The sequence below is a fragment of the Trachemys scripta genome, chromosome 8 (assembly GCF_013100865.1).
Source record: "Trachemys scripta elegans isolate TJP31775 chromosome 8, CAS_Tse_1.0, whole genome shotgun sequence".
Lineage (NCBI taxonomy): Eukaryota > Metazoa > Chordata > Testudines > Emydidae > Trachemys > Trachemys scripta.
In genome coordinates, this window is record NC_048305.1 from 103,593,237 (window position 1) to 103,665,325 (window position 72,089).

Here is a 72,089-nt window from a genome sequence, read left to right on the forward strand (position 1 = left end):
GCAAGACCTTTGGGGAAGCTTAGGTGAGGATGCACCAATATTGCTGCCCTTGACTATGGTCTGTGTATTTAACTGCACTGCTCCATGAGCACTCAGGAAGTCACAGTTCCCTTCCTTTGCCTACCTTGCCCTACTGGGGTGGTAATTTGCGGCTGGTTTATACCAACAGTGAGTCCCCCACCCTTCCCCATCAAAGTAACTCAGCTGCACTGACCTGCCATTAGAGAAAGGATGGATCCAAAGTGACACCTAATCCCTGCCCCACTCCAGGGAGCGAGTGATCTTGTAAACAGCCTGCCTCCCCTGTATTGGACTGTATTCGTACATAGCATGTCTTTACCAAGGACACTGCTTAGAAGAACAGATACCAGCTCACCAAGAACCAGTCAGTCTAGTTTGACCATAATCATTACTCCACTGTGTAGGAAAAGTCCCTCTCTCTTGTGTTGATATCATTAGTCTGCAAGCCTTGCCAACCCTGGAGTGAGCAAGGTTGGCCGCTAACATTTTCTTTGATTTCTATGCAAGGACTGGCCTATACTGAAGGGTTTTACCCGTTTAACTATGTCAATTAGGGCTGTGAATTTCTACCAAAAATAGTTATACCAGGTGCGAACCAGGCCAGTGAGGGGTTGGGTCACCACCTGCCCTGCGACCCTGGGTACCTCGTAATGCTTTCTTGTTGTAGCTCCCAACCTAGGCTGCCCACAAACAGCATGCAGGTCTGTGTATAGCCACAACCCTGGTCCAGCAACTCGGATCCCAGCAGCCTGTCAGCCACACACCAGTCACACTCTGGCCTCCACCAGCCTTGGTTACCTCTTGCAGGGTGACCCCAATGTGCTCCCAATCCCGAATTCTCCCCAAAATGTGTGCTGCGCTGTCCGGGCCTTTCCAGGGCAGTTATCATAGAATCATAGAATCATAGAATATCAGGGTCAGAAGGGACCTCAGGAGGTCATCTAGTCCAACCCCCTGCTCAAAGCAGGACCAATTCCCAACTAAATCATCCCAGCCAGGGCTTTGTCAAGCTGGGCCTTAAAAACCTCCAAGGAAGGAGATTCCAGTTCAGTATTAGAGGTCTATGGTTTTGTAAGGGGTGAATATTCCACCATTTGCAACTTTCACTGGAGTTACCCAAACAGTTCAATTTAACCACAACACTGAATTAGTTTTGATTAAAAAAGAAAACAAGTTTATTGAACAACTAAGAGAGAGATTTGTAGTGAAGACAAGTCTTAAGGTCAGAAATGGTTGCAAGAAAAATAAAGATAAAACTCTTCCTGGCAGCTAAAATTCAACAAAGTAGACCCGAGTCAAGGTAAAACCCTTACCACCTGATCCCAGCAATAGGGCTGAACATATTCTCTAGGTCAGGGTTCCCCAACTCCTTCCAAAACCAGAGGGCTGTCTCCTTCATCTTTTTAGGTGAGAGAGAGAGAGGGGAAAGGGAATACCCTGGGGGTTTTGGCCTATCACTTTTATAGTCCAGTCACCATCTGAAATGTATTTTCCTGAAGGTCACCTCTAGATAAAGTTCAGTCCAACTGTGAGGACAATGACATGGAGTTTCATAGAATCACAAACTATCAGGGTTAGAAGGGATCTCAGGAGGTCATCTAGTCCAACCCCCTGCTCAAAGCAGGACCAATCCCCAGACAGATTTTTGCCCCAGATCCCTAAATAGACCTCTCAAGGACTGAACTCACAACCTTGGGTTTAGCAGGCCAATGCTCAAACCACTGAGCTATCCCACCCCCCATGATGAAAGAGGTTCCCTGTTATTTGCTCAAATGCAGATGGATCTGTTCTTCCCGCCCCTGCTTCCTTGCCAAAATATAGCCACTTGACAAGTGATTGCCAATCAACTTTGATGACACCTGGCTAGAGGTGCCAGCTTGTCCTTTGCCTTTGACAAACTGATTTATCCCCTCCCCAGGCTTGTCTGGTAAACACATGTCAGTCATAATTTCAGCTTATGTTCCTAACTTTACATACATTGCACCATGGTATTATTGACCAGTGAATTCTTAGTTTTCCAATTATACCTGACAAGGCATATTTTGTACAAAGATCATTGCAGTTGTGTGTAGGGTGTGAATACAAGGCTGCATTTGGTCACACTATACTTAAGAGCTTTACCAATACAACGATGTCAGTTAGGGGTGAGAATTTCCACCAATATAGTTATACCAGTGCAACTCATAGAGTGGACACAGTTATACTGGTATAAAGGTGCCTTCATACCTGTATGTCTTATTCCTTTTCCTGAATGGGACTACGCTACAACAACATGAGGTCTTTTATACCAATACCATTTGAACTCCACTGCTCCAAAGAGCTTACAATCAAAAGGGTTGTCCACCGCAGATAGTTTTGCCAGTATAATTCACATGGCAAAACCTTCTACAGTAGACAACCTCTTTGATCGCAAGCTCTTTAGGGTAGGAACTGTATTCTTGTGCTGTGTTTGTACAGAACCAAGTCCATGACTTTGGCCTTTAGGTGTTATCCCAATAAAAGAATTACAATAATTACTATATTCAAACCAAATGAAGACTAAGTCTATCCAACATCATAGATTCATAGATTCCAAGGCTATTGTGATCCTCTAGTTTGACTTCTTGTATATCACAGACCAGAGAACTACCCCAAAATAATTCCAAGAACAGATCTTTTAGAAAAACATCCAATCTGGATTTTAAAATGGTCAGTGATGGAGAATCAACCACGATCCTTGGTAAATTGTTTCAATGGTTAATTACCCTCACTGTCAAAACTTTGCACCTTATTTCCCATCTGAATTTGTCTAGCTTCAACTTCCAGCCATTGGATTGTGTTAGACCTTCCCTCTGCTAGACTGAAGAGCCCATGATTAAATATTTGTTCCCCATGTAGATATCCATAGACCATGATCACCGTCACCTTGAATTTCTCTTAGTGAAGCTAAATAGATTGAGTTCTTTGAGTCTATCATCTTGGTGAGCTCTGCAGCAATGACCCAATATCCATTTTACCCAGACAGGTCACCACAGCCCTTGTAGCTAACCAGTACAACCAACACTTGAGAAAAGCCATAGACACAGGTGGCTGGTGTGACATTATCAGAGCCAGACTTCTTCAGACTGATGACAGACGGATAGTCAGATCCCTCAGTGAGCTCTAATTAACAAAGCTCATACTCCAACCTTTATCTGATTGGATGACTATGTTAATTAAACTTGTCACACTCATTGTTCTAGTCTAAACATGCTTAACTCTTCCCATCACTGTTTTATCTTTGCACTTTCCACATACTTTAAAATAGAAATCACAGCAGTTAGAGGTGAGGAAAATTCAGAATTTCCACAGGAAACTTGGACATTTCAACAACTGCGTTCATCCCAAAACAGGACAAAAAATTGAAATGTCAACATTTTCCATGGAATGCAAATTCTAAAAAAAAAAATCTGTTTGGAAATGTCGAAACGATGTGTTCAGGATGACATGTGGGGCTAAGCAGAAGGGGCTACTCAGGTTGGTAGCACTTGGACTTTTCCATGGGGGGCAATGGTTTCATCCCAACTACAAGCTGCATTAAGCAAGCCTAGAGGTCATGAATGCATGGATCACCATGGCCGGGTCTGTGTCCAATAGGATGGGGTTCAGTCTTCTGGCCTGATGGCTATTTTATGCCACTGTGGCTAGTTAGATATCTAATAGCACTGAAGACTCCAAAAGGACCCCAAGGCTGTGGGCTCTCAGATGCAGATGTGCTCAATAGTATGGGGGTGGAGGACTTCCTTCTTCCTACCTAGCATCATCTATGCAATGCCTGGGTTCATCTCTAGCTAGCTGTTCTTCACTGAGGGCTGATTTTTCTTTTCTGCTACTAGAGTCTGAATGCCACTGCTGTGGCTAGATGGAGCTGCCTTCGTGGTGTAGGTCACGCAGTTCTCACTAACGTCTCTGCTAATAAAGTGCTTTCATCAGCTATGAATCACGCAGTCTGCCTATATTCCCATCTGTCATAATTACATATTGTTACCTGTTGTTCTAACAATTGGTTGGCATAAGTCGACTATGACAGTGAATAAAACCCAGTGCTAATGTGGAATACAGATGCCATTTATTTCTTCTTTCACGTGCATCTGAAGGCAAACGGCTTTCTTTCCAAGCAGACTTTGCATCAAGCTATGAATAGTTTATTGCACCAAAAGGCTGAAGCATTTTCAACTGACCTTTCTCTTGTGTATTCTGATTTTTCCCTCCCAAACACTACATAATACATGTACACTTCATCTCCCTAAGATTATCTATGATTGATTAAGCTTTGTACCAGCTCTGGCTATTGCAGAAAGAATTATAAATCCGAGATAGCAAACTCATCCTGATTTAGAAAAAGAATCTTTCCTTTATCCTGTATAAATCTTGTGGCTTTTTTTTTTAAATAGATGGTTGCAAGAAACTGGGGTCGTGTGACTTGATGATGAACCTCCTAAAAGCCCATCATGTCATCTAAAGTCTCTTTTGCATCAGACGACCTTCAAAACAAATCAGAAGGTAAAAACCCAGCTGGCATAGTGGTCTCATGGACTCCATCAAGAACTGAATGGCTTTAGAAATGCATTATCAGTCAGCAGCAATTTTTGATTCGTCCCCAGTGTGGAATTGTAGACATGTGCTTCGAAGTGAATCAGAATGTATTCATATTCCAAATGTTGACAGCTACATTTATATTAAGTTGATTCCCCCACTGAAATTATCACAAGTGTAAAAAATGCTTTCTATAGATAATGCCGGCCTTGACTATATGGTATGTTGGTCTGGGTTTGAAAACTCATGTATATTTGAGTTAACAGTGGGTTAGGGGGTAGGAGAGAACGGGAAAAGTAGAGTCTATAATTCTTAATCATAGCTTTGCAAGGCTTAGCTGTACTCCCACTGTTGAAAAATGTTTCAAAAAGCAAAATAAATGATCTTCTAGTTACAAAAGTATTGATTTTGCTCACATCCAGTAATAAAGAGCAAGTCACCTGTAGGTAAAACTCTTGTAAAATATATTTTATACTATAATAGTCTGGAGATAGAGTTATATGCAGCTGAGAGAAAGAGAGAGATGACAAATCTTTTCTAATAATGTATTGGCTCAACATATTTCATGTCATGCATTACCTACATAAAGTTGGGTTTTTGTTTGTTTGTTTTTTAAACCTTCATAGAAAGAAACTTCAGTAGTGCAGGGTTTATGGAGATTGGTACTTTAGGGTTTTGTTTTGCAAGTGCTGCTGGGTCATAAATTAATACACCAAGGGCCCAATCCTGATTGCACTTGGTGCCAATGTCAAAACACTTACTGACTTCAATGGGGACAAAATCAAGCACCAAAGATTGAAATATATCCATGATGCAGAGGCTCTCGGCACAACTCATGATCCACATTAGGGGAGATCTAGGAGCCGTACCAGGGAAACTGTGTCAGACCCTGTCAGGGTCTCCAAGCTAACCCTAGGGAAGCCAGTGTGGACTGTAGCAGTGATGGCCAAGGGAGGACCCAGCAGCTCCAAGTGAACACAAGAACTGGAGCTGCTAACCAAGCTCAATTCCCTCTCCCTTAGTCCACCCATGTTCCCACACTTCTCCTCCTGAAAGCCGTGTGTGTGAAGTGGGTTTGACCCAAAGGAAACATATCCATTATTTCACACTAGGGCCTACGTACAGCCCAGCTGAAAGCATTGCAACACTCTCCAAGTCATGCAGCTGAGTGCCAGTTACCCAAGGGCCTGATTCAACTCTCAATGACACCGGAGTGACTGCAGATAAATTCCATTGGTGGCCGTGAAATTACTCTAGCTTCCCAGAGCAGAATTTGATCCTACTGGCAGCACTGAAGTCAAAGGCAAAACTCCCAGTGAGATTGAAGAGACCAGAATTTGGTCCAAACTGTTCCGTAAAGATATTGGAGTATGATGGATAATTCCAGTCTTGATATGTTGGTTAAGGGACAGTTTTTAGTCCCATTGAAGCCAATGACAAAACTCCCATTGACTTCAGTGGGGCAGGGTGGGTAGAATCATAGAATATTAGGGTTGGAAAAGGCCTCAGGAGGTCATCTAGTCCAACTCCCTGCTCAAAGCAGGACCACACCAACTAAATCATCCCAGCCAGAGCTTTGTCAAGCCTCAGCTATATTGTGTTGGATTTGCGCTCAAGGGAAGCAGAGCTGCCTTGCCATTTTCTCTACAAGCTCTGTAGAGGGGTAAAACATAACGGACAGTAGGTTCTCAACCTGAGAGTCAAAACCGCCCTACTCTTCCCAAAAAGGCAACAAGGAGTCCAGTGGCACCTTAAAGACTAACAGATTTATTTCCCACATTGCTACATGAGAAGGCAGCCAGGTTAGATACTAGCTACATGTGCTGGAGGGAGTCCTGGGATGGCAAAAGGAGAGGAAGCATGGTGTAATGGTTAGGGCAATAGCCTATGGCTTGGAAGACCAGAGTTCAATTCTCTGCTCTCCCTGTGCTTCAGGTCCCCATGTTTAAAATAGGGCAACAAACCTACACTGGGGTGTAACGAGGATAAATTCATCAGGGATTATAAGGCGCTCAGATATTATGGAAATGCGGGCCAGATAAGCACCGGCACTAGCAAAGATTGAGAACCACTGTGATATGCTGTGTTGTTGTCGGTGTGCCAGTCCCAGGATTAGAGAGACGCAAGGTGGGGGATGCAATATGAATCAATGACTTCTGTTGGTGAAAGAGACAAGCTTTTGAGCTACGCCGAGCTCTTCCTCGTGTTTGGGAAAGGTCCTCCGAGTGTCATAACTCAATACAAGGTAGAACAGATAGGCCTGGTCCCCACTAAGTCCCCACTTCGGACTAAGGTACGCAAATTCAGCTACGTTAAGAACGTAGCTGAATTCGAAGTACCTTAGTCCGAACTTACTGCGGTCCAGACACGGCAGGAAGGCTCCCCCGTCGATGCCGCGTACTCCTCTCGGTGAGCTGGAGTACCGGCGCCAACTGCGAGCACTTCTGGGATCGATCCGGGATCGATTTATCGTGTCTTAACCAGACGCGATAAATCGATCCCAGAACATCGATTGCCTGCTGCCGGACCCTCCGGTAAGTGAAGACAAGGCCATAGTTTGGCAAAAGTAGGTAGCATGTATTCTAAGGGCCCCTTCGAGGTGGTTAATCCATTAACGCTCCTGAAGTCAAAGGACAAAAAGGGGAGTTACTGGGTTACAGATGGTTGTAATAAGCCATAAACTTTGCTAGACACTAAAAATCATGGTCTTCATAGGGATTTGTGGCTTATTACAACAATCTGACAGAAGTTGGTCCAATAAAAGATATTTCCTCACCCACTTTGTCTCTCTAAACCACAGTGATGGACTATTTCCAACTACAAAATATTAGCAGTCCTCTGATGACGATGCTACTTGAAAATCTAAAGATTTCCAGGGGACGTCTCTCTCTGTATTTGTATTTCCGTAGTATTTAAAGGCCCCAGTTAGGATCAAGATCTTATTGTAGTAGGGACTGTATTATATTCACATATGAAGAGACAATCCATGCCAACCAAAAAAATTACAATCCCTTTCCCAAATTCCTTAACCTGGGAATGAATGAGGACTGTCGAATGTTCTCTCTAAATGTGTTCATTTCTTCACAAAAAAATGAATGGAAATCACTGTGACAGGTGAAGTTCTAGAACCTAAGACCTATTGCATCATTTCTGCAGTGCTGGGAAGTTGAACATGGTAGTTTTTCTGGTGCATGGTGAATATGGCAAAATATTCAATGAATTAAAAGATGCTGTTAGTCCCATGCTCATTTGGGGCCTGAACCAAAGGCCAGTAAAATCAATGGGAGTTTTGTCCATTGAGTTCACTACCCTTCGTATGAGGTCCTTGATTCAGGCTTGAAAGCCGAGTTCCAAAACTTTTGCATCTAACATAGATGTGCGAGTATGTCGGCTTTATACGCAGGAAGCTGTTAATGAATCTCTCCTCATGCCCTGCCAGTGTGACAGGGCAGCACTTCTGCAGATGGGAAACTGAGGCATGGAGATCACATGACTTGCCCAAGGTCAGTCAGGGAATCTGTGGCAGAGCTGGGAATTCAACCCAGATCCCCTGAGTCTCATTCGAGTACCTGAACCACAAGACCATCTTTCCAAACCGAGAGAAGCTGATCAATACTGCTAGAATACAATAAACATAAGTCAACTGCAACAGGAACTAAACCAGGTGGCAGAGCTGCAAAAGGAAAGACAAGTGAGAGGGTCTGAAATCCTTTGCTATTGAATTTTACAAAGAAGCAGAGGAGACAGAAAAAATTGAGCATCAAGGGTTATTTTTCCTGCAGTGCATAAGTGATAGAACACAGAAGAAACCGCAATATTTTATGTCACCCCAGGAACTAGAGAACAGTGCCTAGAAATACCCCCACTCCTGGGTACTTCTGCAGCCTCTTTTCTTTTGATAAGTCTCTTCAATGTGCAAATAACAAAATCTAAATCATCACCCATGTGTATAGCTACCAACCTTTAAAAGAAGTGACTGGATCATTTTCCAGCAATGAAATGCTTTTCACAAGCCAGCCAGCATCCCACAGTGTTTCCAATGAGCAGAGAGAATATGGAAATCACAGGGAAGACCATGCCATAAAGGAATCTTAGGAAGGCAGGTATATGGATTTGTTCACTGTGGGTTTAAGTAAAAGAGTTGTAAAGCCATAAAGATTTATTTCCCACTAAATTAATCCACGGGTGAATTTCAAACAAAGTTCTCCACCACGGGGACTAGTCATTCAGGCACCAGTTCAGGAAAGTACTTCAGAATGCACTTAAGTCCATCCCTGTTCAGCAAAGCACATGCTTAACTTTACTCATATGCACAAGTCCGATTGAACTATGGCATGACTGATGTTTAATACTAGGGTTGGTCAAAAATCTTCCATCTACGCTGTTTCTCAACATAAAATTCATTTTCTGACAAAATAAAATTCTTCACAAAAAGCATCTGCTTCCTACGGAAAATTATGATTTTTTTGTCAAAAATCCTAAATGGCCCAAAACTGAAACAGATCTCTTTGGAAATGCTGCCAATATGCCTCGTGGGAGTTTCAGTTCAGTTGCCTCATATGTCCCCATGCTCTTCTATGGGCCAGGATCCCCAGCCAGACTACATCTGCCATACTGCATCATGGCCAGCAACTCCCATGATGCACCAAGAGGGGAGACCATGGTACATCATGGGAGATGTAGTCCGACCAGAGATCCCAACTTATAGAGGAGAATGGGAGCTTGTGGCAACCAAACTACAACTCCCATGATGCACTGCAGCAGCACATTTAAATTAGGGCTATCAAGCGATTTAAAAAATTAATCGTGATTAATCACACAATTAATCGCACTGTTAAACAATAATAGAATACCATTTATTTAAATATTTTGGATGCTTTCTACATTTTCAAATATATTGATTTCAATTACAACTCAGAATACAAAATGTACAGTGCTCACTTTATATTTATTTTTTATTACAAATATTTGCATTGTAAAAAAACAAAAGAAATAGTATTTTTCAATTCACCCAATACAAGTACTGAAGTGCAATCTCTTTATCATAAAAGTTGAATTTACAAATGTAGAATTATGTACAAAAAAAATAACTACATTCAAAAATAAAACAATGTAAAACTTTAAAGCCTACAAGTCCACTCAGTCCTACTTCTTGTTCAGCCAATCGCTCAGACAAACAAGTTTGTTTACATTTGCAGGAGATAATGCTGCCCGCTTCTTGTTACAATGTCACCTGAAAGTGAGAACAGGCGTTTGCATGGCACTGTTGTAGCCAGCGTTGCAAGATATTTATGTGCCAGATATGCTAAAATATGTTCCTTCATGCTTCAACCACCATTCCAGAGGACATGCGTCCAGGCTGATGATGGGTTCTGCTCGATAACGATCCAAAGCAGAGCAGACCGATGCATGTTCATTTTCATCATCTGAGACAGATGCCACCAGCAGAAGGCTGATTTTCCTTTTTGGTGGTTTGGGTTCTGTAGTTTCTGCATCGGAATGTTGCTCCTTTAAGACTTCTGAAAGCATGTTCCACACCTCATCCCTCTCAGATTTTGGAAGGCACTTCAGATTCTTAAACCGTGAGTCAAGTGGTACCTTCTTTGCGTTTTGTCAAATCTGCTGTGAAAGTGTTCTTAAAACGAATATGTGCTGGGTTATCATCTAGAACAAGAACTATATGGAAGAATGAGGGTAAAACAGAACAGGAGACATACAATTCTCCCCCAACGAGTTCAGTCACAAATTTAATTAATGCATTATTATTTTAATGAGCATCATCAGCATGGAAGCATGTCCTCTGGAATTGTGGCTGAAGCATGAAGAGGCATACGAATGTTTAGCATATGTGGCACGTAAATACCTTGCAATGAATGCCTGTTCTTACTTTCAGGTGACATTATAAATAAAAAACAGGCAGCAATATCTCCCGTAAATGTAAACAAACTTGTTTGTCTGAGTGATTGGCTGAACAAGAAGTAGGACTGAGTGGATTCATAGGCTCTAAAGTTTTACATTGTTTTGTTTTTGAGTGCAGTTATATAACAAAAAAAAATCTACATTTGTAAGTTGCACTTTCAGGATAAAGAGATTGCACTACAGTACTTGTATGAGATGAATTGAAAAATACTATTTCTTTTGTTTATCATTTTTACAGTGCAAATAATTTTTTATCAAAAATAATATAAAGTGAGCATTGTACACTTTGTATTCTGTGTTGCAATAGAAATCAGTATACTTGAAAATGTAGAAAAACATCCAAAAATATGTAATAAATTTCAATTGGTATTCTATTGTTTAACAGTGCAATTAGTCGCGATTCATTTTTTTGAGCTGATCGTGTGAGTTAACTGCGATTAATCGACAGCCCTAGTTTAAATCAAAATATTTCAGTTTTCCACTGAATTTTTTTGGTATGCAAATATCCAATGAAAACTGAACTAGTCTATGGGAGAAACCTATTTTTTGACAAGCTCTCTTTAATATAAGGAAATATGGATGTTTCCATAAATACGCAGTAGAGTTCTGAAGAGCAGCTAAAATCGGCAAATGTTCACCAAAGGTCTTATCCAGAACACATTGAAGTCAATGCCAAGATTACAACAGCTTTGGATCACACTCTAAATTAACATTTAGGAGTTCTTGAGATCCATCAAGTGTGAAAACTATCCTAAAGAAAATGAATACATATTTCATCTTTTTTTATTTGTGTATTTCTCCGAGAGAGCTGAGAGGATTCAGATCTGGACTTGCATTGCCCATTGCAAGCTAGTTGTTGGTAGATGACACCATAAGTAAAAAAAAGGATAGAGTTTAGCTCCTTAAGTAACATTTTCCCCCAGGTCATGGGTGCAGATCAGCAGGGCTATATTACATGTAATGGTGCTCCCGGGCTTGTATCACTGATAAATATAGCTGAGGGAAAGAGGTGTCACGGTGTTCTGGTTTAGAGCATCTTAAACAAGTCACTTCACCTTTTTGTCCTTCTCATTCCCCTTGGTCTGGTTTGTCTATGTAAAGCACTTCAGGGTAAGGATTGTTTTCCCACTATGTGGTTGTACAGCTCCGAGCACAAATGGGGCCCTAATCTTGACGGAGGCCTCTGAGCACTACCATAACACACACACACTCAATATCATTGACCTGTTGTAATCAAACTTTATATTCCATTCATGCTACAGACTTCCCTTTGCATTCTTTCTGCTAACCTCCTTACCAGGAACCAGAGGCTGAAAAAAATTGATCTTTTTGCCTGGTTTCTCCTAATACTCTTGGTATATTTGAAATAATAGGGTAAAGTAGCAAATGGTTTATTTCTGTTACAAACTGAAGTTAATGGCAAAAATCCTCTTGATTTCAATTGGGAGCAGGATTGGGCCCACAATTCAATTTTTTTTAATAATAATAATACTACAGGATTTAGCTGAAAACATAAAAATAGCCAAACTTCTGTAATTAAGCAAAAACAGAAAAGCAAGAAAGAGAGAGAGAGGGAATCAAGCTTTCTCCATGTTTCATGACATTCAGCTCACCTTGTGCTGGAGGATCAAAATTATAAAAGACGTGACATTGCAATCAAGGTATAAACTTTCTGTAGAGAGGTTCAAGTTGAGAGAGATCTCTTGTCATGAATAAAAGGAGTTGAGAAGACTCCAAAGAGGTGTTAAAAAGAAAGAGAAAGGGGGTGGTCCCTTTAAAGCAGGTACCTAAATCTGATTTGAGAAAAAAAAAATCTTTAAGATGAAGGCTTTGCTAATAACATGTCCAGAAGATGGCTCCTGGCAAATTGCTTTGTTATTCTTGTCAAAAAAGTCCCTTGGAAGCAGTCAATTTTAAACCATATATCAAAATGATTAATTGCCCTTAAATGAGCAGATGTTGAAGTACCCTTGAATAGAGGCACAGAGGCTAAAGCCTTTTTGGATTGCAAACATAATGTATTCATGGAGTTGGAAAAATATCATTAGGGCTATTAATTAGCTATAAGCACCCAAGGTTTGGTGACTCCAAGGTGTTCACATGAAAAAAAAGCAAAAAAGCTTAAGGGAGAACTGGTTGGCTGGAATAAGGTTAGCAGGTGTTTCCCGCAGTACTACATAGTCCAGATTTTAGGAATAGGCAGAGAAGCCTTGCTCACTTCTGTGGAACTGTGTGGAATCCAGCATCAAGCAGATAATAGGTCCAGAATGCATGTCAAGGACATAGGATTTAGCAGAGGCATAGTACAGACTCCAAACTACGGTGATCCCCATGGGGCTCATTGGTAGGTGAAAATAAAGGGACTAAATCTCACATGGCATGAGACTTTTATTTTTAAAAAATCAGTTCACATTAAATATTTGGAACACACTAAAGTTGAAGCAAACGTGGTATGAGAGTTGTGGGTGCATGGGTGTATTGGGGAGCAGGGTTTTTTTGTTTAAAGAGGTGTTGTGTGTTCCCTCTCTCCAAATTAGGAACTTTTATGGCAGTGTGGATCCTGGTGAAATATAAATTCTCTCCCCCTCCACTAATCTTGGACTTTCCCCCAAGCCTCCAAGAGCAAAAGAAGAAATACAGCAGCTACGGCTTGAGACATTTTAGTAACAGAAAATCCTTAAAAGTGAGCCTGTTTAGGTCTCTTTCAAATACTGCATGGAATATATTTTCAATGAATTCATGGAGGAGGGGAAAAAAAGGAGGCAGGGGAAAAAAACTTTTTAAATCTGTTTAAGTTTATAAACAAGATTAAAGAAACAATGTCAAGGGTCTTATGGAAATGATGATAGTGCCCCTTTAAATAACAGCAAGTGGAGATTTTCTATATCACTGTGCAGTTTAAATCTTTCTTGATGGACTGGACATTAGTCCTCCTTAAATCCTTCAGAAAGCTGCTTTAAGGAAAAAGGCTGAGAGGAATTTCTTCTCGCTTTAATTGCTTAAGAAACGGTTCCCACAATGAGCTGTGGCCTAGATTTGCTTCTCATTTAAGTTCTGATTTTTAAAAGTTCACAAGTTAATCCCCTTTCAGTCTCACACGAATGCAGTTGGCATAGAGGACAAAGTACTGGACAATGTCTGGAACATTTCAAACCAAAAAAAGATGCCCCATACAGAAAAAAAACAAAACAAAAAGAAGTGGCCTTGATTTGGTTAAGTAGCTATTTTAAGACCTTGTTACCATTATAATTTGAGGTGACTATAAATCATTTTGAACTATACCTGCTATAGATGCAGGGAGAGAGAGCTTGCAGTTGTTTGCAGGTTTCTTCAGTGTCCATATTCCAAGGGGTTAGACAAAAAAATAACTTTGGCAATCTACAGATTAATTTGTGTATATATTTAGAACCTCTTGCTCCCCTGATTAGGATGCAAATAATTTACCAAAACGATGAGAGAGAGAGAGAGAGAGAGAGAGAGAGAGAGAGTTACTTGTGTGTGTTTAATGCAGGAACTGTTTAAAGCTTGAACAACTTGGGGTGCTGTTTTCCAGCTGATGCTGCACCAGTAACACAAAATAATTTTCTCTTCAACATACGATTTTTATATTTGCTGAATTAAAAAAAACAGCACCAAGAAATAGGGAACTTATGTCAAAATTCACTTACAAATAAAATGGGAGAAAACCACATAAATGTCCTCCGACCTCATGCAGTGCTTATTCCACTGAAACTTTAAATATAGACGTTTTAAAATGAAAAGAATCAGTTGTATTTAATTTCTAGCTATTCAGGTGGATGTGGATTAATATTTACACACACACACAAAAACAACAACCCAAAGGTCTGTAGTCACTTAGCAAAGATGTAATGAATAGTCTTGAAAGGTGAGGTGTTCTTAATGACTAGAACCAGTTAACCAAAATATTCCAGTTAATATTAATAAAATATTCTTTCTAACTGGTGAATGAATAGATTTTTTCTCTCTCAAGCTTAAGAACAATAGCGTTTGGAGTGTGTGTGTGTGTGTGTGTGTGTAATATATATATAATCACTTTGGGTTGCAATGAAAACATTGTAAATGAACATTTGCAATATTTGCTCCACTCCCCTTTTTTTTTTTTTTTTTTTTTTTACAATGCTTGAACTATAGATGTATATTTTTTCCCCCAAGAAAAACAAAAATTCTGTCGCGTGGACTTTAAACTACAACTTCGTAGAGCAACTTATTTCCACTGGGTAAATAAAAGGGGAGGGAAGAATCGACAGGGAAAAAATGTTTTACCAAGTGTTCCAACAAAATGAAATCATTTTTCAAAACGAAAAGCAAGTATTTCTGACATTGTGTTCGTCTTTCTTGTATAAATCGCATCCCTAGCGATCTACAATCTACCAAACTGTGTCTATTTTCAATATCAGAGGGGTAGCCGTGTTAGTCTGAATCTGTAAAAAGCAACAGAGAGTCCTGTGGCACCTTTAAGATTAACAGTCTTCTGTTAGTCTTAAAGGTGCCACAGGACCCTCTGTTGCTATTTTCAATATAACTCTCTTACAGGTTTATTTATGTGTTGATATATTGCCCACATCTATACATTAAAGCCGGGAATAAAGACAGTAGATCAGTTGTTAGGACAAGATAGCCGGAAAGAACTATTTAATCAAGTTACTCCTTCCAGTATATGCTAAAGATATCGTTCACCTATTTGGCTAAATACACAAAGAATTAAATGGAGCTAGTTAATTGTAAAGGTTGAGTTAAAAGCAGAAATCTGTTCATTTGATTTGTGATGTTGCACGTCCACATTGGGAAGATATTTACTTTTCGGTTACCCTTTTGTCATTTCTTCTGCAAGAAAAAAATTAAAGCCAGCTAAAAATATCCTTTTGTCAGGACCTCAGTTGCTAGGGAGAGAGAATATCGGGGATCATATGCAGGGAGAATTGGGAACTGGGCATTATTATTCTGAGCTGTATGCAACAGTTCTGCCACCACCGATTAAAAACGTGTCATGGGCTCCCCTCCTCACCCTCAATATTCAGTGACAGGAGGAGAAAGGGGGATGACACCAAATAAAGGAGAGGAGTAAGTTGTTACAAACTTCCCAGGCGCTGTTATGCCCAGGAGAGAAGGTGGTTTGGAAAAGAGGGGGAGGACAACTCCTAGATCTACCTGGCACAACTCCCATTAACTACAGGTCTCCAGACAACCAAAAGTTTTCCACCAAGGATTGTCTCGGGGCTGGTGTGGAGGAAGGGGGAAAGGGTTATGGCGAGTTTGTGTGTCCTTTTGAAGAAAACGATTGATTGGGAAGTATCATATCGCTTCGTGCTCCGCCTATGCCATTTCGAGTGCCTTTTATGAACTAATTTTAATTCACTTGAGTTTAGAGGAGAATGTGATTTAAAAACCCGGGAGAATCCTTGGTAGTTTTCACCCTAGAATTTAAAGTTTTCACCCTATTATCTAAACGCTACCTTATTTTGTTAAGGGTGAGTGGGTATACGCTTAGTTCCCGAGCTCTAGGACACCATTCATCGGGGATTAGGGAACATTAGAGAACTATGTCTCATTTGGTAAACAAATCGGTTTAAAGCACAGGAGCTGGTGAACATTAATAATAGCAACAAAAACAACAAAACACCTGGGTTTTTTGGGTCTCTTTTGCTGGAAAACTGTTTGCCGGATGCAAAGACTACGGGGAGGCTTTCTAGGGGGCATGTGTATGAGAGAGTGAAATTGACATGAAATTGATTAGGCTCTTGGGTACCCTTCCAAGTGCCCCAGTTTTATTTCGCAATCGGAGTCTGCCTGGCCAGGGAGGAAAATGTAAGAGTCAACGCTATGGGAAGGCTGGGGGGCGGGGGGTTCCTCTACAAAACTGCATAAGAGGCATGCGGCCCCTACCCTGTATTCTTTGCACACACACACACACACACAAGTTGGAAGTCGGGGTGGGGGGCATACGCGAAACTCAAATATCCCACGCACCGCCTCGGGCTGAGGTTTGCTTTGCCTTTATTCACCCTTCATCGCCTGCCCTCTTCCAGCACGGGTTGTATGTGAATATATTTAAATAGATTTCCCCCCCCCCTCCTTCTGGGACATTCATTCGCTTTCCCCATCCCTCGGCAAAAATGACCCCTTGGGTATTCTGCGGCCCTGCACATACGAACACTTTCAGATTCGCCCCTTTCCCCCCTCTTTTGGGGCAGAATGTATACAAAAATATGCAAACTTTAAATTAAAAGGTACTTCCCCCCCCCACACACACACACACCCCTTCTTTCTTGTTCCCTTAATTCCCTTGCCTAAACGGTTTTGCTCTGGGAGAAAAAATCTTTTCTATAGGAGGGAGTGGGGGGAAAAAACCCTTCAAGAAGAGAAGGGTATTATTGTTTTAATCCTCTTACCCGCAGTCATTTTAAAACAGGGTGTTTTGGAGCCTGAAATGGCGTCTTGTCTCCTCAATCCCATCCTAAATCCTTCTGGGCTGGGAGAGAATCTAAAGGCAAGTACCCTGGCATCTATTAGAAATCCCTCTAAAGGCTTTAAACTGCTCTTTGCTGCTGCAAAGGCATGACAAAGCTGAAAAGCAAATAAAACTAACGCTCCAGTTAGTCAACTCGGCCAAATAACTAGCCCTGAGCTGCCTTCAGACTGCAGACAGCCTGGAAGATACCTGCGAAGTTTAAGTACAGGAGTATTCGGGGGGGGAAGGGAGTAAAAAGCATGGGGAGAAAATATTAATATTTATTCCTTTCACATCCAGGCACTTAGCCTCTCCTATTTCATTTATTTTTCCTCTCTCTTGTTCCTCTCTTTGGAGTGATGATTTGTGAAAACCAAATCTCTCACAGTCTGGTTGCGGCTTCTTTCCCTTAAGCAGGGAGCTGTATTGAAGTGGTCTACAATTAACCACACATTCCCTCATCCTTACCTTGCTTGGAGTGCGCTCCTTGGAGGTCTTCCTACAATAGGGGAAAGGGTTTCGTTCATCTCCCCCCCCCCATCCTCTTTGTTTTCTTTTGCAAGAGAGAACGTTTAAAAACAGCTAAAATGTCGACAATGTTAGACCCAGACTAACCTCGACATATACAAATCTACATAACCTCAAACTTCCTTGGGTTGGGGCTGTAGGATTCCCCACTAGGGCAAAGGACAACTAAAAGTTGCACGGGTCCACGGCGTGATACATCTAGAAAATATCAGGGATACACCTTGTTCCTGGTGCTCCCGCTTGGACACAGATCAGTGGGAAGTTGCGGGTGAGGACAGAATCGGGCCGCGGTATAACAAAACATTTTTACATCCCGGAGCCTGTATAGCTAGGTCGACCTGACTTTTTTTTTTAGCATAGACCCGGCCAAGCAATGTCTTTGGCGGTGTGGGAAATAAGACAAGATGTGTTCACTGAAATTTAGGAAAGTGTCCAGAAGTTTGGTTTCCACTGCGATCTTGTGAGGAAAGACATCAAACCGGCCCTTTGATTCATATCTGAAGGCATTATGAGGGTTTGGATTTTCCCCATAAAGCAGGAGTCTACCTTAGAGTCCTCCTGATGCCTAATCTCAGCCAAAGGGTGTGTGTGTGTGTGTGTGTGTGTAAAAACAACAAGGAGTCTGGTGGCACCTTAAAGACTAACAGATTTATTTGTGTGTGTGTGTGTGTGTGTGTGTGTGGAGGCATGTTTATAAATATGTACTCATCCTCCCCACCCCAAATCAAATTTATGCCCCAGCTTCATCACATCCAGTTTGCAGTCCCTATAGACAGGATAGAACCGTCTCCCCCTCCTCCCACGACTGGCTTCCCATTATCTCCCCGTGATTTAATTAGGCGTTTACACCTGACTAGACTTGGAGTAAATGACTGGTAAGAAGTCTTATTAAAAAAAAAAAACTGGGGTGGGGGGAGCAGAGAGAAATGTATCCGCAAGCCCTGGTTTGATTGACAGGGTGGAGGACCATTGAAAATCTTGCAGGGTAGCTGCTAGGTCTGTGTGAAGCTCCTTTTAAAAATCCTTCCTCAATCCTCTCCCCCCGGTAGATGGCAGCTTCGCTGGACCCTGAGACAACTTGGGAGCAAGGCAGGAGAACAGAGGAAAGGGGGAGGCAGGGACGGCGAAGTGCTCAGCCCTCCGCTGTCTCAACCCCTTTCGCTCCGAATCCGGTTTCTGGCTACACTCCAGAGAGACTTTACACCCGCCGCTTGGCCGTTTCCACTGAAGAGATCCTAGGACAACATTGGAAAGGTAAGACGCTTTTTGATCTCCTTCGGGAAAAAAAAACCATCGCCGGGCGCTTTAACTTTAGCAGCAGGCTTCTCCTTACCTAGCACGCCTGGGTTTGTCGCGATAGGCGATCAATAAGCGCAGAAAGTTTTGTTTGGGGCGAGGTATTTTGCAGAAGGCTTAAGGGGCGTTACAGCGCTGCTTCTTGCTAGTCAAATAAAGTTTTAGGACACGTTTTAAGTGCGGAGGGTTTTTTGTCTCCTTGTAGACACTTCAAACCCCTCCGGGTGTATCTGATGCCCTAACGAATCCTTTGAAGGAAGCAAATGAAATGTAGATGTGTGACTGAGGAAACAGGAAAAAACACGCTCACAACTCGAGTTCCAGCAAAATCCCGGGCCATATGGTTGCCGATTGTTGTGGACTCTCTTAACTTTTCCCCTTTGGAAGAGTTGTATTTGTTCTGGTTTTGCTTCATTTGGAATATATTAGTTTACTCCAAAATAAGGTTGGGGGTTGTTGGGGTTTTTTTCTTTAAAAATAATACATTTCTTGCCGTTTTTAAAATGTAACTTTCAGCAGATGGCTGCGTGAATAAAAATCAGACCCACTGATTCGTTGAGCTAAAGGGTAGGTTATACCGCATGTGAGAAAGCAGGTCACAGAAATGGGTTTTAATGCTTCATTTCCAATCTCCGATCTTCTGTCAACCTTGTTCTGGCAGCTCCCTCTGGAGCGCCCCAGAGACACAATTAGAAAAGGGAAAGAGGTTGGTTTAGGTTTGGGCTTGGCTGTGTAAACACACTTTTCTTTTACCGCTCGCTTCCTTTTTCGAGTCTCTCTCTTTCCTCTTTCTCTCTGTCTTTTTTTTTTTTTTTTTTTGGCCAAAGGGCATACATAGCTAACAACGCATCTCTTCACTTATAGGAATCAAAGTAGGAGACTGTAAATTTCACGCCATTTACATAATGATGCTTAATAAGCCAAACAGCCTGGTGAGAGAGAGAGCGCCGGAGGCAAAAATCAGACCGATTCTGGGACGAGACAAAAGCCCTTTGCCCAAGAAAAGGGGCTGACACTACTCTCACTAAAGTTCAGCAGTGGTTGGGACAGGTCTCTTCTGCCAGGTGGGCAGTGAAAATTCGGATTGTGCCTCTGGCAGAGTATAAACCGAAACGGAGCCCAAACTGATCGGAGGTTTAACACCGAATTTCCCTCCCCCTGTGTCTTTTAAATGTAGGTTCGCACAACTCCCTTAGCTTATAGTGAGACCTGAAGGGCAAGAACTGCTCTCTCGCTACCTGTTATCTAACGCAGAACTAGAGCTGGGAGGGTAAAGACAAGACTCCGAGAAGCCCCCCACTTCGGATGTGTATAAACTCAGGATTTGCGTTGTCAGGCGCAGTTGATGAATGAAGGGCTCTGCAGTCGAAACCTATTTGCACCTCCATTATCCGGCGAACCAAATGGGGATCCGCATGCATATTTTACCGCAAAAGATCTCATACATCTCAGCCAACGTCTTCCCTCAGGCCATGGCATAACAGATAGGGGAGGGAGGGAGAAGGATGAAGGCAGAGGGACACGGCCTCCATTCATCGACACTTCTTAGGCAGGGAAGTAAATGTTTAGCCAAGTACCGTCTGTCTAGGCGATCGGCCACTTACACCATCCCCACACCCTCCCATTCATCAGCAGCACACATGTGCTTCATGCAGATACGTGGTGTGACTGTGTGTGTGTGTGTGTGATACACGTCTCTCCCCTTACACAGAGCATCGTCACACGCGTGTGATTACAAGACACGTTTACAGCACCTGCAAACGTGAGCATCTAAAGTAACTGTCAATTTCTTTAACCACCAAAACTCGACCAGGCAGTGGGGTCCTCAGGCCCGAGGGGTGGGGGAGAGGATGGGGTGCAGAAGGGACAATGTAATAGGTAACACACACGCCTCTCCTTTTTTCTAACGAGCTCTCCTGATACAAATCCTTTTCTCTGTGCCCTTATCCTGAACGGGAAACTGCTTGTAGAGGCGAGCCGACTCCCGAAAACTTTTTTGCTAGCTTCTGAACCAGACACAAGTTGGCATCAGCTGTGTCTCTGAAGGGCAGCCTACAAGCAGGCCTGCAGCTGACAGCTGCTTGAAGTGATAAGAGTTGGAATCGAGGGCTTTCCCTCTTAAGTGATACAACTATTAATCGAAGTGAAACGATTATGAATAATCGAGCGACCAAGCCGTTGAGGCTGTCGGTGGCCAGGAAACTTCGCGGCCCCGCGCAGAACAGGTCCTGAGTTCTGTTTTTAATTCGAAATTTGAACGACTTTAAAACAAAATAATTAGTTTAAAGCGAACAACTTTGCAACCTCCCTCTGATGCCCCCAGAGCAGGTGGGGAAACAATCTGCATCCTCTACGTAGGCGCAGAAACCTCTGCCCAGTGTCGTAGGGTCTTAGAACTCTTCCAAACCCTGCGAAACTACGAGGCAAAGACCAAGGCGTTTGCTGTTTTTGTGTAAAAACGTTATGTTGATGTAAAGGAATCCTCTTCCGAGAGGAAAAGCCTCTTCTTAGCAACATATTCTTATCTTATAGCGATGGGTGCACTATTCCAGCAAAAGATCTGGGGGCACTTCTTGCCTTCTGGACAGTCCAGCCGAAAATATCCCCTCTGTATTTATACACAAACACACAGCCGCTTGAATGGACTTAAGCTTTCTCCGACTACCCCTCTTTTCATCCATCATTCTGTGCGCGTTTCTGTTGAGATCGATTTGGAAGTAAGACAAAATCTGTGTGTGGATAAAATGATCGGAAGTGTAGGTGCGTGAAATAGATCTACACGCACTTCTATGGAATATCATTTAAAAACTATTTCACTCAAGTCTCATAGATTCACTTTTTTCCCTTAACATGAAACAGGAGAGCTTATTTTTAGCGTTTTTAAATTCTGCAGCTCTTCCTGGGTGTAATTAATATTCACATTTAATTCTCTGGAGTGACTATTTATATCTCCGATGAAGTAGTTTAGTTCAGTTAAGAAAGAACTATAGATATAATATTTAAAACAAATGCCCCCAAAACAGTTCCCAGGCCATCACCCCCGGTGAGGTGAACTTCTGACACTGTTGACAACTTTAAAAAAAAAAATCTTGGGAGAAGGAGAAAACCGCTAATGGTATAGTCATGTAAACTCAGCAGACTGTTCGGGCTAAATGCATTTTCCCCCATCAGCATCTCAATTTTATTTTAGGGAATGCAAATCTGGGCAGAAAAACTTTTCCCTTGTCTCACTAAATTCAGGATAAAGTGTGTGGTGACTGGATAGTGGGGGAAAAGGATAATTATGTGACAGTTTGGGGTTAGCGCTCAAAGTTTTATTCTAATCTGATTATACCTCTGAAGTGGAAACACCATTTTGCCAACCTCTTCAGAAAACACACACACACACACACACCACTGCTGTGATGCAACATTAGGACACTTTCCCGATCTTTGAACTGGTTTCTATTGTTAAATAATAATAATAATAATAATTAATAAATCCCCTTCTGTTCCACTTGGTTGGCTCCTCAAGTTTTCCATGTAAATGACAGTAATAAATATCTAATCATGCCCCCCAGCTCTAGTCGGTTCTCTGAGCAGCCCTCATTAATGAAACATCAAGTCACGGAAAAGTTTGTTGTTGTTGTTCCTGTAAACGATTTTTGAGACATTATGGAACAGTGTTTAGGAAGTCACAAGAGGACAACGAAAACTGCCCAGAATAACAGTGCTGCTAATTTATTTTTAAACCAAAAAATGTGCATCTGGGACATTACTTCATGGCTAGTTTCTCCTTCTAAATTAGTGACAGTGTATGCACATGAATCGTCTTTCTTTTGGCATAGACTGAAAACAGCCTTGATTCATTTAGGGATTTAAAAAAAAAACAACCACCACCCTCTTTTGCGGTTCATCATTACGAATCTTTTAGAAATACCTTCAGAGCAAGCCCACTTGTGGCACATACTTAAATGTCTCCCAAACTCTTTCTCTCTCGTTGTTGTGGAAAAAAAGGTTTACAGATAATTGCCAACCATGCTGCTGTCAACCCATTATTTTATTTTAAAATTCGTTATTTAACTAAAAAAGAACATTCCCGGAATAAAACCTACCGAAATTAAAGGTAAGAAAGCCTTTGCAATACATCATAGCTCTATTTTCTTTTGCAAATGAGAAAAGCAAAGAATTAAACGGAGTGTAGACAAAATAAATGGAGACTAGACAAAACAGAGCAGGACAAATACAGAAAAGACAGAACATATAACCCCCTTTGCTTAAAGAACAAACAAACCAGCTTGAATCTGCACACAATCAGAACTGCACTTTTAAAAAGCATTTGAAACAGCTCTCTTAAAACGAGATTGTCTCGAAGGGGTTTCTCCACAGAGAAGTGGCATGTGCCCATCAAAAGCATAGTTCCCAAACAATTAATAGGGCCATAAAGAGCTTTTAATGCTGATGATGAGAAGGATAAGGCTAAAATTAAACCATGAGAGTTGGATTTGTTCTCCTCACGCTAAACAAATGGAGTGATTACATTCTTTCCAAACGCATCAGTCACACTACATTAAGAAGCAGAGAGCTAATTATCCCAATTAGGAGGCTGATTTATAATTAATGGCTTGGACCAAGTGATAATTGGATGTTAATGGATAACAGTTTTGTCTGGAAGTAGCCTCTAGCTTCCCCTAAGGCAGGGGTTGAGGGTGGGTTGTTGTGGTTTTTTTTTTTTTTTTTTTTGTTCTTTCCCCCATTCTCTTTCCTCCTTCTGCTGGCAGCACAAAGCAAATGAGGAAATAAATCTGTTATTAGCTGATTCAGTGAGATCAATCATAATGGAAAGGGCTTGGGGGAATTGCTTTCAAGGCGGTTTTGTGGTTTGACAGGCCTGATGCAAACAGGGAGCCAGAAGAAGTAGAATAAATATCAAGCAAAACTGCAAGAACAAACCTTCCAAATCCCTTGCCTACCTGGGATCCTCCTTAGCTTTGGGTGAAGTTATTTCAGGCCGACAGCCCAAGTCAACAGCAAGTAGCCCCAGAGCCTGTACCCAGAACAGATGGCTATTGGTACAATCACTTGCAGGTTAGTTGGCTGTAATCTGACTCCTTCTAACTAGAAATACTGCAGTGGATTGTTTCATTTCTGGATTTCACCTCCCCAATTTGCTCTTGAATTTCAAAAATTCCTTCCCTGAGTTTATTTTTAGTGTCACGCCCTCCAGATTTTAAATTGTGCCACCATCACACTCCAAATCCTATGATTCCAGGTAAGGGAAGAAATGGGCAGTTTAAATGCCCAGGGCCTGAGTCTGATCTTACTTTCACCTTTTTTGCACTACATTGATTTTAGTTTCAGAGTAGCAGCCGTGTTAGTCTATATCCACAAAAAGAACAAGAGTACTTGTGGCACCTTAGAGACTAACAAGTTTATTAGAGCATAAGCTTTCAGTGGGCTGTAGTCCATGAAAGCTTATGCTCTAATAAACTTGTTAGTCTCTAAGGTGCCACAAGTACTCCTGTTCTTTTTATTGATTTTTAGTGGAGATTTAACTGATTTTTGAGTCCTTGTTTGGGACAGCAGGTAAGCAGGCATACTTAAATCCTCTTGAAACCATTCCCCAGCCTGGAGTGTGCAGTCAATGGGACTAAAGCACATGCTTAATGTTAAGCATGCGCTTAAGTGCTGTATGCATGCTGGATAGTTTGCCTGCATCAGCGCCTTTACTGGTATGATACCAGAATCTGGTAGCAGCTTCCTAACTTGTAATGACAACCAAACTTTCAGGAGAACCATTTTTTCATTTCCTCCGATCTATGCAGTTCTAGGGGCAGATTCTGCTTCCATTTACACCAGTGCACCCAGTGGAGTCATTCTGAATTTACTTCAATGTAATGTGAACACAGAATCCGGCTTCATGCCTCCACTGCAAGCAGAGTTCAAACGAAAAGTGTCTTCTACCAACCCCAACTCAAAAAAGATGCATTAGAATGGGGGAAAGGTGCAGAAAAGGGCAGCAAAAATGATATGGGGGGATGGAACAACTTCCCTCTGTGGCGTGGCGAGATGAAAAAGACTGCTCGGCTTAGAAAAGAGACAGATGGCTAAGGGGGGACATGACAGAGGTCTATAAAATCACGACTGGTTTGGAGAAAGTGAATAGGGAAGTGTTATTTACACCTTCACGTGACATAAGAACCAAGGGTCACCCAATGAAATTACTAGGCTGCAGGTTTAAAACTAACAAAAGGAAGCACGTCTTCACACAACACATAGTCAACCTCCGGATCTCGGTGCCCGGGGATGTTGTGAAGGCCAAAAGTCTAATTGGGTTCCAAAAAACTTATCCATAGATAAGTTCATCGAGGAGAGGTCTGTCAATGGCTGTTAGCCAAGATGGTCAGGGATGCAACCCCATGCTCTGGGGTGTCCCTAAACCTCCAACTGCCAGAAGCTGGAACTGGACAATAGGGGATGGATCACTTGATAATTGCCTTGTTCGGTTCATTCCCTGTGAACCATCTGCCACCAGCCATTGTTGGAAGACAGGATACTGGGCTAGATGGACCATTGGTCTGATCCAGTATGGCCGTTCTTATGTTTTTATTTCCACTTAACTGCACTCACAGCCCTGATCTAAATGAAGGTTACTGTTGTGACCAAAGTACCTGAGGAGTTGGGGGTGTGATTGTCCTTACATTAGCTTTCTACCAGTGTCACTTGATTGATTTCAATGGAGTTACTCTTGATTCTTCCTTGTGTGAAAGAAGGATCAGGGGTCTGCATCTCTCTGACCTTCAGGACACGTCTCAAAGCTCCTCTTCCCTTCCTGCCCCCAAGGCATTTAAATAACTGGAAATGTAAGGGTGGAAAAACTGGGGGAGGGGGTGAATTTGAGTTTTAAGTCACCTTGCTGATTGGGGGATGGTTGTATTAAATTGTACCGCTGCAGTTAGAATACGATTTGTGCTGGTCCTTTTTACACGGTCACAGATGCCTGGAGTATATGCAGAGTGGCACTTTCCCAGCCTATCTAATCAATCTAAATAAATCTTCAAGTGTCCCAATGAGAAGCTCTCCTTACCATTCTGGAGAGTCAATTGGTACCTGATATAGTTCTCTGACGAACCTCACCACAATCAGCAGGAAGCCGGAGCTTTGTCTATGTCACATGGCAGTATGCATCTCTCTTTCCTCGGCGCCAGCCCCGTTATCTGTGTCCTAAAGGAACAGAACCAAATGTTAGAAGAGGCTCCCCTTCACGTCCAGAGAAAGGGACAATGCCAGGATGGGCCAGGCAAGTTTTGCACAGCATTTGGTTTTGTAGCTGGCGGATGATTGCAATGGATTTTGTTCCCAAAACCAGCACTCTCTCCTAAACACCAAATGCACCATAGCAAAGAGGGTGAACTAGCTCAAGAGACACCAGCCCTGAATGGGGACCTCTCTCACATTCAGCTTTGTCTTTTGGGTCGAGATCAGAGAGATCAAAGCTAAAACAAGCTGCAAAAAAATGTATCCGCATGAATTGTATTAGGCCAAACTTTTCAAATCTGCATGAACTCCTAAATCCATATTTAGGCCCCTAAATAAAAGTGGCTCAATTTTTCAAAGGTGGTAGGTGCCTGCAGCTTCCATTGATTTCAATAGGATCCGAAGTAGTGGGGACTTCTTTAAAATGAAGGCACTTATTTAGGTGCCTACTTAGGTGAATACTCACTGATTAGTTCAGGAGTCTATATTGTGTTCATTTTATTTTAAATGATGGACTTAGAAGTCAAAAAAAATCATAGCGAGTGAAATGAGAATAGTCACAGCGACATCCTTAAATACTTTAAAAAGAAAATCACGGCAGACCTGGTTGTACAGAAAATGCAGATACAAATTAAGAGACTGAAATAAGCCAAAATGTTTTCATCATTATACAGAGGCTGCTAAGGCTGACCTACTTTGCTGAGAGACCCACTAGATTCCAATCTTGTGAAGCTACAGAGGAGAAATGAACCAATTCCTCTTTGTGAGTTTCTATAAAAAGAGAAAAATGGGGATCTAAAAAACTAATTCAAGAAGTGCAATGCTGAGATTTTTTTTAAAGCAATTACCTATCTATTACACAAATTGAACTGTTGGGTTTATTCTGAGTTAATCCAAACTCTTATTTTTACGTGGGCCTGATTCAAAGTGCACTGAAATCAATGGGAATTTTTCCATTGACCTCAGTGTGTGTTGGATCTGACTCTATAAAACCACTATTGCAGATTGTACAGCAATGTGTCTTCCATAGGACTTGGTGTCACGAGTTACAGGTGTGGAGAAGAATATGGCAGGTAACATCACTTTGTTTTACTTAGTTTTATTCTCTTAGTATTTGGAGGGTGCAAACAGGAATCCTTTAGGATGTTCTAAAAGACACTATGGGCAGGTCTTCACTACGGGGGGGGTCGATTTAAGATACTCAAATTCAGCTACGCGAATAGCATAGCTGAATTCGACCTATCGGAGCCGACTTACCCCTCCGTGAGGACGGCGGCAAAATCGAGCTCCGCGGCTCCCCGTCGACGGCGCTTACTCCCACCTCCGCTGGTGGAGTAAGAGCGTCGATTCGGGGATCGATTGTCGCGTCCCGACGAGACGTGATAATTCGATCCCCGAGAGATCGATTTCTACCTGCCGATTCAGGCGGGTAGTGTAGACCTAGCCTATGAAATGCAAAGTAGAAAAATGGGATGGGGTGGTGGCGGAGAGGGGAAAAGATCCTAACAGATTAGTCTATTAGGCCCTGGAATAGTCTCCCAAAGAGAGTGATGTAAAAACCTCATTGTTTTAAGTCTTTTAAAATTAAGTTGTACAAAACTCTGGAAGCAGCCATGTTGCAGTGATAAGGATGGGTCTCGTGGGTTTATTCTATCTCCAATTTCGGTGGTGCTAAAGTGAACAGAGTAAATGTGTGTCTGTTAAGGGGAAAGCAGCACTGTGCATCTCCTTGTAAGACATGAATGACACAGGGCTGTCATGCCTGGTATACATTACTTCCTACATTTTAAATTGCCTGCTGATGGGTAGAATTTACCCACCTAGCTAGATTCTTATATTGCATTCATCACAGTATCTGAGTGCTTAGCGGAATGGGAAGCATTAGATGAAGCTACAGTTATCTCCATCTGCTCTATTTCCATGTTGCTATTATTTAAAGTATTGATCCCATAATTAAGGTCACACAAATAGCCACAATAATTTTTTTCCCCCTCCTGAACTGGTCATTGAGTATTCACTGCAGCAGAAATGGCAAAGGGTACGTCTTCACTACCCGCCGTATCGGTGGGTAGCAATTGATTTATCCAGGATCGATATATCGCGTCTCGTTAAGATGCGATATATCGATCCCCAAACACGCTCACCGTCGACTCCGGAACTCCACCAGAGTGAGCGGCGGTAGCGCAGTCGACGGGGGTGCCGCGGCCATCGATCCCGCACCATCTGGACCCCAGGTAATTCGATCCAAGATACTTCGACTTCAGCTACACTATTCACATAGCTGAAGTTGCGTATCTTGGATCGATCCCCCCGCCCTCCAGTGTAGACCAGCCCTTAAAGATTATTCCATGGGCAAGAGGCAAACTGGCATGAATCCAATGCCAAGATTGTGAAATCAAGCACTGAAAGGTCAGGAAAGAAGTTCCGTACAAAAGCTTCTCCTCCTGGGACATTAACATGTCCTGGAGTTGTAAGCGTTGTTGGACAGCCCTAGAAATGTAGGGCTGGAAGAGACCTCAAGAAGTATCTTGCCCATCTCTGCCCTGAGGCAGGATTATATCTAGACCACCCCGACAGGTGTTTGTTTAACCTGCGCTTAAAAAGCCTTCAAAGAAGGGGATTCCACAACCTCCCTAGGTAACCTGGTATTTGGCACATCTTTCCAAGTTTAGAATAAGGTAAAACACTTAATGGCATCCCATTCATCCAAACCAGCTTTAGTATGAGCAGAAACACCTAACAGAAAAGTCCATTGTGCATTGCATCCTCATTATTAGACGTTGTAGACTAAATAAAGCCTTAAGTCTATTATTCTGCTGAACATCCACGGGGGAAAAAAAAAAATCTATCTATGCTCATTAAGTTCTCCGCTTCTGAACTTGATTTCTTCAAAACTGGCTTATTCCTTAGATCTCCGTGAGATCTAGAAAACAAGCAATGTTTAAACAAAATTGCTTTAGCTATGGGTGAGTTCTTTGTGCACAAGATTTCTGATCAGAACATAAGGGGAAACTGTACATTGGAAAGCTATACATTTAAAACATACATAGACTGAACGCCAATGTCCAGATGCTTTCCAAGAATTCACCTTCTGGAGTCATCAGAAGGTCCAACTCAAAAATAATTTGCTGACATTATGAACAAGTCCAGAGGTGCTGGAACAATTTGCATAGTGGGGGTGCTGAGAGCCATTGAACCAAACTGTAAAGCCTGTAGCTAATAGAAACCACTTCAAGCCAAGGGGTGCGGCAGCCCCCCTACTTCCAGCATCTATATGAACTGTAAAAAGAGTGCTACCACTTCCCCTTTAATGCAATGAATTGACGGGGCTACAGAGCTGATGGCAAGATCAGTGCCCCAAGTCTGCAGCACTGAGGATTTTTTTCTCCAAGGAGGCATCTTATTACAAATAGGGGCCATAGCTTCAATCATGGTGACTAATTCCTTGCACCTAAAGCCACATTTTGGCACAGAAATAGGCAAACGGAGGCACTCAGCTTCTCTACTGGCAAGTGTCCATGTGCCCAATTCTGTCTGGTGCTGATCATGGCAAGGAGTTCTCAACTCCCACTGAGATCAGGATGACTTCTCAGAGGATCAAACCCGAAGCTAACACTGAGGCATGATCTTCCATTTAAAAGGCGTCAAATACGCTGCAGCCACAACCACTTTACAGACAGAATTAGCCACAACTTTTCTCATGCTGGATGCCAGCAGCCATATAGAACTGCGGGCTTTGAAAAGGTCTAGGCTTACTTATTTATGCAGTTTTGAAAACCCCACCTGCCACTTTTCAGAAAAGTCATGTCATTAGCCTTTAAAATAAGCCCATTTTATAGAAACAAATGGAGTGGTAGACTTCAGCCAGACAAACCTGTGCAAATAAGACTTGTGAACTGCCAGCCAGAAACATGGTGATGTTTTTTTTTTTTTTTTTTTTGCATATAAACTCTCAGGTTACACATCTAAACTGCTTGTAAATTGACCGTCACTTGATTGCATGGTGCTTTAACGCTAATAAAAGCCACAGCTGTGAGCCAATGTCATATTTCAAGCCAAAAGGTGCAATAACGTAGCTGGAGTCGACATGGCTTAGGTCGACTTACTGCGGTGTCCACATTGAGCTGGGTCGATGGGAGACGCTCTCCTGTCGACTTACCTTACTTCTCTCGTTCCCGGTGGAATACCAGGGTCGACGGGAGAGCGCTCCGCCATTGATTTAGCGGGTCTTCACTAGACCCACTAAATCGACCCCCAATGCATCAATCGCTGCAGCGTCGATCCTGCGGCAGTGTAGACATAGGAACTTTACTTTGGATCCAAACTGAGGCTAACGCTTTTAACTTCCTTTGGTAGATAAGTAACTCTTGCTACTTTGACTAAGTATGTAAGAGCTTTGAATAAGATTGTGACTATATGGACACATTTTCCCAATTATGTGGTTTCATTTTTAGGGTAAGAATAAGGAAAAAGAAAGGGAGGCATAACATATATATTTACACAAACCTATTGTATCTGTAAACACACGATTGAAATATTCAGTTGACAACTAGTGTGGTCAAAATAAGAGACTAGGTGTCAAGACAACACTTGGGCTCTAGTCCCAAGTAACTTGCCATGCAGTATTGCCAAACTTAAGCATTTGAAAATCAGTTGTCGGGCCCCCAGAATCAGGAGATTGGCGTAAAAAAAAAATCAAGATTTTTAAAAATTATATTTGCAGGTTCTTTTTATTTGCCTTGGACCACACTTTCATGTTTCTCTTTCTCTGGGAATACTAGAAACTTACTACTTTAAATGAAAGCGGAGATTCTCCCATAGTCACATGCCTTCAGGACCTGGGGCTTTGAGGAAAAATGCCATGTATCATAAGAGTCATGATAAAATTGCAAAGGCTGGCAAACCCTCGCTGGGTGACCTTGTGCAAGTTCTCATTCCTTTGTACCCCAGCATATACATTTGTAAAATCAATATAATCAGAGCTCCCTACCGCATAAGGGTATTGTGAGGTTTGTGCAACATTTATGATACCCCTTGAGATCCTGGTATGATACTTAGAGTGAAAAAGATTAGCATTATAAATATACTTGTTATGATATTCCTTAATCATAGTTCTCAAAACTACTGGACAATATAATTAAGATGAAAATCTGCCTAATATTTTATTTACAAGAGACTATTGTACTGGACCTATATGCAAATAATTCAAAATTTCACTCACTAAAATGCTTCAAGATCTCATTATTTTTTCTTAAAATGAAAAATACTGTCATGGTTTTAAGAGACCTTGGAAATGAATGGGGGGGGGAGGGGGAAGGGAACAGATGGGATGGTTATATCTAAATCATCAGCAAGAAGTTTGAATAGAATTTACAAAAATCTATGTAGAAATCTGTGTTTATTTTCTGTGGGTTTACACTTAGCTGAACAGATGAAGCTTAATTCTGGGATCATTCATGTCCGTGCAAACCGGGACAGTAACTCAGTTTAGGTCCCTGTAATTACACAGGTGTAAAAATATTGCAGGTAAATCAGATTGGAGTCCTTCAATGTCCAGAGCTGTCCTCAATAACACCTTTATTCCAGTATTTTAACAAAATCCTTTGAATTTCATTTTTATGATGCATGACCCTCACTCTCTCGGAAAGTTGAATGAGGAAAATGATGGTGTTGCAATATTTCAAATAGTTATTTATTCTACATCCACTGCAAAAAAAAAAAAAAGTTTCCTTAGACATTCAGCACATTCTCACAAGAGCAACAAAACTGATTGAAGACTTACTATTTATTATATGATGTGAATTTTGGACCATCTGGATCTTAAAGATTTAAGAAATAAAAGAAGAAATTGTGGAAAACGTCTTACAAGGGTCATTTATTTACAGCTCCCTAGACATGTAATACATTCAGCACCAAAGACGTACAAAACCTCATATCTGGGGTTAGAATGTGCCTTTTTGCATATATTTTGTCAGATGAGCATAAGCAGAGCGATTCGCTATTTGTCTCCCTGACTTAAAGTGTGACTGTACCCGAAAAACGGCAAAGCTAATAAAAAATGGGTGAATATTTCCATTTCTTTCCATCATTTTATTTTCAGTGCACCTTATTGATTGGCTGCAGTTGTGACAAAAGTGATATTAATATGGAGATACCATCTTTTATTTCAGTGGGCTTTGAATCAAGCCCAAACAGCTGACCCACAATTTCAGTTGCATTGAGCACTATATTAACAAATGCATTTTTCTGTGCCCTTTTAGTGAGGGATCCTGCATGATTATATGCATTGTTCAGATGGAGCTAAATTTGCTCCATTTTCTGCTAGCCCTGCAAACTCAACCTGGGATCTGAAAATCAAGCTGAGTTCTTTCAGGCTCATGCCTCATCCCTAGTAATAAAGATTCTGGAACTGGAACTCAGTTAAGAATTCTGTCGACAATGCACAAGCCAGGCTAGACTCAACCTCTGCAGCCATCAGAGATGATGCTGCTAAAAGAAAAAAATAATCCATCAATAGCTTATTTTTTGTCACTGCATTAAGCCAACATCGCTCTCCTCACACACCTGGAGCAGTTCTGTTGTGGAAGAAGGAGCACATTTTAGACTGTGACTCTTCTGATTGTAATTGCACTATAAACCCTGCCATCCTTCTGTGCCTGGATCTCCCGTTGAAGTCGCTGGGCTTTTGCAAACTAATCAGTGGCAGGTGGCTAGGTTATCAGATACTGGAGTGAGGAGCATGCTATAAATACCCAGAGGATCTCATCCAATGGAATCTTTTCCCTGGCTCCAGCGGGCTTTGGAACAGACAGAGATGACGGATCTAAGTTGAAGCTCCATTGAGTTCCATATTAACATTCATTTACCTGTGCCTTTAGTGACGTCCCCAACCTGAGGGATTGTGTAGGCTGCTCCTGGATTTCCCCCGTCGCAACAGGAGCCAAGAGTCCTTTGCTTTGCTGGGAGGTGGCTGGGTGTTTTTAATGATCATCCCCATCTGGCTAGGAGACTGCAGCCTTTCCTCCCAGGGGCCCAAGAATATTATACTTCAGTGCAATCCACACACAGGCTACCTTTGAAGAGTGCTAGGAAAATCCAGCTGGCGTAGATTGTGCCCGATTGCTCCTGCTTGTGCTCCATAAAGCGCTTTCACAGTTAGCACTGGTGTTTACAATTCTGCATACTGCACTTTGCTCTGAGGTGCAACCCAACCTGTTAACTTTGAACCTAGAAAGACCTAAGTGTGTTTTGGTCCTGGTTAACCTCCTCTCCTTACGAAGGAACACACCTGAGATGCTTTCACCACTAATGAAACACTAGTCCACCTATGGCTCTGGAATGATTTCTGCCATTGCTCCATTAGCATCAAAATGTAACCTTTTATCACTCATTAAATAGGCATTACCATGGCACACATCACTGTAGTATCTGAGGAGCTGGCAAATATCAAATGGATTAAGCCCCGCAGCACCACCGTGAGGTGGGGAAGTATTGATTATACCCTTTGATAGAAGGGAAACTGAGGCATAGAAGCGAAGTGACTGCTCCAAGACCCCCACACAGCTCAGATCGCTCAACTCAGAGCACCGTGCCTTAATCACAAGACCATCCTTCCCATCTAACTTTAGGATGTGTGATAAGGTTTCTCCTTCCGCAGGGCTTATCTGCATGAGGAAACGGACCAGAAAAGCTGTTGCAGAATCGCTCCGAATGGGGACGTTCTATTCCGGAATAAAAATCACACCGTTCTAGAATAATTAGTTGTTTCCAAAGTGGAGTCATTATTTCCGAACAGAGCGACTTTTATATCAGAATAGAGGGTCCACACAAGGAGCTTGTTCTGCAATAGCTTTTGCGGTCAATTTCCCTGTGTAGACAAGACCTCAGACTTTTGCTTGAGGTTCGAATGGGAAAATAAATTGGATTTGCAGGCTGGAAGGAGTATTTTTTTTAAATGGACTTTGCTTTGTCAGTTTCATGTAAATTATATTTAAATATGGATTACTCACTTAGACTACAATGGAGGCACTTTAATCAAATGACAAATTAACGCAAGCATACAAAATATTCCTACGCTCAGATTTTTCAGTGCTGTAATAAATCTTTAGTTCTAGCTTTTCTTCACGCTATCAGGAACATCGCCGTGAGAATGTGTGTATTTACCAATATACAATACATTGATGAAGTGTAGATTTACATTTTTAAACCGAAATTTTATTTTTTATTAAAAAAAAACCCCAGGAAGTTACTAAAAAAAAAAAAAAAAATTGCAAAACCAACAACGCAGAACAACCAGGACGCAAGACATTTGTGTGTTTCTTTTGCACATTTTGTACTTAGGACAGAATTATGCCCCTGGATACCTGCATCAAATGCCTACCCAGCATAGATTGGAAACTTTGGCCCTGGCGTATTGAACAACTATTTAGGGCCATAGTGTCAGGCTAGAGTAAATCAGTGTAGCTCTGCTTACATCCCCTCAGACTCTGGCCCTACCAAAGCTCCCCATTCACACAAGCATATGGGCTACATCCTCAATTGGTGTAAACAGAACCACACTGATTTACACCAGCTCAGGATCTGGCTCTCCACACCCAGGGAAGCTATGTTAAACCATACCACTTACTGTAACAGTCGCTCACCCACCAGTCCCACTCACGCTGGTAATTCCATTGACTTGAGAAGGGACGATCTGCGTGAGCAAGGGATGCTTGGGTAAGTAATGCTTGAAGGATCAGGCCGACCAAAGGCATACACTTAGGGCCCAATCCTGCAAAGCATCCACCCCAGCTGAAATCCCTGAGCTGAGAGCAATGAGCACCTTGCAATCCTCGGTTAGCTAGAGAGTTGGACCAGGCCCGATGGAAGTAAATGGTAGCCTTTCTTTGACAACATCTTTTTTTACTAATCCCTGCTACTCTGCACAGCCCCATTGAAACCCACGGTTCCCTGCAGTATGTGCTACACAGAGCAGTAGGACACCCTTTTAAATCCCAACCCTGAAATCCAATGGCTGTTTTGGATGCCCAGGGAATGCATGGCTGGGTCCTATACGGTTTACACTCATTGCAGACAACTAATTTGTAAGAACTCCCCCCCTCCGGTCCCTATTTCCTTTCTCCGTGACTCAGACCCCACTTGGCATCTGGGGCAGGCACACACAGGAGTTGCATAGGAAAGGAAACTACACCCTATTATTTAGGAGACGACGAAGGTCCAAGCCCCATTTAATCAATGACAGCTTAGGATCTGCTCCTTTGCTGCCCGGCGTTAATTTACACAACGTAACACCTAATCAAACCCTGCTTTTATTCTCCAATTGGCTGTGGTTATTATCCAAACCCTCCAGCCAGAGAGAGACATAAAAGATGCATTTGCAGATTTTGAAAATTAAAGCCATCTATACCGCCGGTGGGGAGGATCAGCTTATTTGGTTGCTTAATGAAATATAAAGATTATTTTAACCAATGTAAGCACAATTCGACAGCTTGTGAAACCCAGCGGTGGCTTGATGAATGGCCTTCTCAATTTACAAAAAAATTGCTGTATGGGGTCTTTTAAATATTTAATTTATTCCGTTTGGGAATGTGCATAGAGGTAAATGACAACGAAAGCGGGTCTACGTGCGAGCTCAGTTAACTCACGTCTGCTAGATTAAATAGTCTATGAACATAGAACACCGATATCCTGGCCGGCTCTTTCATATTATTCTGTCTACCACTCTGTATTTACTGTGCACCATAACAAAGAAGTTACATCTGTCATCTGCCAATGCAGTATTCCAGACAGTGGTTGAGAAAACTGGAACATCTAGTGACCGGTTTCATGTTACTTTAACTATTTGTAAATCTCCTTTTTCAAATGTATGCCTTTTCTTCCAGGCCAGCAAGAAGACTTTAACACAGAGGAAAGCCTTCTAACCACCAAATAAATAGAAATCTTACCAAAGAAAATGCTTTCCCATTGGAAAAAGTGGGCCTTTATGGAGTCTCACATAAGAATGGCCACACTGGGTCAGACCAATGGTCCATTTAGCCCAGTCTCCTGCCTTCCGATAGTGGCCAATGCCAGGTGCTTCAGAGGGAATGAACAGAGCAGGCAGCCATCAAGTGATCCATCCCCTGTTGTGCACTCCCAGCTTCTGGCAAACAGAGGCTATGGACAGTCAGAGCATGGGGTTGCATCCCTGCCCATCATGGCTAATTGCCATTGATGAACCTGTTCTCCATGAATAATCCTCTCTGATCATTCTATTTTGCAGGGGGAATTTCCATTTCAGTAACCGTTTCCAAACACGCCGGTTTATTTGGGCTTCTAAGTTACAGCCAAAGGTGTACAAACTGCATTAGAAAATAAACTGATCCAAGCGCTGGTTCTGAAAACCGCCCGTGCAGACGATAAACCTGGCTCACAGTTGTTTGTAAATACAGGTCTAGATGTTAAGTGGGATGAGCAAAGGCAGAAGCTGCCCAAGGTCAGATCCCACAGCCGGTGCAAATTGTCTTGGTTCCATGGACTTCAGTGGAGCTACCCAGCTTCTTATTTATTTTCACTCCAACTAAGAATCTGACCCACACACTCAATGATGCTGCTACCTATACCAGACTCGGGTTCTGAGTTCTTGACAATCTGGCCCTATGTTCACTAGGGCACACTACCAGAAAATTTCCCCATATATAGAAGACCAGCAAAAGGCTTCTGCACTGTTTAAGTCCCACTTAAGCTCTATTTTGATGGCTTAAAATAGCACATAGGTTTTGTGTGCGCTGTCTCTGCAAGAGAGAAATTTTCCCTGTAGCATGAGTGATGTGGGAGATATGCTGAGTTGCCAGCAAGTTTTCTTCAAATATAAGACTGAAGAAGCGCTTTGAAGTGAATTTAGAACGGCTCAATATGAATGCTCTAACAACACAAGCTGAAGCTAGATACAGGATATGGCCGATCTTGGATCAGGTGTCCATGGAGTAACTCATCTAGCATATTAGAAAGGCCTTTCCTTCAACAGAGACAACATGGTTGGAGCTTTGTGGAAAACAGGCATATTTCCAGGCTACCTGTCGTTAATCCTGTCTGTCCTGATTCAGTTTGTCTCATGACTCCACAAAATTACTCCATCACTGTATAAGGCCTCAAGAATGTTTCGGACCTATGGAAATATCTCTGTGGTAAGGAACATTCCCTGCATTGACGCAGCGAAAGAATTAGATAGCTGAATAGGGCTTTGATTCTAATCATGAGTGAAAGACTCCTAGTTTGCTCAGTAGGTGAGATCCCATAAACATCCTACCCTGTTGCAAACTCCCATAGAAAGCAATACAACTTCTGGTTCCAGATGCACAAAAGTTCCATGGATGTCTTATGAAGTCCTTGTATGTTTGGGTTTAGATTTGCATTCCAGAAGTCCTCAGTCAATGAGACCTTTGACTGCAGATTCGCATGCTCCTGTGTATTGAGATTCTTTCCTTGGTGGTATAAATCTTCTACATGGAAAAATTAAAACTTGTTAGGGATAAAGGTGAAATTTAGAGAAACAAGTTGTTGTTCTTTGAATAATGGTGGTTAATTTATTTGACATAATAGATCTATGCAAAGATAAGGTTTGGGCTCAATTTTTGCCTTCAGATACAGACCTCAAACTCCTGCTGAGGTCAATGAGACTTGAGCATGACCTCCAGCACCTGATGTTAGCGCCACGGTTTTCTCTCTCAGGCAGCCACTATCTTAACCTGGTAAATAACCAAAACAGAACTGTCCCAGCCTCTTTCTCTTATCGTAGTTTCTCCATCCTCATTTGGTGACTGCTATTTCATCTCCATTAACACCTTCTGTTAGAGGAACTCAAATTCCTTTACAGACATGAGTTAATTCAGCCTCCCGACACCGCCGTGAGACTGGTATTAGCCCCATTTTATAGATGGAGAAACTAAGGCGCAGCAAGGTAAAGTGATCTTTTTTGAGGTTGCCCAGTGAGTAAATAGCAGAAAAAAACAGGGGAGGGGGACTTGGATAGTCTACAAACCGTGTCCTTGGTATTGGGGGAAATGAGTCACTCCAAATGCCAGATACACTCAATTATCAGCAATTTCACCACAAGTTTCTCTCTCTCTCTCTCTCTCTCACACACACTTTTTTTGCCTTTCATTTAAATGTCACTTGGAAAAGTTCTTTTTATTTCCTAATAGTATTTTGGGGGATACATTCACATGCTGTCTCCTAAGGCAACAGCTAGGCCTCAGGGCTGGTATCATGCTGTTTTCATTGCTGACTTTAACCTCAGTATCACTGTCTCAGGTCCCGAAGCTCACCGCAATTCGAGGGTCTTGCCATTCATTCCATGGGCTTTGGATCAGGACCCATGAGCATTATTTTTATTTCACATCAAAGCTTCCAAGGATCTAACGAATCAGACCGTTCAGACAGGCCAGCAGGGACCACAGAGATCGTGTAGTCTGACCACCTTGTAGCAGGCCACAGAACTTCCCCTAAATAACTCCTTTATATTATAATGAATGAGTTTCTAACCAGGCCTTTTCTGCTTGGTTGTTTTTAGGTGTATGCCACCATGCAGCACTATGGAGTGAACGGTTACTCTCTTCACGCCATGAATTCTCTGAGTGCCATGTACAACCTTCACCAGCAGGCGGCGCAACAAGCCCAGCACGCCCCTGACTACAGACCCTCGGTGCACGCCCTCACGCTGGCAGAGAGACTGGCTGGTAAGAACAATTTATGGATTTTTTGCATTGAGCCAGACACGCGGCCGAACTTGTGGACGGGGCACGTAAACAAACAGGCCCAGCCTGCCAGGGGCTTTCTCTACACAAGTGGCGGAACAAGTTTGGGAACCACTGGCTTAGATACTTGCTTATTCTCTACACTTGAAGCCCTTGTCCCACTGAGGGCTTGCTCTCCTGCAGACCCTCTTCTCCCATCGGCACTTCTTACGTTGGATCCCTCCAGAGCATCCCTTGCCCGATCTGTCACCCTGGGGTTTGGCACATCTACGTCAGAGTGTAACAGCTTTGGAAAAGGGACCATGTCACCATCTCGCCTTTGTAAAGCGCTGCATCCATTGACAGCACTGTAGAAATACTGAAAGGAGCGCTAAGCAGTGCAAGACACCCCACTTATTGGCTTGTCAGGACGACGGTCGGGAGGCGTGGGTCAAAGTTAGCAGGGGCAGCAGACAAGCAAGCCAGGGACTGTGTAGTGTGTGCACAAGGCAGGCTCTGACTCGTTGGAGGTCACTCACTTGCGACTGCAATATAAATGATGGACAGAAATAATAATGCCCTGATGTGGCGGTAGCTAGGGGGCCCTGCCCTGAAGAGTTCACAAGCTAACTGGCTCGGCCTGGAAAGGCAGATCTTGCTGAAGGGCAATTGCATCCCGAGCTGTGTTGCAACAGTGCATGAAAAATTAGTTGCTAAGATGTAAGTAAAACTAGGCAATCTCCAGCCGACTGTCAGAACTCACTGATAACTGGGATTGGGTGAAGAGGAATCTCAAGAGCTTTGGCTAAGCATCTGGGTGTTTCCCTGGTCCTTGAGCGTACAAATGAGGGAGAGATATCTCATGGAGATCTTGTGGTCTAGTGAATAGGGCAGGGGTTCTGAAACTGTGGGTCAGGACACCGAAGTGGGGTCACCAGGGCTGATGTTAGACTTCCTGGGGCCTGGGGCCAAAGCCCAAAGGCTTCAGCTCTGGGGGGCGGTGGGGCTCAAGGGGGCTCAGGCTTTGGGCCCCTTGGGGTTGTGTAGCAATTGTTGTTCTCGAAAGAGGGTCGTGGTCAGGGCCGGCTCCAGGCACCAGCATTCCAAGCAGGTGCTTGGGGCGGCAATCTGCAAGGGGCGGCAGTCCGTGTGTTTTTGCGCCCCGAGCAGCGCGCCGAATTGCCGCCGCAGACGGTGAGGGCAGTCCGTACGCCGTTGGGGCGGCACACCCGTTTCCGCGGCGGCGGCAATTTGGCCACAGCTTTTATGTTCAGCTGCCCGCGGTGGTAATTCGGCGGCTTCTGTCTTCCGGCTGAAGACAGAAGCTGCCGCCGAATTGCCGCAGCCGCGGAAACGTACGTGCCGCTCTAACAGCACACGGACTGCCCCCACCGTCCACGGTGGCAATTCAGCGCGCTGCTTGGGGTGGCAAAAACAGTAGAGCCGGCCCTGGTCATGGTGCAAGGAAGTTTGAGTACCCCTGGGATAGGGCAAGGGGTGAAAGTAATATTAAATGCTTACTGGTACAGGGACCCGGCTCCGAGCCCCTGGAAGGGGTGGGGCTTTATGCAGAAGGGGCGGGGCTGGGGGGTCAGCCTCCCCCAACCAGCCCATCCATGCCGCCTGGGGCTCCAGCGGCAATTTAAAAGGGCCCGGGGCTCCAGCCACTGCCATGGTAGTGGCAGTCGGGAGCTCTGGGCCCTTTTAAATCGGCGGCCCTGGGGCAGCTGCCCCTTTTGTCCCCCCGTCGACGGCCTCGGGGTGGAGCGGGTAAAAGGGGCAGTGACGTTAATGTTGGCTGGGTCCAAGTCGGTACCGGCTTCTTACCGGCACACCGTACCGGCCCACTTTCACCCCGGAATAGGGCAAAGGATTGGGAATCAGGCGGCCTAATTCCATGACCTTGGGCAAGTCACTTTCCCTTTTGTGGGCCTGTTTCACCTCTTACCCTTTGTCTATTTAGCTTGTAAGCTGTTGGAGACAGGGACTGTTTCACTAGGTGTTTAGATAGCACATAGTGAACTTGGGGGCCTCAAGATGCTACTGTAATACACAGAATAAGGATCTCTTGGAAGGCTTCTGATCAGGAAATCCCAAGAAAACAGCTGAGCTCATGTGCTGTGGTTTTACATTTCTGGCCTTAGCCATAAGCAACCAGGAAAACACAGGGGTGGCTGAAAACAGCGGGGGCTGAGGGAAGCTTTTCAGACTCCTTTCACTACTATTGAGAGCAAAGATTCAAGTTGGTTTCTGGCTACTTATTTTATCTTAACCTTTTGTTAACAAAGAGAACCAATCTGGATAATTTCAGTAAATTAGTCAAACTGTCCTCTTCTGATCCAAATATACCTTCCACCAATCTGGCGAGCAGCAAAGGGGACCTGCTGCTCCTAACGTGATTACTTACCGCATTTTGTTACCGCTGAACATCTTTTAGTGCATGGTTATAGATCACGCTTGCCTTCCAGGGACAGTCGGAATAAGCCAGCACAAAAGCAAACAACCTTAAATTGGAAAACAGAGGTTTCAGATTGTAACGGCAAAGCCTCTCCTGCAATTCATAATCTCCTTCTTGAACTGAACCTGAAAACATAGTTAAAGCATTGAAATAATTGTTGTCTAGATCCTTGTCAGCAGCCAAATTAAATATTTGAGCCACCACCTCTGAGAAACTGGCAGGTTTAACCTCCACTGTGGAATGTTGGGAATATTCCAGCTGGTAGATGTTAAACCACGATCTCGCCTTGGTTTTGATACTTGATGTATTAAAGTTAGATGCCATGGGACTTTAGAAAATATTTTAGGGATCTCTTGTCCTGAAAGAATATTCCTTTCCTTAGGAAAGCAGCCAGGCAGCATTGTGAGCTATTTCTGAAGTCATAAAGGAGACTTCCTGCCTTCTCCTACAAAAGTGGCTGTATTACTGGTATCTAATAACTCATTGCTTCCTTGAATGCAGAGGTCTCTTTGTTTTGTATTCTTCTGGAAACTTTTAGCCTGACTGAGCATTCCCTGGGTCACCAAAACCACTCGTACTTTGGCAATAGTGTGGGGAAGCATCGTGGAATTTGGCCTAGAATGAAACAGCTGGAAGTTTGGAACTGGAATATTCAAATAGCACAAAGATGATTTGACACGCTCATTAGCTAACATATTTGGAACCAAACTGTGTGGTTCTGGGATTGGCCTGACAGCCGGCTTTGTTTTATTGTTTACATTCATGCCATGGGACTTGCAACAAAAGCTCACATAAATAGCAATGCCCGCAAAACAAGAGCCTGAGTCTGGCCATGTAAAATTAGGTTTGCTTTCTAGTGTGTCCATTCCCTCTGTCGGAACGATCGCATTCTTAGCTGTATTAAAAATGATGCCATAGACTCTTAAAGCTGGAATTTAAACAGGAAAAAAATATCAAATGCATTTCTCATTCGGGCTCTTTGTTTACTTCTTTTGCTCTTCATCTTAGACCATGAATCACTACAGCTCAGATTCCCATGCGCTACCGCAGTGTCGGGTTTGGGTTCACAATATTGCAGAATTTAAAATAAAAACAGCCTATTTTCATTGACTTTTCAAAAACCAACCCTAAAAACAGGTCTGCTCCTAGTAGGTTTCGTAACCCCCTCTTGTTTATTCTGAGCTTTTAGTGGCAGAATTGGGAGGCCTGATTTTTTCCAGCCCATACTTGATTTTTTGCATCCCCAATTTTGTGGGCACAAATAAACTGAAGACATAATTTGTAGCTTTGAGACACCTAACTAGCTCATCTGCCCGGAAAGAAAGGGTGGTCAGTGACTAGGGCTCCGGACTGATACTCGGAAGAGTTGGTTCTGTCACTGAACTTCGGCAAGTCACTTCAGTTTCCCCTCCCATTCTTTGCGTGTCTTGTCTATTTAAAAAGTAAGCCCTTCAGGACCAGGTCTGTCTCCCTCTATCTCTCTATCCAGTTACTCTAGATAGTCATCTAAGACTTGGATGCTAAAAAGGAGACCAGGTTATAAAAGTTAAGCCCCTTTTGTCCTTGAAATTGTCTAGCAAACTGTCAGCCTTCTATAAACAGCCATTAAAATCTCGAATTTGGGTCACACCTAAGTTGGCATGGGATCCCTTTAAGATCCATCTTTTGCATCGAGTCCAATTAGCTGGGTTAGATCTTCCCCATCAGCACCCTGTTGGTCTTGTATGTCCACTGTGACGTAGACTCATAGGACTGGAAAGGGACCTCGTGAGGTCATCTAGTCCAGTCCCCTGCACTCATGGCAGGACTAAGTAATTATCTAGACCATCCCTGAAAGGTGTTTGTCTAACCTGCTCTTAAAAAACTCCAATGATGGAGATTCTACAACCTTCCTGGGCAATTTATTCCAGTGCTTAACCACCCTGACAGATAGGAAGTTTTTCCTAATGTCCAACATAAACCACCCTTTCTGCAATTTAAATCCACTGCTTCTTGTCCTATCCTCAGAGGTTAAGGTTTTCTCCCTCCTCCTTATAACAACCTTTTATGTACTTAAAAACTATGATGTCCCCTCTCTGTCTTCTCTTCTCCATACTAAACAAACCCAATTTTTTCAATCTTCCCTCATAGGTCATGTTTTCTAGACCTTTAATTATTTTTGTTGCTCTTCTTTGGACTTTCTCCAATTTGTCCCCATCTTTCCTGAAATGTGGCACCCAGAACTGGACACAATACTCCAGTTGAGGCCTAATCAGCGTGGAATAAAGCAGAAAAATTACTTCTTGTGTCTTGCTTACAACACTTCTGCTAATACATCCCAGAACGATGTTTGCTTTTTTTGCAACAATGTTACACTATGACCCCCAGATCCCTTTCCACCGTACTCCTTCCTAGGCAGTCATTTCCCATTTTGTATGTGTGCAACTTGATTGTTCCTTCCTAACTGGAGTACTTTGCATTTTTGTCCTTATTAAATTTTATCCTATTTACCTTAGACCAGGGGTCGGCAACCTCTGACACGCGGCTCGCCAGGGTAAGAACCCTGGCAGGCCGGGCCAGTTTGTTTACCTGCCACGTCCGCAGGTTCAGCCAGCACATTCCTCGGCCCGTGCCGCTTCCCGCAGCCCCCATTGGCCTGGAGCAGCAAACCGCAGCCAATGGGAGCCGCAATCAGCCAAACCTGCGGACGTGGCAGGTAAACAAACTGGCCTGGCCCGCCAGGGCGCTTACCCTGGCGAGCCGCGTGCCAGAGGTTGCCAGCCCCCCGCTTAAACCATTTCTCCAGTTTGTCCAGATCATTTTGAATTTTAATCCTATCCTCCAAAGCACTTGCAACCCCTCCCAGCTTGGTATCGTCCGGAAACTTGATAAGTGTCCTCTCTGTGCCATTAGCTAAATCATTGATGAAGATATTGAACAGAATAGAACCCAGAACTGATCCCTGTGGGACCCCACTTGATATGCCCTTCCTGCTTGAGTGTGAACCACTAATAACTACTCTCTGGGAACAGTTTTCCAACCAGTTCTGCACCCACCTTATAGTAATTCCATCTGGGTTGCATTTCCCTAGTTTGTTTATGAGAAGGTCACGTGAGACAGTATCAAAAGACTTACTAAAGTCAAGATATACCACATCTACCGCGTCCCCTCTAGCCACAAGACTTGTTCCCCTGCCAAAGAACATGGGTTGATGTGGGGAGAGTTGAGAGGACGGGAATGTATAGGCCTACTTTCACTAAAGCATTCCTATTTAGAAAAGCACTTAAGCCTGTGCATTGAAATCAATGGGACTTAAGCATATGTGTACGTGTTTTTCTGAATCAGGGCCCATAACCTTAAAGTCTGTCTCTCCAACTTAGTGTTTTGAGGACTGTGATAAGCTATATGAGAGACACAACAGGAGCCAAAGTGACCTCTAATCCTGACAGCAATGTGCCTTCTAAGAGTTGGACCCCAAAAAAACCCCAAACCAAAACCAAACCAGAGGCAGCTGTTTTATGAGTTACACGTCCTCACCCCATTAATTGACACAGAGCCTGACTGCAGAATTGAAGCTAGTTGGACTTCAATGAGAACAAGATCAGGGCCACTGAGAGAACTGCTCCACCTTTAGGCCACAATCCCCACCTCCTCGTTTGGTGCAGGTGCCAGGGGCCTTATTTCAGATGTCAACATGCACATTCCAATAATTAAATTGGCCACTTTTCTTGTCTTCCAACGGCTGTACATTTCAAGACATCATTTTGGAGGCCCGTTATGGATCCCAGCATCGCAAACAGAGGAGAAGCCGCACAGCCTTCACCGCCCAACAACTGGAAGCCCTGGAGAAGACTTTCCAGAAGACTCACTATCCAGATGTGGTGATGCGGGAACGGCTGGCCATGTGCACCAACCTACCGGAAGCCAGAGTACAGGTATCCGCCTTCTACCTTGCTTGCTCCAATAGGGCTATTTAAGAGATATACGAAGAGGGCCCACTGGGTTGGCTTGATCTGTAGTTCTTTCAGAATGCTTTCATAGTAACCAAAGAAGGAGGGTTTTCTCTGCAGCAAAAAATGGACTTAAATCTTTGCTTCAGACTGAGGGAGCTGCAACAGAAACTGAATCCACACACACATTTTTGAGGGTTTGTGTTGTCTGAGGGTAGCCCTGGCTTTCATTTGGGATTCCAACTCTCTTTGGGGGGAAATCTTAGAAATGGCCACAAAAGTCTACTTATTTATTTATTTACTTATGACTGTTTCTCTGGCATCCTCGGAGGCCTAGGAGCAGAAGTAATTCCAGCTGTTCCCTCCCAACAATGTCAATATTTATAACGTCTCAGACCATCTGGTCCAACAGTTCCTGTTCTCCTCCAGTGAAACAAATAAGTAGAGCTGGTCGGGAATTTTTTCACAAAACTTTTTGCAGTGTACAATGCCAATTCATCAGAACTGAAATTATTTGGAGGAGGTGGTTGGTTTTTGAGGAGTTTCTCAGTTTGAATTTAAAAAAAAAATAAAGCTTAAAAATTGTCAAAATGGGACATTTTCAAAACAACAAAAAATTAAAAAGTTCTGGGTTTTGGATCAACGTTTCTCTTGTTGAGAAACTTGCGTTTTAAAAAAGGAAAATAGACAGGACAAAATCAAAACAAAAACAGAATTGTCAAAAGGAAACCGCATTTTGATTGACCTAAGCTGAATTTGTTCGTGAAAATTTGAAATTGACTTTTTGTCACAATTTGAGGTGAAAATATTCTTCGAACTCTCAAATTCTTCTGGGATGGGAAAATCATTTCTCACCTAGCCCTACAAATACTAATATGCTGCATGACTTACTGATATTATGGGTGCCTGCTCAGTATGGGTTTAAGGCGCTACATAGCAGGCCAGCCTTAACTGAGAAAAATGGGAAGGGGACATGAGATTTCAATCTAGCAGAAAAAGATATAACGTGATCCAAGGCTGGAAGTTGAAGGTAGACACAATCCGACTAAATAAGGCGTAAATTCTTGATGGTAAGAGTAATTAACCATTGGAACAATTTACCAAAAGTTGTGGTGGATTCGCTATCATTGATTTTTACACTAAGATTGGATGTTTTTCTCAAAGATCTGCTCTAGGAATTATTTGGGTGAAGTTCTGCAGCCTGTGCTATACATGAGATCAGACTAGATGATCACAATGGTCCCTTCGGGCTTTGGAATCTACGCATTACAATCTTGAGCCGGTTGTCTCCTTCCGAATTTATTCCCAAATTGAGTTACGTTGGGATAGTATGTTGAAAAGGACACACCCACACACACCTAGTATTAGCAATTGGGTATTTTCCTGTAACTTAAGAGTAAGAACCTTTGACTTTGCTCCTAAGGGTTACTGGTTCAATTCCCACCAAGGAAACTTCCTTCACCACCTGACCTCGCATATTGGAGTCAAATGTCCTATGATACCAGATACTACCTTGCTGTACAGCTTTAAAGGATTAGCCCAAATATCTTAATGTGAGACATTGCATCACACAGATGATACATATTTGGCCCAGCAAGGGTACGAACCACTCAAGACCTGGTTCCCAGTACCATCACAAAACAACACAATACCACAACAGAGCTGCATTCATCACAGAGAGGGCTTGTATACAACATACATAACAAAGTCAGTTAAATTGCAAAATTTATCTTCTTGTTTTGTGGTAGCAATGAGCCCTGGTCTACGGAGGGGGTGGGGGGTGGAGATCGATACACAACTTCAGCTACGATACACAACTTCAGCTACGAGAATAGTGTAGTTGAAGTCGACATATTTAGGTCGACTTACCACAGCGTGTGCACGGTGCTGAGTCGACTGCTGCTGCTCCCCCGTTGACTCCGCTTGCATCTCTCGTGGCGGTGGAGTACCGGAATCAATGGGAGAGCACTCGGGGATCGATTTATCACGTCTACACTAGATGCAATAAATTGATCCCCGATAGATTGATCACTACCCGCCAATCCAGCGGGTAGTGTAGACATACCCTTAGAGTCCACATTCAGGGATCAAGGTATTACTGCTAGTTACTATGCACGGACGCGCACACACATACTTCATGCCCCAAACAGCTTACAGTCTAGAGACTCAAGAGTATTCTAGTGTACAGAGCACTGAGACTCAGGACATGTGGGTTCTATTCCCAGCTCTGCCACTGGCTGGTCAGGTGACCTTGGGCAAGTCACGTCCCCCCTCTGTGCATCAGTTTCCCCATCTGTAAAATGGGGATAAGGCTATAAACCTCCACTGTAAAGAGCTCTGAGATCTACTGAGATGAAAAGCACTACAGAAGAGGTTGTTGTTATTTAGGTCCATTCAACTAATCATCCAAGTCAAATAATCTAAAGTGTTGGCAGTAATTAACGCATATGTATGTTCTCTATAATATGACTTATTCTGACTATGTTTCTATATGGTTTTGGTACAGATTAATGTGATATAGGCTGTTTTTAGAAAGCTAGCAGAACATTGTACTCTCTACCTACTTAACTCAGGTCTGTTGGTGACTGAGATGGTTTAATACATCACTTGTGATTTTTTTTTTTCTTGACAGAGCTGTGTTTTCTTAAAGAACCAGAATTAAGTCTGGGGATTTTAAAAGCATCTAAGGGAGTTAGGCACCCAAATTCCATTGAAATGCAGTGGAATTTGGGTGCCTACATACCGTGGGTTCTTGTCAAAATCCCAGTCTATTTGACTTTTTGATTTTTGCATTACTAGGGGTTTTTATCCTGTCTCCCTGTGGTATAAAGGTTTGGTTTAAGAACCGAAGAGCCAAATTCCGGAAGAAACAGCGCAGCCTCCAGAAGGAGCAGTTGCAGAAGCAGAAGGACTCAGAAGGGAGCCACAGCGAGGGGAAGACGGACGCTCTTGTGCTGGAAAGCCAGACTTCCGCCCCTGACGTAGACAAGCCACAGAGCCAGCCGAGCGAAGCCAGCACGGAGCTCAACCTCACCTTGTCGGAGCAGTCGGCCAGCGAGTCCGCAGCAGAGGACCAGACGGACAGAGAGGAGGACTTTAAGAACCCCTTGGAGGAGTCCAAAGCAGACAAAGGTCCTGGCACTGAGAGCAAGGCTCTGAACTGCAAGAGAGCCAGTCCAAAAGCAGGTGAGGGTCAATGCGCGTGTGGAGGCCTGGTCTCCAGGCCAGATTGGGAGCCAGAGACTGAGCATTGGCAAGTACAGTATGATATGCCCTAGATCATTGGTTTCTCCCAGCCTGGAAGCGGGAGGTCACAATCCCCTGGGAGGGAAGCAAATTGGTCCAGGTGCGTGATGAGCATTCTTCCTTTCTTTATGGCTAGAGGGGATGCAGGGAGGTCCCCTGTTGTAACATGGGGTCCCAGCGCAGAGAGGGCTGAGATCCCCCATTAGCTTAGATGAGCACCGAAGATCACTGCTCAGTGACAGCATGCCATTCACAGGCATACTGGGCACACACTTCCCCATTGGATAAGGGTCTAAATGCCCTCTGGGGAACACACACTTGCTAAAAAACCTGGCTCCCTCTCACAAGCCAGGTCCGCCAGGCACTTTAATGAGGTAGTTGCCAGTTGCGTGTGACCCAGTAGGGCAAACATGACCAACAAGTTTAGCACAGAAATAGTTCATAGTGTGGAATCAGAATCTCCTCTCCTGGTGGACTGTAATGGCTTGCAAAGGATCCGAAAGAGGTCAAATCCTAGCCCTCCAAGAGCTTGTTGGGAATATACCACAAAACCTGCAAGACAGACAACCAGGCCTATTCTCTCCAGAGAAGACAGTGGCAGGTTTGCTCAGGCCTGGCCAATGCATTTCCCCACTAAACACAGAACAAATATATCCGTCCTACTCACGTGTAAACCCTCTCAAGAATGAAGTGGAAGGCCACAGGGATACAGAGATGGCCCTTACCGGGGAACGTAGAAATTGGCAGACTGTATCCAACTAGTGAGCCGTCTAAACTTGACTCTGATGGTGGCCAGCTATAAAAGAATCTGCCCATGGCAAGTTAATATATGGAGACATATCTATCTCATAGAACTGGAAGGGACTCTGAAAGGTGATTGAGTCCAGCCCCCTGCCTTCACTAGCAGGACCAAGTACTGATTTTTGCCCCACATCCCTAAGTGGCCCCCTCAAGGATTGAGCTCACAACCCTGGGTTTAGCAGACCCATGCTCAAACCACTGAGCTATTCCTCTGGATCTTCATGACAGCAAGGAGCTTTACCTTCCATGAGCTGGAGCTGCGCTCCATGCCAGGCCAAAAGCCTACGCTCCATGGCGGCATGTCCATGGCTGTTAAAGCCGTATCTGCACAGGAACAAGGAGAGGTGTCAGCAAGCAGCACAGAGCTGGGCTAGAATCGCTTCCACCCAGGAACAATATGCCAGGGAAGGGAGGTCCTCGGCCTCCCTGTGGGACACTAGTGTCCATCAGTTAGAGACTGGCTTATAACATGAAGCATGAGAGTTTGTGCCTCTTCCAAATTATTTATTATTATTGCTTTTAAATGTTCAGTCCTTTTGGGACTCCTGTTCGTCTCTCGGCTTCAGATATATCTTGTGGCAATGAGTTCCCCAGGCCAATTTGTGCCTTCTGTGGAAAAAGTATTTCCTTTTTGGTCAGATTTAAATTGGTCACTTTTCAATTTCCTTGAATGACATCCCCCAACCCCGCACCCCTCCCATTCTTGTATTTTGAGAAAAGATGGCTCGAATCTAGAGTGGTGCCGTTTGGATGAGTTTTATAGGGCCCCAATCTTGCTTGCTTGGGTTTCTCCACCATGGACTCAGCAAACAAGATCTCCTCTGAACAGCCAGTATGGAAAGATCAGTTCTCCATTTTGGTTCTGTTTGGGTCTTCACAATAATAGCCCCACTCTGTCGCTTTCCATGGCCTTGTCTGAGCCTTGCTTGGAAAGGATCAGGGGAGGCAGTTACAGGAACGCTGGTCCAGATAATTCATTCATCAACACCCTTGCTGCAATTTGGCTTCTGGTTAATTAGCACTCAAATGTGCAAGGTGATTTGCATACTCCGTCCATGCTCCGGAGAACTTAGTCTGGATAAAAGGTCCCCGGCACCCCTCTCCTTCCTCCTTCTCTGTAAATCAGCTGCCTTCCTCAGCAGCCGTTCTATTCAGCGGCCACATATGTCTAACCCCCCTCCCTACATCTTGTCTTCTAATGCAGACTCTCCCATCAGTGCCACGGTGACGCCTTCCTCCAGCAGCGGCATGTCTCAGACTCACTCCTACTCCTCCTCACCTCTGAGCCTCTTCCGTCTCCAGGAGCAATTTCGCCAGCACATGGCCGCCACTAACAACTTGGTCCATTACTCCTCCTTTGAAATGGGGACCCCAACTGCCATGCCGTACTTGGGCATGAATGTCAACATGGCGCCCCTCAGCTCTCTCCATTGTCAGTCGTATTACCAGTCGCTCTCCCACGCCCAGCAGGTCTGGTCTTCACCCATCTTGCAGGCGTCTAGCTCCCTCCCTACTCTGAACAGTAAAACGACAAGTATTGAGAATCTAAGGCTCCGGGCAAAGCAGCACGCCGCCTCCCTCGGACTTGACACCTTACCAAACTGACCGCAAGGCAGCAGGGGAACCCCCACCCTACCGTCAGCCGCAAGAGAAGGCACCTTCTGCTGGCACTAAACGTGTGGCTCTTTTGAAAATGCACAGCTCTCCTCTCCACCTGGATCAAGGTGCTCCCTTTCGGGGGATACTTTCAATCCTTTACTTCTTCACTAGCTCCATTTTCACGTCAGGTACTGCTACTGGCCCCACTTCCACTGAAGTATTTAATAAAGAAGGAAAGAGGGCATGTACTTAGATGTTTAAAAAAAACTCTCCTGAGGACCGAGGAGTAAAAACTGTAATGTCCAGAAAGATCGCTCTTTCGTTGATACTGTGATAATGTGCCGACTGTGATTTTTGTTTTGTTTTGTGCTCTGGAAAACCTAGTCCTAGTACTGTATATAGATTCTATTGTTGAAAACATCCTTCATTTGTGTGTTGCTGTCTGTGTTGCCTTATGCAGAATTATGGAGCATTTTGCTATCTTTCCTCCCTCCCCCTTTCTTTCAGATTTATACTTGTAGTAGCTAGAATCAAACTTACAATCCAAAAAAACCCCACAAGCTCTGAGCGGGAGGTGCTTCTTTGGCCAGTGTTCTGAATAAGTCTAGCAAGAGGAATTCAGAGAAAAGATTCTGAATGCCATTATCATATCTTCTCCAGTTCTCCGTTAAAACCAACCTGCAAACGCCAGGGAATGATGTAAAGGGTTGTTTCCTGTTAAAGCACTTCCCGTCGGTAGGAACTTTTTTTTTTTTTTTTTTAAAGCACTTCTTCGAAGTCCGAGGACAAAGAATTTGCCACCGGGCTCTGTTGGTTAGAGAGCGAGGAAAAATGAAAGCACTAGATTTTGTCAAATTCACAAGACTTTTACTGAGGTTGCTGCATCTTTGTTCTTCACTGAAATGTACACTCTGCTATTTATAAATGATGTGTAAAAAAGCATTTTGGTCTAACTTGGACAACAAAGAACAATAAAAAGTTGGTATGAACTCCTGCTGCGTTCATACACCATTTGCATTATGTGGCGGTTCATCAAAACCGTGATTAATTCAAGCTGTGTTTAGGAAAACTGCCTCCATGCCAAATTCTGTCCTCAGACCACAAACCCTGGGGGCTCCCCTGCTTGTCTCAGAAACCGACTAAGTAGAGAATGAATGCAGACAGGCTAGAGGTGGGCCTGAACCAATACCCAGATCTGAACACTCCTGAGCTTAGGAGATGACTTAAATCCAAACCCAGATGCGGATCTCAATTTTGCAAATTGCCATTCCTCTCGGTAGAAGGCCAAACCAAAATCCCAGATCCAGACATCCCGCAACCCAGTGGGATGTTGAAGATCTGAATCAAAATTATACATGAGCCTGATCCTCGCTGATACTGTTTATGGAGCTATGCCAATTTATACCAGCTAAAATCTGGCCCGTATGTGATTAGTGTGTGATATACACACACACACATATAACATGGGTATCTGATGAACTAAAAGCTTTTATTGACTTCTGTTTTGCCTAGTTCTGTCCCATTACCAATGCGATTACACTAGCACAGAGGATAATGGCCAACTTACTTATCTAAATGTGGAAAAAAGAATACAACCCGCTCGACTACAACTGTCTCTCTCAAGCTGTTCTGCTAAAAGTCTCTCTTGGTGAGTTCCTAGTGGTGACCAGACCTGGTTGGGAAATGATTTCCCTTCTCCTCTTTGAAAAATGTCAACAAAAACTCCCTGCCCCCCCCCCCCGGGGGGGGATGAGTTACTGAAGACACCGTTTTCAACAAAAGTGGAAATAAGTTTGTGTACATTTCAGTTCAGTCAAACATTTTGATGGAAAATGTTCATTTGGCTTGAGTGGTTGACAGGATTACGCACGTCACCAGTGCTGCAAGATGCAGCCCTATAACGGGTATTTTGTCTGGGATCTGCAAAGAACCCAAACCATATTGACACCCTCTACCTGAGGCCTTCTTGAAAATCCCAGTCTTTATTTTTTATAGCACTTGGGTGCCTGCCATCCGAAACCACTGACACCAAATATGAGCTTTCATTTTATTTCCACCCAATTTACCTGTTTGTTTCCTCTCCTCCCTATCTCCTACTGCCCTAAGGATGATGGTGAGCAGGTGTGAAGATGGTTTTAATATAGCAGAGCAACTGAAAAGCATTTTTAAGCACCCAAGGCTAAATTTTGCCCAGGAAGGGTGATAGAGTGAGACATCGAAGGGTGGCCTAAGTGACATGACGTTCAATTCTGATATGGTATGACTGGAATCAGCGACATCCCTTGGCAGGTCAGGACACTAATCTTGTTACACTAGGGGATACAGAAACACACCACAGAAGATTACAAGGATCAAAATCTATCAGTGCCCGACCTCTGCCTGTAGCCTTCAGCAAGCCCAGGAAATGGAGTGTGGCAGATACACCTGACGCGACAATAAACTTCCCTCAATTCTCCAGAGGAAGCAGAAACTTCCCTAAGGTTCTTGTCATCTTGCCTCAGGAGGAAATTTCTTCCAGAATCACAGTGTAGCAATCCATTGAACCTTATGTGCATCATGTTACATATCTAATCCCATTTATCTCCAGAGATAAAATTGGTATGGAAGATACAGGTCCTGTTCTGACCGCTGAGTTCCTTCCCTTCTATGCTCGTGTCACTCCATTAAAATCAACAGAGTGACACATGGATAAAACTGGAGCAAAGAACAGTGAGTCAGACTCCTGGTCTTCTTTTAATCCTAAAGGCAGCTGATCCAGGGGCAGAGAATTTCGAGTCTTCATCACTCTTTGGGGAGGAATCTTTCCATGTGGTACATGTTTGTTTATTTCCAGGAATGTCTATGCCGAATTTGCCAGTGTAACGTGCAATCATAAATACATAGGGAAGACAGATCATGTATCCCGCTCCCAGGAATTTTAGGTGTTCAAATAAATTAGAACCCTGTTCCAAATCACCCCTCATTTTGATTTGACAAAATCTGGTACCCTGGTTCCATCTTCTCTTACATTCAACCAAGCTAGTCTGAATTTCAAAGTTTTTTGATGAATTTCCAAAAACAAAACTGAGGAAAACTTTCAATGATTTTTTTTTTTTTGATGATTTCCCCCTCTTTAATTCACCCCCACCATTTTAAATCAGCCATAGATCTGGTCAAAATTTCTAAATGTTCACAATTTTCCCCCTTTTATCACTTGCTCTCATTAGATGTGATACATAACGTGTACATCACACGTAGTGCAGATACGTAAGGCCCAAATGTCACTTAAGGAGAAGACCGTGTAATGATCAGCGCAGATAGCACCTCCCAAGTTAAATGGTGCTTTATCTTTATCTTTATCTTGCTTTCAGGTTGTTGTCCTAGTATTCCAAGCAGAACTAGTGCACTGAAAAAAACCCCTACGCCTCTCCCACCATCACCCTGACAGTGTCACTACTCTGGGGCTGAATGAATGTTTTTGTTTTGTTTTTTTTTTTTACTTAGCAGGGTTCTGTAGTCCACAGCAAACAGTCAAAAATTAATTTTTATGTAATAATCTGAATGGGAGAAGAACATTCCCCAAACGAAACACATAGCATAAATGTTGGAATGAACATGTTGGCTTCCTTATAGATGACCAGGCAAGGACCTCCAGAATCTCCACAACTTCTGTTTTACATGGGCCATGAAAAGAATATGTACCTGGAGACTGTGTCAATATGCATGAGATTTTTTTCCCCCTCTAGCTTTGCTAATATTACCTTCCCTTTGCACCACATGTGGCCAAAACCTACAATTTTGCATTCATAATCAATTTGCCAAGTATGAGCCCATCCTGTAAATTGCTGCAAGCCCCTGTGGCTCATAGGATCAGATCCCACTTGAGAAAAATACTGAGTAAAAGGGTTAAAACAATGTAGAGTAAGAGTTTGCAGTAAGACTGACTGACTTGTTATGCAAGGAAAATGTCCTGGGGCCAATGAAATTAGTGGGAGTTTTGTTCTAAGTAAGAATGTAGAATTAGATGCATAGAGAAGAAATGCTGATTCTGAGTAAGGCCTGCTACCACAGAAGGTTCTTTTACTGCTGGTTGGGAGGGGAAAAGGCAGGGGATTTATTTGCAAACAATCTTTGAAATTCGTGAATTTGAAATAAAAGGGGCAGGAGTTGCAAATTTTATCTGCATTCCCCTCCCCGCCCCCCCGCCCAAAAAACTTCAAAATTTCCAATTTGAAACATTTCAGCCAGGTCTACAGATGGTTGAAAAAAAATGCAAATGTTACATCAACTTCTGAAGAATTTCTGCCTGTTCTAGGTTCTTGTAACCACCGCAGCCAAACAAATTTGTGCATCTCTGATCAGGAAACACCCAAGTGGCATGGAGAATTTGGGGTTGTTTTCTACCCTTGAGCGTTGTATCAGACTTTCATTGACACGACAGAGCTTTTAACAAAGACTGGAGACAAAAAGATGGTCCTTAGGGTTTAATGTGTAAAAGGTCTAAACAAACCTTTATGAAGGAAAAGCAAAACCACTATGATATAAAGGTCTAATTATAAGAACTGTGCAGTGAGATTAGATTCAGCCAAAACTAGTGAATTCAGAGAATTTTCCTTTTGGTTATACAAGCTGTATTCGTTTTTTAACCCCTTGTGTGCCTCTTTGCCGTTCTTTACAATTTACTGTGGAATAAGACAAAAAGCCTGTGTTGTTTGATACACCTAAATAGCTATTTATTTCTTAAGTGACTGAGGTTCACACCTGAATCAAAAGCACAGTGATAGGGAAAGAGAAAAGGCGAAGGAATCCTACGATAGCAACTAGAAGAGATTCTCCATCAGATTCCAAACCAAACCCAGTAACAATTAACATTCTGTATATTCAACGATGTTCTGTAGATCCACTGTTTTGTCCTTGACTGTATGACCAGAGCCACTCAATTCATTAGATTTCTCACACTACGCCAAGGGACAGCTTTAACCTTGATTTAAAGACAAGAGGCCAAATTCGCCACTCCCGTAAATGAGTTGCAATTCCATTGATTCCAACGGAGCTGTGCTGATTTATGCCCAAAAGCGTTGACAAGGTCCAGGATTGGCCACTTGCATGAAATCTTAGCAACCGATAAGAGCCGCATGGAGCGAAATCAGTTATTACTTAGAAAAGCTGGAGGAGGAACCAGCCTCTGCTCTCAGTTGTATTGGTGTAAAATTGGAGTAATTCCACCACCTTCACTGGAGTAATGCCAGATTCACATCTATGTAACTGAGAACAAAACCTGGCCCAAGAATACGGCACATTTGTAGTATACTCAAAATAGACCATCTTTCCAGCCTAGATGATCTACTACACACCCAGTGAGACAGCCATTTGTAAATTGTTTTATGAAGACATTAATTAACCCCACAGGAAGTTAATCTCATGTTTGGTGTACTATTCATGGCCACACCTTTCATAACCTTTCTAGCTATTGAGAAGGGCTGCTGAAGTTTAGACGTGTCTTTGCAGTTTAAAGTAATTTTTTAGTATTTCTTCTCCAACAGTATTGATGGCCCGTTTGGCTACTGACCAGAGTTGTCCAGTTAGCTCCAAAGTGTAACCATGTGTGTGTCAAACATATCTTGCAAAGGAACAAAGACTTTTAAAGGGAAAAAAAAAATCAAAGTTATGTACTGTACAAACTGCTGTAAAATTAAGCTGTAGTGTAACAATTTGTGCTTTAGAAGTCACTCTCTGCAAACCCAAACATGTGTATGATATTTATTTATTCTGATAGTTAAAAGAAAAACCAAGAGTTTATATTCATTTTGAAAAAGCTGCCGCATGATACGATGTACCACTTGTGCCAGTCTTGCTGTATAGTTAGTGCCTGTTTTCATACTCCACTAATAAAAAAAAAATGCAAGGAAAAAATGCTTTTTTGCCCCTCGCAAGTCATTCAGTAAAAGTGATTGGCGCAGATCGACAGAAATAGAGATGGTGAGCAGCCTGAATTGTTTTGTGCCGGCTTTGTGGCGATTTCGGTTGAATAGCATGATGATTATGCCAAGGTTGTTACACGGAGGAGGGAGAAAAATTGTTCTCTTTAACCCCTGAGGATAGGACAAGAAGCAATGGGCTTAAATTGCATCAAGGGCGGTTTAGGTTGGACATTAGGAAAAAACTTCCTGTCAGGGTGGTTAAGCCCTGGCACAAATTGCCTAGGGGGGTTGCGGAATCTCCATCATCATAGGTGCCAACTTTCCCCAGTGCCAGTGGGTGCTCACGCTCCCCTGGCCCCGCCCTGACTCCACCCTTGCCCTGCCCTTGCCCCGCCCCATTCCAACCCCTTCCCCAAAGTCCCTGCCCCAACTCTGCCCCCTTCCTGCCCCTATTGGACCCTTTCCCCAAATCCCCGGCCCCGCCTCTTCCCCGAGTGCCCTGCGTTCCCCCTCCTCCCCGCCACATGAAACAGCTCTTTCGCGGCGCAAGTGCTGCGAGCTAGGGGGGAAAAGCGGGGACGTGGTACGCTCAGGGGAGGAGGCGGAGCAGAGGTGGAGGTGAGCTGGGCGGGGGGGCGGGGAGCTGCCGGTGGGTGCTGAGCACCCACCAATTTTTCCCAGTGGGTGCTCCAGCACCCACAGCACCCACGGAGTTGGCGCCTATATCCATCATTGGAGATTTTAAAGAGCAGGTTAGACAAACACCTGTCAGGGATGATTTAGATAATACTTAGTCCTGCCATGAGTGCAGGGAACTGGAGTAGATGACCTCTCAAGGTCCCTTCCTATGGTTCTATGATTATTGTTTATGGGGAAATTTCCTAATGTAGAGGAGCTTAGACATGGTAAAAAGCCCCATAGTTGAGTCAATTAGGAGACCAGACCAGACAAAACCCTAGAGAACACAGAGTAGGGAACCTTCATGGGCAGTTGGGTATGGAATAGACAACTGCAGTCGGGCCACCATTCATTTTGCTCTCTCTTGTAGCCAGAGGTGTTTCCACAGGGCCCTCTGTCTGCCCCCTTTCTGTCTGCCCCATAGGAGTGCTGTACAGTCTCTCTCAGGGTTGTCATCAGCCATCCCTGGAAACTGAGTCAGTAGCCCAAAGTAATTCAAAATAGTCCTCAGCGTCCCAAACATTCTAGCAGCCCCATAGCTTGGGCCCATCTCCACCGCGCCGGTTGACTGCAGAGCCTTGATTCTATCTAGCAGAAGCCCAGCATTCCGGCTCTGCCTTCCTTCCTCGGTCAGCACGCACCCAGTTCTAAGAGACAGCATGCGATGTCACGCTGTGCAGTGGGTACCATTTTGGTTTCTCTATGAGTGCCAAAACGGTGTTCCGGCCCCACTACCCCTTTGCCCAGGACCACTTCTTCTCTTCCAGTTTTGGGCAGCTCCTGAGCTCATGCTGACACCAACATCCCTGGGACAGGGTCTTCTGCCCCAGCCTTTAGTCTTTAAGGGCCGGTACACCCCATCACACCAACCTAACTGGTTATTTCCAGCTGCAATGTCTCAGAATCACTGTTTCTAACACACTGGGGTCATACGTACCAAGGCCTCTTCAGCTGAATGACAAGAAAGCTTTATCATACCAACGGATTTAGGCTACACCAGGTACATGGCTGGTTCAGTGGACTTGCCTCTCAGAGTAAAGAAGGAACCTGTTCCTAGGGCAGCAAAACAACACGCTCTTTCTTGTTCCTGGCAAAGTCACAGTTTAGCACAAAGAGTGACAAATGATGGTTGGTGGCAAGTCTCAGGGAAGCGATGAAGAAATCTTTATAAAACTCTCTCTGTTATTAACACTGGGTTCATTTGGACAAGGAGACCAATCTAATCTTGCTACTGAAAAATGTACAGATGGTGTGCAGCGAGCAGTGACACACCCACCCTATTTGTGAGTTAAAAAACCTAATCCAATGCCCAATTAATTCAACGGAAAGACTCATTTTTCCAAACTTTTTCTGACTAAATTTACCAACATTCAAGTTTTCAATTAAACTTTATTTTTGAATAAAAAAAACCTGACCAAACTTTCACAAATATCTTTGTCCTCATTTTCAAAACATTTTGAAATTTTCAGAAAAGATATTGAAATTTTGGCAAAGAAATGCAAATAATTATGTCATAATAAATAATTACTAGCTAGCTCCTATAGCATTTTCATCCATAGATCTCAAAGGGTTTTATAGAGGTCAGGATCATTATCCCCGTTTTACATATGGAGAAACTGAGGCAGAGAAAAGCGATGCCACTTTCCCAAGGTCACCAAGGAAACCAGTGGCCGAGTCAGGAACAGAACATTTTTTTCTAAACAGACCTTTTTGCACAAAACGTTTCGGTCTTGACCAATTGGCATTTCCCAACAAAAACCATTGAACAATTCCCAAGCAACTCTAGCTATAACACAGTTGTCCCCTGCCCCAGGTATAGGGTGACCAACGAGCAAGTGTGAAAAATTGGGACACTTTTTTGCGGGGGTGGTGGTGAAGTACAGTTGTGGATATAAGACAAAGCCCCTAATACCGGGACATGTGGTCACCCTACTCAAGTAGAACACACTAAAAAGATGCAGTACAGATAGAAGGTAACCATTTCCCTGGTAGGGGGCTAAAGTCTTGGTCAATCCATGGTTTCAGCGTGGCTGGTGAGAGACATCCAGGTTCCGACTCGTATTTTGATCGTGATGGAACCTGGTGACAGGACAACTGCACTGTGACTGGGTCTTCTGACAGGGCCTCTGTTTATGTAAGGCCAAAGTCTCAATCAACCCCTACTGAGATTGGAATCTATAGCTCCAGGAAATCATACCTGATGCTTAGGCCAGGAAAGCCATCCTCGAAAATTACCGACAGGTTTGTTCCAGAAAAATATAATGTCAGAGTTAAAATAAGATTATTTGAGAGAGATTCAGAGCTCAGTATTAAGAGCATATGTGGTATTTTGATCCATTTCCATAACGCATACATAATATTTGCTGTAGGAAAGGGGAATAAAAAAAAAAAGACCACAGTTAATATTCTTCCATGGATACCCCATTTGCTGATCACTCTTCAAACTGTGTAATTGGGTGTCTCCGGCAATATGATGAAATGTGCCACAAACATCAAAAAACGGTGCCGAATTAAATCTGCTTTTCATAATCTCCTCTCATTTCCCAGACCTGAGACATTTTATTCAATTTTTCCTGTCTAAGTTGATATGTAAAGCCATATAAACATATCAATGCAAATAAATACATATATATTTTTCAAATGCTCATAAAAATGCACTCCTAAGATTCACATCAAGTGTCTACCACATTGTTGCTCCTCGATGTAATTCAATTTTTTGTTGTGTGTTGCTTTACTTCTAAGAATGTCTAGGGAGCTACACGCTACTGATTATTGTTTGTTCCCAGTTTCCCCTCTATCCATCATGTTTCAACTTTATTATCTGCACCTGATTAAAAATCTTCCCATTTGCATTAACAGTAAAAAAAAAAATCTATGTCAGCTACCCTTAATATTATTCAAAATAAGGAAAGAAAATGGGATCCTATTAGATGCTGGAGTTGTCTATATTTTCATAGATTAATGTTAGAAGGGACCGTTATACAGTCATCTACTCTGACATCCTGCATTACACACGTCAGAGAATTTCACCCTGCACTAATAAATTCAGTATGTAATTTTTTCAAAAGTGACTAAGTGATTTAGGTGTCTGGAACATAAGCACGTAAATCACTTAGGTCCAGATCCTCACAGGAATTTAGGCATTGATATCTATGGGAGTTAGCCAGATTCATAAAGGGACTTAGGCACCTGTTAGGCACTTTTGAAAATGTTCCCCATTATGGTCAAGGTTCAGCTGTGCCCCGCACTGCCTGTTTTTTTTTAAGCGGGGGGTCTGTGGTGGTATTATAAAAACATTCTTGTTGCTCAGCCTAATGAAATAACCTGATATGAATCCTGATATCAGTTCTACTTCTAGAGAAATTCCCTTAGGGTATTGTTACCTTAATGACTCTAGACAAACACCCCTACTTTACAGTTTCAAGGCCTAATCTGCAATCTTCCCTATAGCGAGTACTCCTTGCGTCAGCGGCAGGAGTTGCATGGGAGAAGACTCTCACACCAGTAGTGGCAAGATTGGAGAGAAGGGGAGGGAGGAGCTGACGATGGAAGGGTAAGAACGCATCCTACCTAGACTGTGCTTATCAGCTTAGAGGCTCAGGTCCTGGCCCTGCAAAGAACTGACACATGAGCTTAACTTGAATCACACAATTAGTCTCATTGAGTCCAATGAAGCCGCTCATGTACACAAACATGCATGAGTCTGTGTACACAGGCCTTAGTCTCTCTACTGTTACCAGTGCAGCCCTGAGGCTTGCCCTTGATCGGTGGCACCTTCCTCTTCACCCATCCCTTAACGGGTATGTCTGGGTTTGAAACAAAGCAAGCTCACCAGGGTAGGGACAGAGAGCTTGCCAGCTGCCTGGGAGACACCCTTGCTGCCCAGTTCGGTAGCAGGGCAAAGAGCTTCCCGTCAGCTGTAATTCGTTACCAACACATCCTGTCTTTATTAGTAAAGCAAGATATTCCTTTGCTAGATTCACTGTATCCAGACAAAAATACACGGGAGACTCACGGGGAGGATGGGGTGTTGGGAGAAAAATAACAGTGCTAAATAACCAATAGGCAGTGTGATTCTGCTTGGGGTTCCAGTCTCCTTGGAGACTAAAGCTTCCTCCATATTTTCAAGCTTTTCTTTACAGGAATCAGAATGGGAAAATCAGGAAAAAGTTTTCCCACTCTATCACGTGAAAGGGAAACCCAGGTAGTTTTATATTAATCAATGTAAAACAGAAATACAAGTTCATTGATTATGGTAAATCCCATCCACAACCTCCTCTGTGTTTTTTTTTCCACTCCACTCCATAGTAAGAATAATAAGCTCTTATATAGCACTTTTTCTTCATTGATCTCAAAGCAGAAGTATTTTTATTCCCATTTTACTGGTAGGGAAACTGAGGCACAGAGTGATGAAGTGACTTGCCAAGGGCCACCCAGCAAGCCAGTGGCACAGCCAGGAACAGAAGCCAGGTGTCTCCTGATTCCCAGTGGAGTTCTATAGCCAGTGGACCACACTGCCTCTCACAACATAGACTGTTCTTCCAGAGTTCATATGCCAGGGCATTCCCACTCCATCACTAGATGGAGTGATGTGATGGATAAGACACAGGACTGAAACTCAAAAGACTTGAGTTCTCGTCCCACCTAACCTGACAAGTCACGTCCTTGGTCTCTATCCCTACCCTTTGTCCATTTTGCCTAATTAGACTGTAAATTCTGTGGGCACAGAGAGCAACTCTTACTATGTACCTACCACAATGGGGCCCTGATCTCAGTTGGGGCCTGAAGTTGCTTCTGGAATATAAATAATAAGGCTCACTTCTGTAGCTACATTGTCATCAAACAAAAATACTTAATTTATTTTTTAAAAATGCTCCTCCAAGCTGCACACTAGCCTTTGCCATGTGATCTCAGCAACGTAACCATAATAGACCCATAGACTAAGGCCAGAAGGGACCATCATGATCTTCTAGTCTGACCTCCTGAACATTGTAGACCACAGAACCTCACCTACCCACTAAGTGATCTTAGTCAAGTCACTTAATTTCTCTGCCTCAGGGTATGTCTACACTACCTGCTGGATCGGTGGGTAGAGATCGCTCTATCGGGGATCGATTTATCACGTGTAGTGTAGACAGGATAAATCAATCCCCGATCGCTCTCCCGTCGACTCCAGAACTCCAGCTCGGCGAGAGGAGGAAACAAAGTCGACGGGGGAACCGCAGCCGTCGATCCCGCGCCGCGAGGACATGAAGTAAGTAATTCTAAGTTGATCTAAGAGACGTCAACTTCAGCTACGCTATCTCGTAGCTGAAGTTGCGTATCTTAGATCGATCCCCCCCCAGTGTAGACCAGGCCTCAGTTTCCCTAACTATAAAATGGGGACAATAGCACTTCCCCACCTCACAGAGAGGTTGAGAGGATTACTGCAGTAGTGGTGTATGGGTATATCTTACATAGTATTAAATAGCTGGTTGAAATTTTTCACCTGATTTAAAAAAAAAATTAAATGTGGTTTCAGGTTAATAATAAATAAAACAAATGTCTTTAGTCCAAATTCTCAATTTTTGTTGAAAAAATTCAAAACCAAAATCAAAATCTGCTTTTCATTTTCACTGAAATATTCTGGGAGGGGGGAGAGACTCTCCACTGTTTTGTTCAACAATTTTTTGCAGAAATAAAATTGGAACTTGCCGACCCGCTGTTGTACAAACTAACTTGAGCTCACCTTTCAGACCCCACCAGGGATGCCAGGCTTATCCTGGTCATCTACTGTAGACAGACCTGTGTACGATGGGGCAGGTTTATTGCTATGCCTGAGACAACCTTAGCACTGGAGAGTCAGGAAACATTACAGCTCCGTGAAGATCTCTCCTCACACCTCCCAAACTCTCCTAACATGTTTGCCTAAGATCCCCATAACTGCCACCTTAAAGAAAGGCATTCTGATCCATGGCGAAACGTGACACATCCCTGAACCCACAATAACACCTTAATTCCCACCCCGCTAACCCCATGTTGGAGCCTACTACCCAAGCAGGAATGTTTCTGAAGTAGGACCAAAACAAAAAAAAAAATTAAATTAGTGAGTAACAAAGGGTTGAAGAACCAGTGAAGCAGAAGGGAGAGAGAATTAGTTTTGCTTTCAGACACACACACACCCCAAAGGTGTCGGAGGTATTATTTTTAGGCCTATCTCAGCCAAGCTTCTCTAACCTGTTTAAACAGAGAGATCCGAGATGTGCTTTTGATTTCAGACACAATTCCCCGATGTTGTTTGCTTGCTTTAACCTCCCAGGGAGCTTGCCTTTTTTGCCTCACACAACTGTGTTGTTAGAATGCTGGCCATATGAATTAGAGAAGGGTCAAGATTTTCACAGGTTCTTGAGCACACAAAAGCGGGGCCTGATTTTCAAAACTGCTCAGTCTTCCCCAGCAGCTTCCGTTGAGAGCAATAGGAAAAAGCCGGCCCTAGGTATTTCATTCTGCCTAAGAATTTAACAACAAATTCACCTGCGCTAAATCCCAGAGCTCACTTCATAAAATCCATTCCCCTTTGATGTGACTGGAAGCTCCTAAGCCGTGATGATAACCAGTACCTGAAATAAATACATTAGAGGCTCATTTACCCTAAATACCCTATAGGTCTTGTGTTGTCTCCTGAAGATGGCCGTGCACAGGTTTCTGGTGGCCAAGGACCTGCTCGAGTTCTACATGCTGAAGCCCTCAGCTGACAACATCCCAAAGCTTGTCCTAAATAGGTGTGTGGCCTGGACCAGCAGCCGGAGCACCTCAGTGGATCTCAGCTGCTGTGATGGGAGATGAGGGGGGAAATTGGTCTTTCAAATGGATGCCAGACCATTAGGGCTTGGGTCGCTGCTCACCCTGTTTGTTGTGTATATCCCTGGCTGCAGTCCTGCATTTGGGCTAATAGTCATGGTGCATATGTCGGATTTTTGGTCCTTGTAACCTGGTTTGAAGGCCTCACTGATTGACCTCCCCTGTCCCTCTCATTAATCCAGCTCCCTCTAGCTGCCAGATTATTTCTGGAACCTTCTCCTGGGGTCGCCAAGGGGCCCGATCCTGCTGAGCACCCTCTGCTCCCCCAGAGGTGAGGGCGAGGTGGTGACATTCAGCACCTGGCAGAATCGGGGCCTGACACGTAACTGTCTGCCTGCTCCTGCTGGAACCTACGCTCCTAGCTCAAGGTGATCGTCCTACCAACTGCCTCTACAGTACAGACCTGGAGATGCCTCGCTACCATGGGGACAAATCCTGCGGCCCTCACTCAAGGCCCCAGCCAGCTCCCACTGAAGTCAATGGGAAGACTCCCATGGTCTTCAATGGGAGGTGTTCGGATGCACAAGCCCAACTCCCGCTGACCTCTGTCGGAGTGGTGCTGGAGCCAGGGCTCCATAGACTGCAGGCAGGACCCAGAACCCTTAGCCGTTAGACAAAGCAGGCTTGGTTCTCCTTGGTTCTTCAGGGGTGTAGATTGAGAACATGACAAACTGGAGGGCAAGGAGAATTGGACTCCATGTCTCTGCTCCCTTCTGTTGTTGTGACTAAACCCCTCCCAAACTGAAACCCCTGAGATAAGGCGTGGAGTGAGGGGTTTTCTTTCATGAGCGGCCCCGGCCTGTATGGACTTGATCATCACGCAACACGTATAATTATGCTAACAGCCCTCCTGGAGGAAGTTCATAAAGCCATGAGCCTCGCATCCTGTACAAATCTGCTACATGTTAAATCGCTAACTCTTGGAAGAGTGGGGTTACAGAGGGTAACACAAGACAGCCACAACAAACACACAAGCGTCGTGAACTGAATGAACGGCTCCTCCCAGAGGCCAGAGATTATCCCCTTTTAATGCTCCATTATGCCTGTACTTGGCTGCTGGGAAAACCAGGTTTGGCTCACCCCTGCATGGGACACAGAACCCTCCTCGCTAATTCTTTCTGTCTAAAGATGCAGAGGGAACAGATCTTCTGTCCTGTGCGAGGATATAGGAGTACCAGACTAAGCTGCGTCAGATATGGTTTCGATTCCCATCTCTGCCATAGACTTCCTGTGTGACCTTGAGCAAGTCACTTAATCTTTCTGTGTCCCAGTTCCCCACCTGTAAAATTAGGTTAGTAACCCTTCTTTTCTCCCAGCCTTTGTGTGCCTTATGTATTTACACCGTAAAATCTGGGCAGGGACTGTCTGTTCTTTCGTCTTTGCACAGTACCTAAGACGATGGGCCCATGATCTTGGCTGGATTTCTAGGCACAGCTTGTAATACAAAGAAATAATCATCTCAAAGTCCAGATAGGTAGAATTAGATAGAGGAAAGGGAATGAGAGGAATGAGAGGAAGAAAGGAGGGATAGGAAGAGAGGAGAGTGATGTGTTTAACAGGGAACCACAGAATGGCTACCAGTCACAAATGATGAGCGCTAATAGGCATTTTTTCATCTAAATATTTTTTAGACCAAAAATGGTTTTTCAGGAAACAATTTTTGCAGAAAAATTCCATTTGGGTTGATTTTTTGGCCAAAAAATCTGGAAACTGAAATTTGACCATTTTCAAAGAACTGAATTTTTTCCCGTGGGAAACCTGTGGGGGAGGGAGGAACAAAATTTAAAAAAAAATCCCATGAAAAATATTGGCGTTTTCAATCAACTTTACATTACTTTTCAGCAAGTTGTCTGGCTGCGGCACTAGGACCTCAGTTTTGCTCAGCACTTAAGGACGTGCGCTTCTCTGTCTCAGAAGTGCTTTGCTGAATCAGACTTCCGCTCAGAAACGCCAAATGGAATTTCAAACAATACCTTTCGCAATGTAACCACGGTGACTCTGATCTGGTGAAGGTTCAGGCTGAACAAAAATGGGCACCGTTTTCTTTTTAAGGATGGAGTAGAATACACACGCCAACCCACATGTAGGATGCACCGAAAAATTCCTGCACTTAGCTAATAAATTGTCATGCTATAGAAACAGTTCAAAATATTTTTTTTTCATGTTTGTCTTTGGGTTCCTGGCCAAACCTACCTCAAGAGTTGGAGGAGAAGTACCACGAGCAAATAGTTAATATAAAGACCCCCCAAACTGGGGAAAATTGCTTCCTGTCAGATATCACCTATTCCAAATGAGACAGAAATACACGTAATCTTGTAAAATGAAGGCCAGCGACAGACTTGTACCTGCCTTAGATGAATAAGTATCCCATTATCATGAAAAATGACAGCCGCAGGCGGTGATTATGCCACTATTGTATTCTAAACAGCATGGTTTGTCAAACGGAATAAATCCTCGCACAATAAACTTTTTTTTTTTAAATCCAAACACACCATTTATTATTTTGCTTAACATTGAGCGCTCTGTTTTACTGATTATTGGGCAAACAGCACCGTGTTTAAGCATGTGTTTAGAAGCAGCCGTGCTATTCGCCAACTCTGCAAAGCTGGGGTGTGATCCTAGCTTTGAACACAGGAGCAACTTTACTTATGTGAGTAAACCCCCCTGACCTCCGTGGAGTTAAAATGGTATAAAGCCACTTACAAGCACTTTGGACTCATGCAGCCTTAAAGAGGATTGGCAGGTGTTGAGAAATGAAATATTCATCTTTGCTGTTTTGGTTTTGGTTTGGTACCTTGAAACAGCTGCTTTGAACACTCTGTGGCCTGGAGAAGGCAGAGTATTTCACAGTATGTCAAATTTTACCAAACGCGAAAGATTTTGATGCCTAATAATTTAATTTGTGTGCTGGTTGTTTATGCAAACTTCCCCACAGGCTGTTATTCTGGTTAGCCATTGTGGGCGTAGAAGAGCAGAGGTCCCCCCCCATATTTTTAAAAACTAGTGGACTCGGGTAGCTTCCCCCTTATTGGAAGATGCCTTCAGTCCAACTTTTATATTGCATCAGTATCGGTTAAAAGAGGAATACAAGAAGAAGGAAATAAAGACAAGGTCCACAATTATTATTGGTTTTATAAGATCTAAACTTACGGCGGTATGTACAATACAGAAGCCGCACGCCCAGTTAATGTGGATATAAACAGCAGTGTAGACAGTGAGGCGCAGTTTAAGCAAGGAGGGTAGACTAGAGTGCCTTACACACCTGAACCCCCACGGTATATACCCTCCACAAGCTCTCTGCATTCCCAAGCAGTGCCTCCTAGTCTACACCGCTATTTTTAGCAGTGTAGTGTCCAGCTGCTCCCCTTTGCCAGAACCTTTCACTGCAGCGTGTAGCTACACTTGCCTGTGCTCTACACATCGCCATGACCGTAGACATAGCCATAATATCACACAGAAGCCCCAGTCAGAGCCCTATTGTGCTAGATGCTGTACATGCGTCCAGTTTTGGACACCTCCCCCGCCCACTTCAGAAGGGATGTGGCCAAATTGGAGAGAATCCAGCGGAGGGCAACGAAAATGATCAGGGGGCTGGGGCATGTGACTTACAAGGAGAGGCTGAGGGAACTGGGGTTATTTAGTCTGCAGAAGAGAAGAGAGAGGGGGGATTTGATAGCAGCCTTCAACTACCTGAAGGGGGGTTCCAAAGAGGACGGAGCTCGGCTGTTCTCAGTGGTGGCAGATGACAGAACAAGGAGCAATGGTCTCAAGTTGCAGTGGGGGAGGTCTAGGTTGGATATTAGGAAACACTATTTCACTAGGAGGGTGGTGAAGCACTGGAATGGGTTCCCTAGGGAGGCGGTGGAATCTCCTTCCTTAGAGGTTTTTAAGGCCCAGCTTGACACAGCCCTGGCTGGGATGATTTAGTTGGGATTGGTCCTGCTTTGAGCAGGGGGTTGGACTAGATGACCTCCTGAGGTCTCTTCCAATCCTGATATTCTATGATTCTGCACAGAACAAAAAGACAGCGGTGCATATTTTGTTGATACAAAGCGCTAAAAGGGCAAATTCATTCTTGCTGTTAACTCCATCAACTTCAAAGTATTTACAGGAATAATTATTGCTTTCCCGCATCAATTGACCTGGGCTCTGAGACTCAGTGCTGTGGGTTTTTTAGTGCAGTGTCGACATTCCCTGTCTGCATGGTGGATATAACAGTACTTCCTTTTGTCCATTTTGTCTATGTAGTTTGTGATCTTGTTATCTCTTATTACTGTGTGTGTGCATTGAGTTACACAATTGGGTCTGATCATCACAGAGGTCACTGTACTGCAAATTAAAATACTACTAAGTATGAATATTGGACATAAAGAGACACTGTCAAAATAAAAATCATGACCCAAGCCTTATTTAAGGCCAAACTCCAAGTGAAATAGATAAGAGCGGCATAAAAGGCTGCAGAACGTGGCCTCAGGTTTTGAAAGAAAAATTGTTGTTTGTGTTACTAAAAATAAGCCCATGGACAATTAAAAAGGAAAGAACTTTAAAAATCGAATGTATATTTCATTATTTTTGCTGCCTGTTTAACTTTCCTGCATTTCACTCAGCTTGGGCAGGGAAACCAGATCAGTGAGTTTCATTTCCTGGTTCCAGGTAGTGTCAATTCCCAGTCCTAATCACGAGTCAGGCCCTAAAAATCATGAGATTGGCTTAAAAATAATGAGATTTTTAATAAATAATAAATGTGGGGTTCTTTTTCTCTGCCTTCTGGTTCTGAGCCTTTAGGTTACACTCAGGTCATGCTTTCTATCTTTTTGCTGCAACCATGAGGGCTAGAAACTTTTTTTTTTTAAATGAAAGCTGAGATTCTCACATGTTCACAAGATTCCAGGAGCTGGGGCTTTAAGAAAATCACCAAAATATTGCATCTGAAGAAGTGGGGTTTTTTTATCCACGAAAGCTTATGCCCAAACAAATCTGTTAGTCTTTAAGGTGCCACCAGACGCCTTGTTATTTTTATAGCTACAGACTAACACGGCGACCCCCTGATACTTGACACCAAAATGTTGCAAGAGCTGGCAAAACTGAGTTTCTGATGCACTAATGCAGTGCTGCTGGTCCTGGGGTTTCTGGTTTTTTAATTATTATTAACGCAGCCCATAAACTGTTTTCACTGAAATTTAAAAACAAAATTCATGAAAATATTTCTATTCATTTCATGTCAATTTCGTCAAACTTAAATGAAAAATCTAAATTCTAGGATGAAACAAAATGTGCAGTTTCCCTTCAAAGGGTTTGAGTATTTTTATCATTTCTCTTTTTCTCTACCTAATTTCTATTGGTACATCCTATGCCCTGAAGAAAGCAATTTCCAATCTCTTCTTCTTTGAAAGATCGTTGATTACACTTCATCTGCTCTCGCATTTTCAGCCAGTTGTGTATGTTTAACAGAGAGCGAATAAAGGGCCTTTCCGTTTATCCAGATGGTTTAGAAAGGTGCTAATACTGGTCCTGACCTTATGAAGAAAGAATCCAGCAAATCTTTGCTGCTATTAGGTTCAGAGCTAAATCAAAGCTTTGAAATGTACAGGTGGAAAAGTTGAGATTCCCTATGGTCTTAGCTTTCTGAGGCTAGCACCTGAATATTTCCTGTGTAGATTTCATCCAGTTTGAACATTACAGACCAGCATATCCGACATGGTGCATGTTTATTATTGTTATGTAGAGGTGAGTCCCACTCCTCCTCCCGCCCCTGCCCCTCAAAAAATCGCCAGAATTTCAAAAGTATTTGCAGTCCATTGCTTTGCAAACCCAACCAATGTTTTGGTTTCCAAAATATTCTGCTGTTCTGGAACGTTGTCGTTTTCCAAATAAGAAACTTTGGGGAAATTAAACATTTTCAGATTAAACAAATGCCACCATGTGACCAGTCTGACCAATTCGGAGTTGGTGCTGTAAAGTTGGTGCTCCTTTGAAGACCTCAGCCACGGCCTTTTCTGACTTATTTTCAAGCAACAGGGGGGCCCATGTCCACAACCCAGAACTCCCTGCCTAACTCTGCTGTATATCTGAGCATCCTCTTTCCTGCTCCATCGGGTGGAATTTCCAATATCCCATCTCCCCATTCAGGACAATGATTATTCTTCATCATTACACTGAAAGCTTTATGTGAAGGGGAGGGCGAGGAGAGGAGGGGAGAAATCCCAACTGGGACAAAAGAGTCCAGCCACCCTGGGCCGATAAGAAACTTTAGCCCTATTCACAACCTGACAAGCGCTGGTAGAATATGATCCTAATCCTGTTTCCAACATTCTTTTCGCCACTCGGCCTCCCAATTCCATGCTGTATTCTTCTAACTGTCGCTTTAGCAAATCCCCAAATAGAATTACTAGGGAGATAAACATCAAAGGGGATTCAGAAATCTACAGTAGGTTCACACAGCAGGAGAAAGAGGGGCTGGTGGAAAGACACCGCCTACCTAGTTGTGTTTTTCTCTGATTGCATTCCAAAGCTTTTAGGACTCTCTCCTGCGCCCTGAAGATCAGGCATCCAGACATGCTCAGTGTTATGTTGTTATGTTTATTACAATAGCGCCTAAAGGGCCCCCAATTGAGATCAGTGTCCTGTGGTGCTAGGTGCTGTACATCCACGTAGTAAAAGACAGTCCGTACCGCAAAGAACTTGCACAATCGAAATAGAGACGATAAAGGAAGAATATTTTACAGGCAGGGATCTGAGGCCCAGGAATATTAAATCATCTGCCCAAAGTCACACAGATGTCTGTCGCAGAGCTCAGAACTGAACCTAGATGTCACGAGTTCCAACCCAGTGCCTTAACCACAAAAGCCACCTCTCCTTTCTATAATGGAGCCGGGATCAGGAAATAGAAAAGAGAGAGTTGAGCTCAGTGCAAAGGTGAAATTGCCCTAGATCCAGAGAGACAGAGATTCCAGTTAGGGTGACCAGATGTCCCAATTTTATAGGGACAGTCCCAATTTTTGGGTCTTTTTCTTATATAGGCTCTTACTCTTGCTGTCTGGTCACCCTAATTCCAGTAGAACAATGTGACAATAGCCACAGCTGGGAGTATAAAGGTGATAATTAAAAACAAAGGGGAGGATGATCACACACAGCACTCCAACACAAGAGGAAATAGGTCAACAGCTACTCTGTACAATACATTATAAGGCCAGAAGAGGCTATTGTGATCATCCAATTTGACCTCCTGGACGGAATAGAAAGCCCCAAGAAAGGTCTGTCTCCTGCCCAGTCAGGCTTTTACTTTATGGTAGAAAGTTCCATTGTTCCGGAGGAGCAAAGCTGTTGACCACAATATTCACCTCAGAGCTTCAGGTGATCTGGGTCTGTCAAGGATGGTCTAGATAATACTTAGTCCTGCCATGAGTACAGGGGACTAGACTAGATGAGTTCTCGAAGTCCCTTACAGTCCTAGGATTCTATCTTTTAGACATGCTGGACTCATTGAATGCCTTGAAGACAAGGACTGAGACCTGATTCAATATTCTATGGGATGCCAGTGTGGAGAGTTAGGGAAAGGTCCTTCCTGGTCATTCATTTGCAGTATGTCCTTTTAAATATGCTTATCTTGCTTTGCGTGGAATTTGTCAGTGAGCTGTTAAGATGTTGCCCTTGGAAAACCTGAGGTTTATCCACACACTTTCACCCATAGTGAGCCTCTTCCTTTTGTTTAGGGGCCATGTTTGCTCACCTTACATGTTTTTTCTCCAGTGAAAATTGAGGGAAAAGCATGGAGGCTCTAGGGTTTAAACAAAAACACCAGCTCGTTCAGGCCATGTGGAAGAGGGATGCTGTTGCCCAGTGGATTAATGTAGCAGTTTTCTCCTTTAACTTCCCAAGACTAAATTCAAATCTGCATAGGGG

At 43.4% G+C, this 72,089-nt stretch overlaps 1 protein-coding gene across 2 annotated transcripts; it reads left to right on the plus strand.

Moving 5' to 3' along the window:
• The first annotated feature begins 38,585 nt into the window (after positions 1–38,585).
• On the plus strand, positions 38,586–51,638 carry DMBX1 (diencephalon/mesencephalon homeobox 1). Of its 2 annotated transcripts, none has more exons than XM_034779807.1 (4): positions 38,586–38,739; positions 44,930–45,108; positions 47,955–48,309; positions 50,375–51,638. In XM_034779807.1, exons 1-4 carry the CDS (start codon positions 38,586–38,588, stop codon positions 50,773–50,775), a joined length of 1,089 nt encoding a protein of 362 aa, XP_034635698.1. In that variant the 3' UTR covers positions 50,776–51,638. The 2 variants fall into 2 exon arrangements, with proteins under 2 accessions (XP_034635698.1, XP_034635696.1); XM_034779805.1 differs by having other exon boundaries at positions 38,586–38,737; positions 44,913–45,108.
• Positions 51,639–72,089: the final 20,451 nt, after the last annotated feature.

Bases quoted from the DNA above. Each gene is read 5' to 3' on its own strand.
- DMBX1 (XM_034779805.1), top strand. From the start codon at position 38,586: ATGCAGCACTATGGAGTGAACGGTTACTCTCTTCACGCCATGAATTCT. The intron at 38,738-44,912 runs TGGTAAGAACAA...CTTGTCTTCCAA, and splicing joins ACGCTGGCAGAGAGACTGGC to CGGCTGTACATTTCAAGACA. The intron at 45,109-47,954 runs GTATCCGCCTTC...TGTGGTATAAAG, and splicing joins TACCGGAAGCCAGAGTACAG to GTTTGGTTTAAGAACCGAAG.